Genomic DNA, 72,089 nt, shown 5'->3' with positions numbered 1-72,089 from the left:
CCAGGAAAGGAAGGGAGGAAATGGTTAGCCAGATAAGGAATATGAGGAAAGGTCAGTGGAACAATTGGAGGGTACCTCCCCCCAGCGGTGAAGTCAATCAAGGTGGACAATAGAAAAAGGAAATGGATCTTGAGATGGAGGAAAGGGAAATAATGCTTTGGGCTATCTCAAACCCATGCATAGTTAAGAATGTAAAACTGAAAATTTCCTTTTTAGCAAATAGTAATTATCTATGTGGTCTCCATGCTCCAAGTGCAGGCTGATCCTTCCTCTAGAGGAGATGAAGGGGACCCAAGATGTCTTCCAGATTGTTAGGGCCAATGAAGTATTCCCAAGGAAGCAGAAAGGAAGCTCCAGTGGGGTCAAAAAAGAGGAAGAGAGTAGGTGGGAGTTTTACACAGAGGGGAAAGGACAGGACAGTTGTAGAGTCAGAGCTACAAGCCAGATTTGAGACTCCACTTAAAGAGAAAATGTGGATGGTGCTCCGAGGAGAAGGCAGCTGCTGGTGGAACCACACCATGAATGGAGGAATAATGGAATGGATAAGCACATAATGAATGCTTGCAGCATACCGGGTACTGTGCTCTTAGGTGAGAAGCCATATTGTAAAGGGGAGAAGAGAATCAGGTGGTTGGTAGTTGAGGGTTTCCTTTTTAGGGATCCCAAGGTAGTTGTTCCTATTGATCCATCTGATAATAGTAGTTGAGAAGGCCTTTATCTTTTTGGGCCATGTATTCGAGATATAACCGAGAACCTCCCAAGACTTATCAATTGTGAATTGACAATTAACCCTAACAAGTCAGTTGCATACGCAAAAAATTAAATGTTTAACATCTATAAGATTACTTGTTATCTCAGGGAGAGGGGGAGAAAAAATTGGAATCCAAAATCTTACAAGTATGAATGTTGAAAACTAACTTTACTAGTATTTGAAAAATAAAATACTATTAAAATTTTTTTTTCTTAAATATAGGGTTCTAAGTATAACTGAGGTTTTGGGAAGTTTTTTTCTAAGGTGATAGCTCATGAGTCCCTACTGGTATACTGGTGATTGATTATCAGTTGGTATCAATTAATCAGACAATTAACTTTTAGAAGGGAATATTTATTAAGGGCAGAGAATAAGAACAGTAGATCTAAACATCTCCCCTCCCCCCACTCTTCAAACAAGGGGTACAGTCTCCGAAAGCACATATAGAATCCAGGGGAAAGTAGGGTCAAACCTAGCAAACATAAATTTATGAGGATCCCTTGGAGATGATAGAGATTTCTGCTAGGATCCTTCTAGAATTCTGGGGATGCTTTCCACAGTGTGCCCAATTTATTAGTGCCTGGCACATAGTAGGTACTGAAATGTTTATTGATTGGTTTATATTCAGTTCTCAATGCAATTGCCATCAGCTGTTCTGGGGACATTAATGATACTCATGGAAAATCCTCAATCTTCTGACCTTTTAAGCCAGAAGGTCATCCTTGGCCAATGAGGAGGGGTGAAGAGAAGAAAGAGACTTTTCTATCCACCCCAAGCAATTCCTTCCTAAGGCTTGGCTATAACGGTTTCCACTACTGAGCTGGTCAGAAATTTAAACACCAGATGCCAAAGAAGCACACAGTATTCATACAAGCTCACAGGGCATGCCACCATTCTTAATCCCATGAAGATTTTTATAATAATCATTTATGTGTAATGAATATATTATTCTGACAACTTTTTGTAACTGTCTCACTGAAATCCAATTCATGCATAAGTCAAGGCATCACTCTTGATGTCATTGGTTCTCTTTGAGGACAACAAGAAGAAGGGTTCTGCACAAGGTGTCTAGTCAGAGAGGGAGTTCCAGAGCAGCTAATATGAGTTAAATCTTGCTCCACATATATATTTTTAAGACTGACAATTTATTTGCATGTATTTTTCCAAATACATGAAAAAATAGTTTTCAACATTCACCTTTGCAAAACTTTGTATTCCACATTTGTCTTCCTATATTCCCTTTTCATTTTCCCCAAGAAACAAGCAATCTGACATAGGTTAAGCATATGCAATTCTTCTAAAATGTTTCTGTATTTGTCACCACGTGCAAAAAAAAATCAGATCAAAAGGATCTGAGAAAGAAAAAAAAAAGCAACCAAACAATAACAAAAGATGAAAATATTATGCTTTAGTGTTTTCCCATATCCCTCCAACATTTATCATCTTTTTCTTGTCATCTTAGCCAATCTGAGAGGGGTGAGGTGGTATCTCAGAGTTGTCTTAATTTGCATTTCTCTAATTAATAGTGATATAGAGTGATTTTTCATATGACTAGAAATGGCTTTAATTTCTTTGAAAATTGTCTTTATTTTCTTCAATCATTTGTCAATTGGAAAATGGCTTGTATTCTTATAAATTTGAGTCAATTCTCTACATAGTTTAGAAATGAGGCCTTTATCAGAAACAGTGGCTGTAAAAATTTCCCCTGAGCTTTCTGTTTCCTTTCTAATCTTGACTGAATTAGTTTAGTTTGTGCAAAACCCTTTTAATTTAATGCAATCAAAATTATCCATTTTGTATTTCATCATATTTCTAGTTCTTTGGCCACAAAGTCCTCTCTTCTCCACAGATCTGAGAGATAGACTTGTTCTCTCTCTCTCTCTCTCTCTCTCTCTCTCTCTCTCTCTCTCTCTCTGTCTCTCTGTCTCTCTGTCTCTCTGTCTCTCTCTCTCTCTTTTAGATGAGATTACGTTTCATTTATTTTTTTTATTATAGCTTTTTATTTACAAGATATACGCATGGGTAATTTTTCAGCATTGATGATTGCAAGCCCTTTTGTTTCAATTTTTCCCCTCCTTCCCCCCATCTCCTCCCCTGATGGCAGGTTGACCAATACATGTTAAATATGTTAAAGTATAAGTTAAATACAATATATGTGTATATGTCCATACAGTTATTTTGCTGTACAAAAAGAATTAGACTTTGAAATAGTGTACAATTAACCTGTGAAGGAAGTCAAAAAATGCAGGCAGACAAAAATGGAGGGGTTGGGAATTCTATGAAGTGGTTCATACTCATTTCCCAGAGTTCTTTTGCTGGGTGTAGCTGGTTCAATTCATTATTGCTCTATTGGAACTGATTTTATAACTTGTTCTCTTTATTTGCTTAGAGTATCACCTTTTATGTCTAAATCATAAGCCCATTTCAACCTTGTTTTGGTATAGGGTGTTAGATGTTCAATACCTAGTTTCTGCCATACTATATCCAGTTTTCCCAGCAATTTTTGTCAAATAGTGAGTTCTTATCTTAAAAGCTGGAGTCTTTGAGTTTATCGAACATTAGATTATTATAGTCATTGACTACTATATCTTGTGAACCTAACCTATTTCATGATTCACCACTCTATTTCTTAACCAGTAGCAAAAGACTTTGATGATTGCAGCTTTATTATATAGTTTTAGGTCTGGTACAGCTAGGCCCCCTTTCTTTGCATTTTTTTTCTCATTAATTCCCTTGAAATTCATGACCTTTTGTTCTTCTAGATGAATTTTATTATTATTATTATTTTTAGCTCTACAAAGTAATTTTTGCCCCCAATTTTTATTATATTAGCTCAGCCTACCTATGAGCACCTGATACTCTTCCAATTATTTAGATCTAGCTTAATTTGTGTGAAAAGTATTTTGTAATTTTATTCATATAGTTCCTGGCTTTGTCTTGGCAGGTAGACTTCCAAATGTTTTATATTATCTATAGTTATTTTAAATGGGATTTCTCTTTCTATCTTTTGCTGCTGAGCTTTGTTGGTAACATATAGAAATGTCAATGATTTATGTGGATTTCCTTTATACCTTCAACTTTACTGAAGTTATGAATTGTTTCTAGTAGTTTTTAGTTGATTCTCTAGGATTTTCTATGTATACCATCAAATCACATACAAAGAATGATAATTTTGTTTCCTAATTGTCGACTTTTATCCCTTCAATTTCTTTTTCTTCTCTTATTGCTAAAGCTAACATTTCTTGTTCAATATTGAATAATAGTGGTGATATTGTTTCTTCCTTGATCTTACTGGGAATCTTCTAGCTTATTCCCATTACATATAATTCTTGCTGATGGTTTTAGATAGATGCTATTTACCATTTTAAGGAAAACTCAATTTATTCTTATACTTTCTAGTATTTTTTAACATCAATGGGTGTTGTATTTTGTCAAATGCTTTTTCTGCATCTATTGATGTAATTGTATGATTTCTGCTAGTTTTATTATTGCATAAGTCAATTATGCTGACTTTTTTTCCTGATAGTGAACCAGCATTGATTCCTGGTACAAATCTCATTTGGTCATTGTGTATTATACTGGTCATAAATTGCTGTAATTTCTTTGCTTATATTTTATTTAAAATGTTCGCATTAATATTCATTAGGGAAATTGGTCTCTAATTTTCTTTCTCTGAGTTAGCCTTTCCTGTTTCAGATATTTGCACCATATTTGTGTCACAAAAGGAATTTCATAGAACTCCTTCTTCCCCTGTGTTCCCAAATAGCTTATATAATATTGGAATTGTTTTTAAAATGTTTGGTACAATTCACTTGTAAATTCATCTGGCCCTGGAGATTTTTTCTTAGGGAGTTCATTAATGACCTGTTCAATTTCTTTTTCTAAAATGGGACTATTTAAGTAATGTATTTCCTCCTCTGCTAACCTGGCTAATTTATGTTTTTGTAAGTGTTCATTCATTTTACTTAGATTATCTGATTTATTAGCATAGAGTTGGGCAAAAGAGCTCCTAAGTATTACTTTAATTTTCTCTTCATTGGTGGTAAGTTTACCCTTTTCATTTTTGATATTGATAACTTGATTTTCTTCTTTCCTTTTCTAATCAAGTTAAATAACCAAATAAACTAGAGTTTTTTCATTAAAATCAACTTTTAATTCCATGCTTTCTTTCAGTTTTGTTAATCTCTTCTTTTATTTTCAGAATTTCAAATTTTGTATTTAATTGGGTGTTTTTAATTTGTATTTTTTTTTTAGATTTTTTAGTTGCATGTCCAATTCATTGATCTTCTCTTTATTTTATTCATGTAAACATCTAGAGAGATAACATTTCCCCTAAGAACTGCTTTGGCTGCATCCTATAAATTTTGGTATGTTGTCTCATTGTTATTCTCTTGGATGACATTGTTGATTATTTCTTTGGTCTGTTACTTCACTCACTTATTCTTGTTTTCCCTTTTTATGTTCAAAACATGCGTGGATAATTTTTCAACATTGATCGATCCTTGCATAGCCTTGTGTTCCAAATTTTCCACTCCTTCTCCCTACTCCCTCCTCTAGATGCCAAGCAATACATGTTAAATCCAATATATGTAAACATATTTGTACAATTATCTTGCTGCACAAGAAAGATCAGATCAAAAAGGAAAAAAATAATAAGAAAACAAAATGCAAATGAACAACACAAAAAGAGTGAGAATGTTATATTTATTATAATCCACACTCAGTTCCCTCAGTTCTCTCTTTGGGTGTAGATGGCTCTCTTCATCATAAGATCATTGAAACTGGCCTCAATCATCTCATTGTTGGAAAGAGTCACATCCATCAGAGTTGATCGTCATGTAATATTATTGTTGCTGTGTATAATGATCTCCTGGTTCTGCTCATTTCACTTGGCATCAATTCATGTAAGTCTCTCCAGGTCTCTCTAAAATCATCCTGCTGATCATTTCTTATAGAACAATAATATTCAATAACATTTGTATACATAATTTATTCAGCCATCCTTCAACTGATGGGCATTCAATTTTCCTCTTGTGGTCAGTGGCAGAGAAAGTGCACCATTCCAAGGGATGCTCTCCAAGAAAGCATGAAAAAATTTTCTCACCAGAAAGACTCGTTTAGCAATTCTGACCCTCATGTAAGTACACATGAGCACTCTTTCCATCAATTAATAAAATCAAATGCAAAGAGAAAATATCAGGCTGAGCCAGAAATATATGGCCCATAGATAAAAAAAATGAAAACCTTCTAGGGTATTTGCCCTTCATCCCAGAGCTCTTTCCTTCAAGTTGCCAATCAGTCTTTAATTAGGGAAAATCCCATCACCTGGAGCTGAGAATGGCAGGAGTCAGGGTGGAACAGAGCCAGACCTGGGATAAAAGCAGAAGGCCTCAGAGCCTGAGGGGCTTGACCAGAGAGGCAAGAGCCCAGATGAGAAAGTGAGAGGCAGCTGGCCTGCAATCTTGGCTGGAGGATTTTCAGGCTGCCCTTGGTTAGTCCTTTCAGGTAGGATTCCTGCTTTGTTCTCATGAATTTTAACCTGGGCCTTCTTTATTGAGCCCCAGACTCCTGTGGAGTCTCTCCCTGCTGTGGTTGAGTCCATCCCACTCTCTCCTCCTCCCCTAAGTTCTCCTTATATGATACCCCCATCCCCAGTACTCAGAGGGATCTCATTTCTTATCCTGATAAGGACCAATATTTTCTTTCCTGAGGCCTCTAAGTAGGGCCCTGGGAAGAGGTACCTAAAGGCCCCCCCTGACTTCAGAGGAAAAAAGGCCCTGGCTTCTCCTAGGGGCCACAGTGCCCAACAAAATTTCCCATTGTAAGCCTCTTCCATTGAACCTATTCTATGTACCAAGCTCAGCTCTGGGGGACAGGGAGTCAGAGCCCAAAGGCAAACAGAACCTTTGCTCTGGAAGCTTTCCATCCCCTCCAAGGCACACTGATAAGGGAAGAGGGAAGTGGAGGAGAGAAAGACCCCAACACTGACAAGGGCTGAGGGGACCAGGAGAGGATGGCTGGAGGATGCAGTCTCTGAATGTTTCCTGGGATTTCAACTTATCCTGTTGATGGCTCCCTTGGTTTCTGTTTGTTTCCATGTGCTCTCCCTATTAGATTGGGAACTTGAGAGTAGGTACGATTATCTTCCTCTTGGTATCTCTAGCACTTAGCAAAGTGCATGATACATAGTCAGCACTTAATATATGTTTATCGATTTTGATTATTCATATGTCAACAGGGCTTTGATTTTCATTAAACATGCTACAGCTTTACTGGGAGAATTTGGAAGTTCAAACTTGGAGACAACACACACACACACACACACACACACACGAATGGATCAATGAATGAATGAATAAAATAACAATAAGAAGCATTTATTTAGAGCCTGTTATCTACCAGGTGGTGAGTATGTATTCAGGGAAGACTATTATCTCTTGTGTAAGGGGTGCCGAATCCCTTTTAGATGTATACCTGATCCACCCACTTCTCACCTATGACTTCTAAAAGCTGTGTCATGAACAGCAGGTGGCAGGCAAGTCTAGACAAGATTGAGAGTAACCAAGGGATCTCACTTCCATTGGTGAATTAGGGTTTTATCTACCTGAAGTGTATGAAGACCTCACCTGGTAGAACGAACTCGTGAGAATAATTTGTCCAGTGGCCAAGAAGGCAGCTGAAGCAGGTGCTGTGAAGTGCTCAGAGCTATCACAGACATTGGAGATACCAGGGTCATCCACTGAATCACAAGCCATGACCAGTTGTCTTGACTGTCCTGCCACAGGACTATGATGACTATGGAAGAGAGAGTTAGGGCAATGACTTCCTGTAACTTTGCCTCAAATCTAATTTGTGCATGAATCAAATTATGCATGGGCCATCCAAACCATTTCCAATTTACATTCATTTTATTTTAAATTTATGGAATAAAACAAGTATTTCCATAACATAGCAGATGTTACGAAAAAGATGATTTCATATGAAGCTGTAAATCTGCTATGCACAACGTTCTGTTCCTTTCAAATATACAACACAATATCATGTAAATTTTTCCCTCCCTAGAGGTGGCTACCATTAGATACAAATATGTATATAATGTATATATATGTATGTGTATGTGTGTAAAATTATTCTATAATGTTATTTATCAGATATTCCTCTGAATGCAGATAGCATCGTACTTCATAACTAATTTGGGTATTTATAATAGATAAAATAACTTACCCACTCAATGTTATCCTTAATATTGCTGTTACTGTAGGCAGTATTCTCTAGGTTCTGGTTATTTCACTCTTCATTATTTTGTGTAAGTCTATGCATGTTTTTTTTTTTTTTTTAAATCACTGAGCTCATCATTTCTTATAGCACAGTAGCATCCTGTCATAATCCTATATCATAACTTGTTCATCCATTCCCAAATTGATGGGCATCTCTATAATTTCCAGTTCTTTGCCCCCCACAAGGAAGGCTGCTATAAAATTTTAGCCCCCATGGGCTCTTTTCCATTTCTTCTAATCATCTTTTAGAAATAGACCAAGTAGGGGAGGCAGAGTCAAGATGGCAGAGTAAAGACAGGAACGTCTCCCCCAAATTGCTCCAAATTCATTTAAATAATGACTCAAACAAATTTCAGAATGTCAGAACACCTAAAAGTATGGAGAAGAAGATTTCCTAGCTGATTGAAACTTAAAAGCTGAGGAAAAAGATGTGAGCCCAGGGTGGGCTTCTAGGACTGGTAGCTTCCGGAGCTCTCAGAGACACCAGAGAAGATTTAGCAGGTCGGTAGAAAAGGTCTGTGGCAGAAGGGTGGGAGTTGGGCATGCGGTTTCAGCACAGACCATGCCAGAACAGCCCTGGCCCCAACCTGGGCCCTTGTGTCAGCAAAACAAGACTGCTGCTTTGCATACTAGATCTTACAGTTGCAGGGAACACTCCTAACAGTTCCAGGGCAGAAAAAAATGCTTTGACCATGCCCCTAGAAGAATCTGAAAATAGATGCACATGGGGCAGCTAGATGGCACAGTGGATAGAGCACCAACCCTGAAGTCGGGAAGACCTGAGTTCAGATTTGACCTCAGACCCTTAATACTTCCTAGCTATATGACCCTGGGCAAGTCACTTAATCCCAATTGCCTCAGCAAAAAAAGAAAAGAAAACAGATGCACAAAATCCCTGAAGCTTGGGACAATGCACTCCCTCCATCCTGAAAATAGAGTCCTATTTTAAAAGCCAAGTAACAGGCTAGAAAAATGAACTTTGTAATCCCACTAGTCAGCCACTTTCTAGAGAAACTTGATTAGTGTAAAATGTCCAAATATCAACTTAAACCACTATAGATACTCCAACAACCTAGGTGTGACTTGAATCAATGTGTCTTAGTTATAGTTAAAGAGGATTCAGCAAGAAAAGTCTAAATTATGTACTCTCAGTTCAGACTATGTTGTTGAGATCCAATAAAAAAAAGACTCACTTATGCTGCTCAAAATTTTGTTCTGTCATCTTGCTAATTGTTATAAAAGACCCTGTCAGTCCTCACTCAGGGTCTTTGTTCATTAAGAAAGTCCACTCACTACCTCTTAGTTCCTGCTATCTTATAACATAATCACACTTAGAACTTTGTCTCAGTTTCTTTTAATTTTTTGTTTTTTTTTAGTTTCTGTTAATGTTAAAATAACAATTTATACCCAATATTGGCTTGAAGAGGGATTTTCTACACATGCACACTGATTCATTTAGGAATGCTTCCACGTAAGAATTCATTTAGGAATTACTGGGGTTTGTTTTTGTTTTTTACTAGAGGAGGGGTAGTGATCATAAAGAGACATAAGAAAAATGATAGTATGATTGTTGAGGTTGGGAGAGGGGACCCCAAAAGTTTGAGCTCACAGACTGGTGTTGCAAGGTGTCTCAAAAGAATTTGTAGGCTTCAACCCATTTCCTTGTCAAGGGGCAAAGTTGATTGTAATTTTAATGCCAATTACAAGCAGACTAAATTCTGAGAGACTTCAGCAGAGAAAACAGAAGCAGGGAGATGCATTTATCCAGCTTTCTCTCACTGACATGCTAATTCTCTGGCCCAGAGGAGTGGTCTCCGGAATTTAGTTCTGGATGCCCAGATTATCACTGACAAGGTTATCAGTCCGCAATGAATTGAGGAGTGGGCTTTTCAGAATCAGACAATTGGCATGGGAGTTTCCTGAGGCAAACTCCAAAGCCAGAACCAAAGTCAGAAGATTTAGGATTATTGACTTATCCTTAGAACAGAAGCCCCCTAAAATTAGGATACCCCCAAATCATTGCTATATTACATCATTTCCCCCTCTCAAGCAGTTTGTACCCCAATTTTATTTGGAACAAAGGGATGGAGATCTCATCTTCTGAAGCTGCTTCATGCTGATAAAGGGCATAGAGCTATCCCTACTTACTAGGGGTCCAGACTGAGGAGGGGAAACACATGATGAAGATGAGGGGTGCTGGGTATCGAGAATCAGTTAGCTGGTGGTATTCGGGGTGAACAAATAGATGAAAATTCATAACTTGAAGCCTGAAGGAAACAAATCTCAAAAGTAGGTTAAAAATGCAGGGGCCCAATAGGAGCAAAAATAATTTTTAAATAGCTTTTTATTTACAAGATATATACATGAGTAACTTTTCAGCATTGACAATTACCAAACCTTTTGTTCCAATTTTTCCCCTCCTTCCCCCCCCCCACTCCCTCCCCTAGATGATAAGTTGACCAATACATGTTAAATATGTTAAAGTATAAATTAAAAACAATATAAGAATACATGTCCAAACAGTTATCTTGCTGTACAAAAAGAATCGGACTCTGAAATAGTGTACTATTACCCTGTGAAGGAAATCGAAAATGCAGGCAGACAAAAATAGAGGGACTGGTGGTTCTATGTAGTGGTTCACACTCATTTCCCAGAGTTCTTTTGCTAGGCATAGCTGGTTCAATTCATTACTGCTCCATTGAAACTGATTTGGTTCATCTCATTGTTGAATAGGGCCATATCCATCAGAATTGATCATCATATAGTATTGTTGTTGAAGTATATAATGATCTCCTGGTCCTGCTCATTTCACTCAGCATCAGTTCATGTAAGTCTCTTCAAGCCTCTCTCTATTCATTCTGCTGGTCGTTTCTTAGAGAAGAATAATATTCCATAATATTCATATACCACAATTTATTCAGCCATTCTCCAATTGATGGGAATCCACTCAGTTTCCAGTTTCTGGATACTACAAAGAGGCCTGCCACAAGCATTTTGGCACATACAGGTCCTTTCCCTTCTTTAAGATCTCTTTAGGATATAAGCCCAGTAGTAGCACTGCTGGGTCAAAGGGTATGCACAGTTTGATAACTTTTTGAGCATAGTTCCAAATTTCTCTCCAGGAACAAAAATAATTAAAAGTGAAGCTAGTAGGGACAATATCCAGGAAACCCACCCAGAGGAAGATGGGGAGGGGGAAGACGAGGCCATCAGAATGCTTCTCATTCAAAAAGCTTTATCCTAATACCAAAGAGTGCTTTCCCCCAAATCCCCGATTTTTCTCCCTGAAGGGGTGGGGCGGTGTCTGAAGCAATAGCATTATACACAGTGAAAGGAGCTCTCCGATGACTGAGGTACAAGCACCAAAACAGGTCCCTCAGAAACACCAAAGTAGAATGGAAAGTCCTTTTTACAAAGAAAAACAAATCTCTTAGGTGCCCAGACAGTATCTTATAATGGGCCAGAACTCTGTACTTGAAATAAGGATTCTTACAAGCTGTTAAGTCAGTGGAATGGAGGAGGCAATGGTTATCTAGTTTAGCATGGTTCAGTATGATTGATTTAATCTTACAACAAATAATGGTTCCCTGGTGATGTAATGATTGGCTTATACTCAGTATGATGGATGGATTTAACTGTAATAGAGTATTTAAGACATCAGTCTCAGACCTAGAAGGGGGACTCCGAACAGACTTGGAGAAGACAGAGGATGGAGGCTGGCCTGTCCTCCTGCTTCCCCCACTGAGACCAAGGTCTGTCTGAAGGGCCTCCAGAAAACTAGTCAGGCCTCAAGTGAAGGAGACATTCTGCACTTCACATTGCCTTTGTCACTCTCGCATCCTATATATCCTATAGTTATTATGTGGAGAAGGGGTCCTTTCTGGCAAGAAAAGAGGGGATAGTCAGGGTAGTTATTCCCCTGGAGGGGTAGCTAGTCCAGATGAGGGCATCCAGGGTGGGGATAGTGACATTTGAGAATGGGGCCTTTGCAAATAACGTATCAGGTCCCATATATGGGCTGCCTTGGGGATGTTGAGGACAACCCAATAATCCTGAATGCCCCCACTGCCCACAGGGTTCCCTAGCCTGACCAAAGACTAAGGAGTTGTTTCTCCACTGGTGGGGGCCATGGAGTGACACCAAGACAGCTGGAGAGAAAATATTAACAGCAAAGCTCTCGTCTTCAGAGTGTTGTTAAAGGTACACCTGGAAAAAGTGGAAAATAGCAAGCAAGAAAGCAAGCTGATCTTAAATGCCTCGGCCACCTGTGGAGTTATTTGAGAAGTGAAGGCTGGGCCAGCTCTGCAAAGAGCTGGGCAGGCTGAAAGAAGTTCCCACTGGCTGGTCTCTGGGATTAGAAGCTGGCCCGAGGGTGTTGGAAACCACCCAGGAGGAGAAAGTGTGTTGTCTTTCTTTAGCAAAGGGCTTGTTCCTGGGAGCTATGAAAGGGTGTAGCAGCTGGGGGGCTAGGGAGTTAAAGGTGCTATGCTGGGGGCAAACAAGTGGCAGCACAGACATTTAATAGGATGATTTTTGTTGTCAAAAGTCTCCTTTCTTTTCATAGGGCCCCATAAGTGTGAAAAATATGAAAAACATATTTCGAGTCAGTGTAGATGTTCACTGTCATTCCTTTCCCCAATTTTAAAACTCTGTGAGGGCAAAAATGCTCTGGATCTGGTGGGGAATTAGGACCCCCAGTGATTGGTCTAGGGGAAGCTTAGAGACTCAGTAGGACTGTGGGAGCTAGCTCGAAGGCAGGAGGGTCACCCCCAAAACACCAACTTTCTTTGAGAAGTAAGCAAGGGGTCTGGGATAAGATTCAAAAGCTCTAGTCAAGACCCCCAGGAGCTGGCCCCACCTTTCATCAGCTTTAGGTAGGATTAAGGCCCTGGCAAGAGATTAGTTTAGCCTTCAGAGTTTTAACAAACTGATAAGAATGTGTGGACCTTTAGACTAGACAAGACAAAACAAAACAAAACAAACAAAACCCAAAAAACAAACTTCATAGCCCTGGGTGAGAGAGGGGGAGCTGGAAGTTTAAAGTTTGTATGGCTGTAGATCGAGATGTCATCTAGCCATACTGACCTTGTTAATTGGTGGGGGGGTTACTTTCCCCTGGATTTGTCCCTTCGAGGGCAAAACAAAATTATGAATCTTAATTCAGTAGTATGCAAAGGAAAGCATCTTTAAGATCTAAGATAGAAAGCCTTGTGTCCCCTGGGACACTTGTACTGGGCTCCTGGCTTCTACAGACCATCTGCTCTGAAATAGCAGATAGAAATCTGGTATGAGAGGAAGAACAGGAACATGATTATAACAGTATCAAAACAGGTCCTCCAGGCTTCAGCCTGAGAGCACACATATGACAGGAGAAAGCATCGCTCTGTTTGACAATCATGCAATAACAATTCCCCCTCATAACCAGACTCAGGAATAATCAGGTGGGAAACAAAGAAACAGAACTGGGAAACTGAGTCAGAAGGGTCCCACCTTATGCAGAGGCTAAGGTCCTGTTCTCCTAGCTTTTACCCAGATAAGCCATCTACCTATGACAATTCAGGAAGGCATTTTCTGAGTAATTTATGGCATTTCTCTTGAAAGGTGAGCTACTTGCCACTCAGGGCTAGATACATTATTTTTAAAGCTTACCTTTTACACATAGATTTACACACATGGATTTTGTTTAACATGTTTTATATGTTTAAACACACCCTTCTGCAAAGGATCAATCTTTATACAGGCTTATAGATTTTTAGTAAACACAGTCCTTGTTTAGGAGCTATACAGCCAAACAGGGCTTTCTCAGGGCTGATGATCTTGCTTTCTCTGATGATTTCAAGAAAATTGGCAAGCTTACAAATTAAGAGGAGTTGACAGAGACCCCAAGGAAGGGGTTGAGCTTACTAAATTGCCCACCCCTACTATTTTTAGTGCTTTGGTGAGCTGTGTTGTTTGGTACCGCCCCCCATTCTGTGAAGGGGAAAAAGAAATTGCACACCTCATACTTGGAGGTGAACTGATAAGGCTTAACATGATGACATTAACTCCAAGTAACAGTTAATAATTTTAGAATTTTCCTAATAGCCAAATAGTCTTAGCTGTAGTTTCTATTCCTTTAGATAAGTTTTCTTTTTGTTTTAGGGAGAAAACAAGATAAATTGAGATAGAACAGATTTTAAAATTGACTTAACTTTAGCTAATGAGATTTCCTAGATTCTGGTTAAATGTCCTAGACAAATGGAGTTGCAATTTGGTCATTTTCTAATTTACGCATTTCATTTCTCTTTTGTGAGCCAGGAAAAAGATTAAAGTGCCAGTTTTTACTGACTGGGCCCTCAGAAGTCTGACTCTAGATAACTAAAGTTTTTAAAGTAGTGCCAAACTCTTCTGTTAACATTATCAGTGCAAATCGATCTCTTTAGTGGACTTTAATTAGAGCTCCTTTAAAATTGCCTCATTCTCATCTCAGACAAAATTTCCAAATTACTTTAGAAATCATTTATCAGATTAGAAATCATCTAAAAAACCCACATATATATATAATTTATATTTGAATATATTTAATATCTACTGCTCATCCTGCCATCTGGGAGAGGGAGTGGGGGGTAAGAGGTGAAAAATTGGAACAAGAGGTTTGGCAATTGTCAATGCTGTAAAGTTACCCATGCATATAACCTGTAAATAAAAGGCTATTAAATAAAAAAAAAACACATAAAGATATCAAATAGCCAATAAAGCTAATATAAAGCTACAATTGAGAGAGAGAATGGTGAGCTTATCAAATGCAGAAGCTGACTGGTTTTCTCATCTCACAGTGCATGGCAAGGGAGGGAGGACATGCTTCTACATATTTAGGGGAAGCATACAATGGGTATATTAGGAAGACTGAAACCTGGAAGGGAACTGACAAATCTTTTCTCTAGGAAAAAATACAGCTAGCCCATGACTAGCTCTATTAAACTCTTCTTTTGTGCTCACTTCTTCCTCTTCTTAAAGAAGAGCAGAGCTCACTTCCTTTGGTTTCCTCTTTAATAAAATTTCCTTGATACCTGAATTTCAGTGTCAAGTGTGTTTCTAACATAAAGCTAAAAGTTGAGAAATAGGTTGAAAAAATTTAAGTCAGGCATTGCCCAAGAGTGAGGTTATATAGTAGTTTGAAGTTTCTATCAAATTCTAGCATGGAAGTGGGAGTAAACACCTTCCCCTCGCCCTTACCTTGACATTTCTTTGCTTCCTCTAGAAGCCATAGTACACGTGATTAGTTAGGAAAGAGCCCAGCTAAGAAAATGATAAAGCGGATTTCTCCTCCAGGTTAGAAAAACATTCCATGAGTGAGAGTTGACCAAAGTTGCCAGCAGCAGCTTTCAGGAGGAGGATCTCTCAATAGAGGGAGAACTGCCTCTGTCCAGACAAAGACAACTTGACGACCTTCTGCTGCAACATTTTAGAGCATTTTTTTTTTTTTGGTGAAGCATAAATTGGACTCTGTACCCCTAAGATCCCACTTAGTTTGGAGATATGATCAGGGAGCTGTCAACTAGTATCCCTACTGAAAGAAGAAAGTAAGCATCTGGAGGAGGCCTCAGTACCACTGGGGGGCCTGGGTGGAGCCTATGAAGGCTTACCTATATCTCTCTGCTGATCTGTTTAAGGAGGCATGACTTCCCATCGACTAAACACACAAAGTACCAAGTATCTTGGGGGCTTTCTTTGCTGGGGACTCTTTGTCTTAGAACTCTTTACTTTGTCAGGGTGGTCTTTCCTCTTTCCCCTGGCCTCTTTCCAATGGACAAGTTCTTGATCCTCTTTATATTGTAACATCAGAGGATTCCACTATGTCCAGAGCCTTCCTTATTTTAGAGATGATGGAGTCAGTTTCTAGTGGACTTTAGACCTGGCCACTCTTCAGATCAAACATTCTTTAAATAAGGTGAGAGTGGAGGCCAGCAAACTCTTCTTCTTCTCTTCCAAGGAATTCCCTCCCATTTCTGGGCATCTTTGAGTGTATTACTGTCAATCTAACTTCCACTTCTTTCAATCAGTCAAAAGATACTAGGCTTTGAAAATGGTTCAACAAGTTTGCCTCCACCAACCCCTTTATCAAGTGAGAACCTCTTTAACTGGGTTAAGCTCACTGGAACCACACTACCCAAATGGAGTTACTTAGTACCGTATTGATCAAACTACCAAGGAATTATTTTGTAATCTGAAAAAAAAATGTTGAAATTCATATGGAGGAGGCAGAGGTCAAGAATCTCAAGAGTGTGACCAAATTTTCAAGGACTCCATTGATTAGATACTGCTGCCAGTGACTAATCAATGATGCAGAGAGGGGGGAAAGTACAATTTATTATGCTCAGTATGCAGGCAACACTGAATACTTACCAATCAGTCACGAGTCTGAGGAGGATTGATTTCAACAGTGTTACAATAAGAACACCTAAACAGAATAAAGAGTGGAATTTTATAGAGAGAAAGAAACTTGATTCTGTAAAATAAATCTTCTTGTCTATTGATGTGTGTGTGTGTGTGTGTGAGAGAGAGAGAGGGGGGGGTGTGATATGGACAGAGGGAGGGAAGATGGAGAGGGAGGGAGACAGACACAGAGAGAGTTCAAATATGAAAAAGAAGAGTTCAGGACTTCAAAGTTTCTTGACATCTCTACATGAAAGTCTCACGTCTATCAAAACAGCTACTAAAATATATCCAAAGTCCACATATTTAGGCCTTTGTCTGGATAGGTATTTATGGATATTTAAACGGACCAAAAAACGTTTATTGGTTCCACCAGATAGTTTCTTCTTCAGTAATACCTTAAAGATAGCATTTAAAATTTAAAGATGAGAATCCTACTTAATTAATTAATTTACTCTCCAATAAATTAATAATCAAATTGTTCTCCAATCCCTATTCTATCTCAGTTTCAATGGCATTACACTGCATCCCCTAGACTCTTTCTCGGAATCTGCAAAGTCAGTCAATCAATAAATATTTATTAAGTGCCTCGTATGTGGACTAAGCACTATGCTAAACACTAGGCACAGAAAAAGGAGGTGAAAGATTGTCTCTACCCTCAGAGAGTTTACAATCTAACCAAAAAGCTCACAAATGATTTTCCTAATACCAAAATGTGATTTGCTTATTAAATTATTCTTCCCTTTTTGAACTACATATCTGTCTGAGGCCAGATTTTCTTCATATACTTCAACAGATTGGATGCAGACAGATATGAAAGTCTAGTTATTTTGCAGCCAGGCCTTTAGTGGTTTGAAAAAAATATGCAAAATAATGCCACATTTCACTTTTTTTTTTGAAAATAGAATCATTTTATAATTATAAAATGTTATTTGTGATATTATGTAATGGATTAAATATTCTTTTCAAAAAAAAAAGATGTAACCTCTCCTGTTTATAGAAGTTAATGGAAATGCTGAAATTTAACCACTCTAGGGGTGTGTGTGAGGGGGAGTGACTCATTATGGAGCATCACTGACTTGGAAGAGCACTTCATCTGTTACTCTCACCTACTGTTGCTAGGAAGTCTCATGTTAGCAGCTGCCATGTTCAGGAGGTTTCAGAGGCTGGGCTTAGATTCAGGAAGTCCTGAATTCCAAACCACTTCCTAGCTCTGTGATACTGGGCAAGTCACTGTTTCTGTCTGATTCAATTTCCTAACTATTAAATGGACCTCCCAGAGCTGTTGTGAGAGTCCAATGAGATGATTTTTGTAAAGTGTCTGGCATATTGTAGGTGCTTAATAATTGCTTGTTTGCATCTTTCTTTTAGAGACTTTCCAGACTTATATCCTATATTCCTCAAACCAACCCAGTGAAGTAGATAGCAGGGGATTATTATTCCCACTTTACAGATGATTAAAATAAGGCTCAGGGACATTAAATCACTTGTTCAGACCCCCAAGCGAACTCTCAATTCACTGTCCTTGAATTCTATCTAGGCTGCTTTCCCCTCTCCTCAGGAGAGATTTATTACTCTTCCTTCCCCCTCCCATCCTAACCTTGTAAAGTAGCTCTGGAAATCCCCCACAGGAATTGAGTTGGTGAATGAGAAAATAAAATGAAAGGCTCTCCCTGGAAGGGAGCAGACTCACCATCGCTGCCAGAGCTATTGGGATTCTGTCTCAGCTTTCTTAGGTTGCTGATGTTCAGTTGCACTCTCTCATTTCTGCTTTCTGAGCCTAAGAAGCTCTGGTCCAACGATTCCTCCCTACATATATATATAGCTCCAGCTCCTCCGGTGAGAACTTTGAGCCAATCATGAATCCCCAGGAAGATGGATGGTGTCACATTTTCTATCAATCATCTAGTATAGCCAAAAACTGTGCTAAGCACTAGGGATACAAAAGGAGCAAAAGATAGTCCCCCTTTAAATGCCAGAGTGGAATTTTAGTTTCAACTTGAAGAAAGCAAGAAAAGCTGAGAAAGGAAATTAGGAAGGCAAGGTTGCCCACCCAGCATGCAAGTCAGTCCAGGACAAATGGGTTGATGACCCTTAGATGGAGCATCTTGTCTGAGGAAAAGCTTGGAGGCTGTTTGGGCTGGGTTATGTATAGTCTGTAGATAAAACTAAGTTAGAAGAAGACTAAAAAAGATAGGAAGGGCTTTGAGAGCCAAACAGAACACTCTATATTTAATTCTAAAAGAAATTGCTGGAATTCAATGAAGAGGGAGGTCACATGGTCAGATCTGCACTTTAGGATGTGTAATGTCTGGGCTAGCCCTCTGGAAGATCTTTGGATGGCATGAGGCTGGTCAAAGATGGACTGTCTATGGCCGAGAGAGTTCTCTGTGTCTGTGACTGAGAGACTCAGTTCCCAGAGCCATCCCTTAAATACTATTATATCACAACAACAACTGAGCATGTGCAACCATTACCTCACCATGTCACATTAAGTATATGTTTAGAATTTCATTATTTCACACTGAGTAGGTGCTTAACTATAAGCACTCTGCTGTCCTTGATTCAAGGACCTTTTCAGCATTCTGGCCTTCTACAAGGATGCACTTTAATAATTGAGTGCAGGGTGGACTATGGGGAAAGATTTGAGGCAGGCAAAAGAAATCAGAAGGCTATTTCTTAAATTTTATTTTTATTTTCCATTCCAAAATCTCTTCCTTCCTTCACATCTTCCTCCATCCATTACAAGTAATCCAATACTACTTACAAATGAAGTCAGGCATAACATAAGGCTATTTAAGTCATCAAGACATGAGGTGACACAATGAAGGTCCCCATCAGGGTTAGGACAGTCAGAGGAAATTCTACCAAACCATTTTCATGCCTGCTGCTTTATAGGGCAGTAGTGAGGTCTAGGACTATGAGGTCTTGGATCTAAGGGGCAAGGAGAATTCCCTGTCATTGGGTCACAGGACTCAGAACCTCTAGTGTTTACTTTCCTTGTTGGAAGCAAGAACTCTTGTTCGTGAAGGTGCAGCTGTTAAGGATTCCAGTCCCAGGCTTTGTCAGTGAACTGTGGGACTGGGAGGAGCAGAGGAGATTCCTTTTGTTGGAGGCTGGGGGTCAGATCCTCAGTCCTTGATCTCTGGTATAGCCAGAAAGTCATGCTTTCAATCTTGAAGATACCAAGCTCTCTAGTTCCACCACTGCTTATGAGGGAATCCATTTCTTATCCTGGGCCTTATGTCTGATTTCACACTACTAGTATTCTGATAAATCAGAAGCCCTTTCCCTAAGGTTTGAGTAGAGAAGCTTAGGTGTACTAGAGGCCACACCTCCTTCTCTGATGTTAGATATTAAGGATGAAATTTAGACCTACTTTATTTTCAATTCTCTCATAAAATATTGTCTCAGAATTGTTTTTAGCATCTTTTAGGGCTTAGCAGCTTGTGACCTTTACAGGAAAGGAATTCTCACCCTACCCAACCTAGCAAAGGACACTTGAGGTGGCTTTAAGACCTCTAAGCAAAGAAGCCATCCCACGGATGTGCCAACCAAGTTGTTAAGATGATTTTATTGCTATCAAGCAAAATTTTCCTCTCCACTACCCTTTGGGGTCAACCAAAGTAAATTCCCCTTAGCCTCCTCACTTGTTTGGATTCCAGAAAATCTTGCACAGAGGCAAGATTCAAATCCAGTTTTCCCGGCTTTACCACATACAAAACCTCATTAATTAGAATACTACGAGTCACCTTAAAGATCACAGTGCCTTATGATCTCCTCTAAAGGGGCATCTATGTCTAGTCCCCATATAATTCTTTTGCAAACCTGATTGGCATTTTCCTTAGCCAGATGTCTGGTCATTATTTCTGTAGCTGAATTATCTTCAGTGGTTCTTATTACAGCTGGTTGCAAATGTCCCCCAAATCCCACAAATATTAGTTTGGACATTACAGATGGGGAAATGAAAAAGGCATATAGTATTAGGAGGAGAAGGAGTGCTTGAGAAGAGGAAGGAGAAAGTTAAAGGGAATTAGAGAAAATAGGGAAAGGAAGAACAGTAAGAGGATGTAGAGAAGAAGCAAGGAGATGCTGAGGAGGTTAAAAAAAGAACTAAGAAATGAAGAAGGAAGAAAAAAACTAAGAAGGATCACGAGGACAGTCAGAAGAAAAGAAAAGGGATGAACAAAACTAGAAAGACAGTAAAGGAAAAATTTCAGACAGGAGGGAAAGTAGACAAAGAGAATAGGTAAGAGAAAGCCCAAGGGATTCTTTAGGAGGAGAAAGAAAGTTCTTCTCACACAGGATTGCGGGAGCTCCTTCCACCAGCTCACAACCCATACAGAGGAAATCATCCTCAAGTGACTGTGACAGGGAGAAGCTTCGGACAGATAGAGAGATATCCTGACAAGAACTCTCGCAAATACTATCTCTTCATGGAAGAGAGATTCAGAGTGAGAGGACCTGAGTGTCTCAGAAATGAACCCAGGGACCCAAGGATGATAATACAATTGTTTCTTTCAAATTATCACATTTTACCCTGGTACCTTCAGAGCTAAACAGTGTTATATGAAATCTGGCCTCTCTGAAGAGTGACCCATTCCTTCTTTTTGTTTGTCACTTGGTGTGATAGAGGTGCTGACACAATGAGTTGATACTCAAACTTTCTCCTTAGGATGTGTGCTGTATCCTTATTCTAGTAGTTTGCGCCTGTTTTCCCCTCATTCTTGACCCAATGTCAGCCTTGGCTGTTTGATAAACAAGATCCTCCATGTTTTGGCTTTGGGTATTTGTGCTGACTTTTCTTCATGCTTGGAAAGTTCTCCACTGTCCATTCTTACTGACTTCTCAGGCTTTCTTAAAGTCCTAATTAAATCCCAATTTTTACAGGAAGCCCTTCCCAAGCCCTCTTGATCCTAATGCTTTTCCTCTTTTGAATGTCTCTCCTCCCTCTCTCCTTCTTCCTCCCTCCCTTATTTTTCCCTCCCCCTCCCTCCCCCCATCTGTCTCTTACACAAACACACACACACACACACACACACACACACACATTCACATGAACACTCTCTTGCTTGTACAAAGTTATTTTCAAAATCCCCATTAGATTTTGTGCTCCTTGAGGGAAAGGACTATTTTTGCCCTTGTTGTATTCTTTCTTTTTATTAGCATAGTACCTGGCACATAATAGTTCTTTAGGAAATGTTTGAATGATCCATCATGCAAACAAGTATATACAAATAAGATATACACACACACATGTATACATGTATATATGATAAATTGGAAATAATCAAGAGAAAGAAAGCAGTAGAATTAATAGGGACCTTTGAAAACATGAAAAATGAAAGGGAAAAGGGATCCTACCTGATAAAGTTCCTCATATGTTATGAGCAAAAAATTCTCTGAATTTCTCATGGACAGCCATCCTTTGATGTGGTCAAACCAGGACCCATATGGCACTGGGAAGGGAACTGAGAAGGAGAGATGGGAGCCCAGGTCATTTAAGTTTCACGAATTTATGAGGTGCTTATTCTGCCCTAGATGCTAGTCAGAATGCAAGTCATGTACAAAGAAGTAAGTTCAGCTCTCACCTGGCTTACAGTGTGGGTGTGGGTGAGTGATTCCCAGACACAGAGAAATGTTACCCAAAAGAAAGTCATTTATGAAAAGAGCCAGGAGGAATTCAGAAGATAAGCTTGGGCCACGTATTGGGCTCAGCCTAAAATCTCAGCAATGGTGGAACCTACAGGAAATGTTAGGTTGGGCTCTCTTTAATTGCCTTTAAAGTTCACCGTGGAGGAAGTGGGGAACTTGAGGGACTTGAAACTCTGATTTTCAGAAGGAGGATTGGTCTTAGAGTCAAAAGGCTTAGGCTCCAATATGGGTCAGCTTTGCAAATTTCTTATAGGTTTGGAAAAGTCACTTCCACAATCTTTGCTCCCACCCTCATCTCTAATGAGGGAGACAGTCCTGGCCTTTCTCTATTCCTCACTTATTGGGAGAAATGTGCCTGCCAGCAAATGGAAAGGCACCAATAAAATAAGAACTTATGTTATGATGCCATAAGGGTGGGGAGAAAGTAAAATGATAAGGAAGTGAAATGAGATGTGATTGCACCATGACCTCTTCACTCATCATTTCCCTGCAGGAATTCCTCGAATAAATTCTCAAAAGTTGAATGTACATTGCAAAATGGCATCTGATTTTTAAAGTGGTATAAAGATACAAGGATGTCCCTTGGATTCCTGGCAACATAAAGCATCTGAAAAAGAAATTGTTACTTTGGGAGGCTGACACATCCATTTTCCTTCCTCATGAAGCATCTCTGGTAGGGAGAACATTAGATCCACTCTTTAGAATTGCTTTCTCCAACCATTTCTTGCACCCCCGGGACTTAATACTGTGCCTTGCATATAGTAAATACTTGATAAATGCTTTTTGATTAGCTGATGAAATTATTTCTGGCATTTGCTGCAACAGGGTAGACTTTGCAATAACATTATTCCCCATCTGTATGTCATTGCTGAATTGAGTGAACTACCTATGTTAGTAGCATAACATACGTCTTTTATGGGCATGGGGACACCTACTCACTCTCTGGGCAGGTGATCCTTTCCCCAGCTGATCTTATAATGGCAAGTCAGAATTAGAGTTATATTTTGGTTTTGGAGTGCTAAAGTAGAAAATCAAAAGATAATTGGAAGAAGAGCAAGGTTGGTGTTAGCATACGAAATAAAACAAGATAGACTAATAGAGTTTTGTCAAGATAACTTACTTGTCATACCTAAGAACCTAAAAGGGGACTCTAAACATAGATATCACCAGATGGTCAATATAGAAATCAGATTGCATCATATTTTGCATCCAAATAGGGAGAAGGTCTATACAGTCAGTTAAAATAAGAATTGAAGCTGATTTTGACTTGGATCCTGAGGTTCTTGTAGCAAAATTCAGACTTAAATAGAAGAAAATGGGGAAAACTATCTGACACTATAGGTATAATCTACATTGTATCCTTTATGTATATGAAGTTGAATGATGAATAGATTTAATGCATTAAATCAAGTTGAGAGGCTATCTGAAGATTTATGGATAAAAGTTTCCAATATTATACAGGAGATAGCAACAAAAAACATTCCAAAGAAAAAGAACTGTGAGAAAGTAAAATGGCTTTCTGATAAGGCTTTACAAATAGCTGAGGAAAAAGTGGAAAGTAAAGGAGAAAGTGAAAGATATACCCAACTGAGTACACAATTCCCAAGAACAGCAAGGGGAGATTAGATTTTCTTAAGTGAGCAATGAGAAAAAAAATAGAAGAAAACAATAGAGTGGGAAATATTAGAGATCTCCTAAAATAGAGATTTAATGAGAAAGTTTCATGCAAAAATGGACAAGATAAAAGACAAAAGTGGTAGTGATTTAACAGTAGTAGAAAAGATTAAGAAGAGATGGCAAGAATGAGCAAAAGAATTAGACAAGAAAGCTTTTAACATCACCGATAATCAAGATAGTGTGATTACTGATATAGAGATAGACATTATGGAGGGTGAAGTCAAATGCGCTTTAGGAAGCCTTGCTAAAAATAAGACTAGTAGAGGGGAAGGAATTCCAGCTGACTTATATAACATTCTTATAGATAATGTTTTTAAAGTGCTGCATTCAATATGCCAACACAATTGGAAAACACCACAGTGGTCACTTACAGGAAAAGTTCAGTTTACATCACAACTTAAGCTAGGTCAGTGCCAAAGAACGTTCTCATTACCAAACAGTTGTACTCATTTCACAATGTGCCCATAAGGTTATGTTAATGATTATGCAAGATAGGCTTCTGCAATATGTGAACTAAGAATGACCAGAATAGCAGGCACATTTTAAGAATCAACAAATAAACAAACAAAAAAACCCCCACACAATTTTTTCTAAAGGAAAAGAAAATGAACATTGAAGAAACAATTCATGACATAGGCCCATTCTACCACATATTTCAATGGCATGATTTACTACTAAATGTGTAGAACACAGGACTTCCCCTGAAGTATGTCCAATGTGACATCGAGTTGTCCTTGTCATTTGCCATTACATTGTTATTCTGAAAAATTTCCAGACTGTTCAATAAGTAATAAGCTGTTTTTGATATCTAGCCTTAATTGTCCTCACTGTAACAATCTCTCATTGCTCCTGCTTCTCTCTTTGGGGACCAGGCAAAAAACCCGAATCTCTCTTTCACCTGTTGGTCCTTCTGATACCAGAAGAAGACTTGTTCTGTATCTCCTGAGTCCTTCCCTACTACTCCTCAGTCTCCAGGAAGCCTCTCAATTCCTCCCAAATTTGCCCCTTTCCAGTCCAATCTCTGGCATACCTTCAAGCCTATCCAAATTAGCTTCATGCTTCCATGTACTTTCCTTTCCCTTCTCCTTTATCTCAAGATCTTATCCTGATTGTTCTCCACAGGACTTTTGCCTTTGTTTGCCAGAGGCAGAAGTGAGAGATGTAGCCAGAAAGGATTTCTCCCCGGTATTTAATTACCACACTAAAGGCCTATCATCCAGTTTTGGGGTTTGATGGAAGTGATAAAATTTAATAAGGGGGGGTAGGGGGAGTTAGTGGTAAAAAATTATTATAAATTATTATAAATAAATTATAAATTGATGAGTAGAATGATAAGGGCAGTGTGTAAAGGATGGAGAGGAGAGAATCCCCTCTTTCTACCTCTTACTGAATTCCTATGAAATATGCACCACAAATATCCCTCCAGCCTCTCTCCATCCCATCCTCCTTCCAACTCTTAAATATCTGTTTCTTTTACTTTTAATCAGGGGCTTCATGTACTTACCTTGGCCTTGCTGGTGAAACAGGACTTAGGAAAGAGATGGACTGGGAGATGAGAAGCGAGGAGCCCTGCATCTTTCTTATTCTTGAATATCTCATTGTTATTTTTAAACTCTAACCAGGGAGAACGTTTCCAAGCAGGGACAGATTTGATCCAAGTAGGGTCTCCTTTTGAGTAGATCAAACTGAGGATATCTATCATCCAGTGGGTTCCTGCATGGAAATTAAAAAAAATAAGATGAAAAGCTTTCATGAACATTTCATTCACAGAATCACAGACCTTCAGAAATGAAGAGACCTCTCAGGTTTCAGTCTTGTCCACATTCCAACAAACTGTTGGAAGACGTCTAGGGAGGGAATGAAGGAAGACTGTTCAAATCTACCTGAGAGAGTGCTACTTATCAAGAAAAATTTCCCGAGATAAAATTCAAATGTTCCTGGCTAATTGAATGGCTATAGCAGAGTCTATGGTCATCCCACAAGCATCTTACTGGATACCAGGTGCCTGCTGAATGTTAGGGATTAAAAGGAAGGCAAAAACTCAGTCTCTTCCCACAAGAAAGTGTGAGAGAAGAAATGTGAATAACTCAATTCATAGAAGAGGCATAGAGCATGGATGGAAGGGAACCTCAGAGAGGAAGGCATAGGTAGTTGAGGGTTTCAGGGAAAGCTTCCTGTAGAAGACTGGGTTTGAGCTCAGTCTTTCATGAAGTCAGGAAAGGTACAAAGTAGAGGTGAGGAGGAGAGCCTTTCAGGCACAGGAGACATGATCAGTACAAAAGCTAGGTTTCCAAAGTATTTAGTGGTTAGGGTTGGGAGACATAAACATGTGGTCCCAGATTTCATGTTGCTCAATGAGTCCAGGCAGGGCAAGTCTGTGAAAAATATCCCACTGGCTAGATATGTATGGAAGTTTGCAGGAGAAATGTAAGAGAGAAACATCTGACGTGGGAAAGGTCTATCCCTAATGAGACTGGAAGGAAAAGGCAGAGATTCCTGGACCATAAAGAATAGATAGGACTTCATGTGAGAAATGGGAATGGGAAGAGCACTCTGGGCTTTGAGGACTACTTAAACAAAGGGATGGGATAAAAACAGGAAGGACCATTTCTAGGGGTGGGCCAGCAGGGCTGTAGCACACTATATGTACAAGGAAAGGCTACAGTGCCCCTCCTGTGGGTTCAAGGACTTGTCTTGGGGTATAACCCCAACTACCATTTTCATGCAAGCTAGGTGACCTTTAAGAGGTCTTGGAGTGTTGGAGCTAATGAAGTATTGGACGTGGAGTCAGGAAGACCTGGGTGGGAATGTTTCCTCTCTTTCAGCAAACTGCCTGCCAGAGAGGTCAAGACCCACCAGAATTAGGAATTGCTGCTCTCCAATGAGGAGGCTGAGCTAGCCACAATCTAAAGGCCCTTTGTTCTCTGAAGTCTGAGCCCGGAATGTGGAGGAATAGAAGAAAGCTCATCTCTTCTAGCCTCCTTCCCCAGTGCTGTTTCCTTCCCCTGCTGCTTACCTGACTTGGGGTAGGTCGCAACAATGACATCCTTGTCCTGAACCTCAAATTCATCCTGCATTCTTTCAATATCTTCCACACTGTGAAATAAGGGATTCCCTTCAAAAACACGAAGTTGCTGAGATTCTCCATGAAAGCAGCTCTCTCTTGGTGACTTCTTTCTTCTGGAAGTTTTTCACTGCTACTCCTGTTCCTGCTCTGGCTTTCTTGGATCTGCCCGGGCTTCAGCCAACCACACACCTGATGAGTACCCAGAGGTCAGTGTGGGTTTACTAAAAAGTGTTGGAAGCTGGGTTTTTAGGATGAAAGTGGCTAACGCCAAAGAATCTGAATCTGTTAAATCTTCTGGCAAGAGCAGTTTGACATGGATATAATCAGAACAACAAATATTAGCTGAATGAAACTGTTAAAATGTCAAATATATGTTGCAGTGTCACCTCTGAAACAAGACTCGGTCTCCAGCCCAAGAAAAGTCATTTTAATGAGATTTTATCCACTTAGCAGGTGGCCATATTTTCTGAAGGAGTCAGCAGTTCAGGCCTAAAGTGAAGGTAGAAGTGGGCATGTGGTTACCCAGAATGCATACTGAAAAACTCACTTAGCGTAGTATTAATATATGTTAATGATATTATAATCAGCATAGGCTCACTCAAGGACATCCAAGAAGGAGAACTATTCAGGTGCCATGTTGGGGGAAAGGTTTATGATCCAGCATTCTTTTCTGCCTCTTGTTGGTACTTCCTTCTTATTGACGGATTTCTGTTATGTTTTATAGTGATTATCATGTGGTTATGTATTTATAGAATATGTTAACCAACTTGTTCTAATGAGACCCATGATTGATGATTTCTGTGGGGCTTGAGGCTGGGGTCAGATTTAGGTTGGGTGCAACAATCAAAATCCCATCAAGACCCCTTCCATGAGTCAGTTTCCATGGCACACATATACCTTTAAGATTCCTGAAGGGGGATCATGGAGAAGGGAGATCAGGTCTGGTTGTTTTGGCTCCTAGGGCAGGATAGGAGGGGGGTTACCAAGGTTGATTTGGGCTACATGTCCACCTCTCCTCCTACCTCTAATGTCTCTGTGTCTTTCTTCCTCTGCACCTCATTTGTATAACATAATTACTATTTTTACCTTAACTCTGCCAATCTTTCTTTTGAGCTACCCTATTGTTGATGTGAATCTTATATACATACATATATGTAATGTCTGGGCTAGCTTTCTGGAGGTCCTTTGGACAGTCCTTGGTCTCAGCAGATATGTCTAGAGATATTTGCTAATGACTACAACTATGGATATTGATTATTATTGTTAAACAATCACCATCCATTAGCTTTTGCAATTGAAATAGTTGCTAATAATATTAAGATATAGCAAGAAAAGAAGTATCCTGCTGGACTGGCACACACATTCCCCTCTAGATTCCTTTTCCTGTGGAGAGTTAGCTCCAGTTTACCTTGGATGCTCCCTATCATTCCCCCACCAGGTTCACTTTTAAATGTGGCAGAGATAAAGGATAAAGCCATTTACCAAGAGAAGTCTTTGTGTTCTGCTTATTTTGCTAGAGGGACTATAATAAGCAACTCTGAATATGTGACAATCCTGTGTCCTCATTAAGTAGCAACGAGGACCCAAGAAGAGGGAAGACACTGCTTTTTCTTTTATTTGAAAAAAAAAAGAGTAAGAAAAAAAAGGAAATCAGAAAAAATGCAAAATAAAAGAGAATATTGTCATGTGCCCAGCAGAACATCAGGGAAGATTCAGAATATATGACAACAAATTACCAGATCAAGAAAGAATACATACATACTATATATATATATATATATATATATATATATATATACATATTTTTTTTTTTTTTAGGAGAAGAAATTATATTCACGAATGATCATTTTTTCTTTACTTCCTTGTAAATTGTTCTTTGATTGTCTGCTACTCACCTTATTTACTTTATTCTTTCCCCCACTTTCATTCTCCCCATCACACTGAAGCAAGCTACATTTAAGAAAAGATATATTCGTGTATACATATATAGATACATACACACACTATCATTCACATGCACCCCACATACAAACACATCTTTCTTATCCTTGCTGCCTCTTTAATTAATTTAATTAAATTTCTTTAATAGGTGACTTGCTAACACTTGCTAAAAGCACCTAAGACTTGCTGTTACTTAACCTCCCCCCACCCAAGGGTCCTCCCTTGTCTTCTTCCCTCACCCTTCGCATCCACATCTTCCCATTCCACCTCATTTTTTAAAAATAACTTTTTATTGACAGAACCCATGCCAGGGTAATTTTTTTACAACATTATCCCTTGCACTCACTTCTGTTCTGATTTTTCCCTTCCCTCTCTCCACCCCCTCTCAGATGGCAAGCAGTCCTATATATGTTAATTATATCACAGTATATCCTAGATACAATATATGTGTGCAGAACTGAACAGTTCTCTTGTTGCACAGGGACCTTCTTATTTCTTTAAAGAATTTGGAGGGTGCCATATCCTACATAGTATATATTGACCCCATATCTGAAGTGAGTAGGTTTTCAGAACTATGAGCTCTCCTCCCACCTCTAATGTCTCTTGTGTCTTTCTTCCTCTGCACCTCATTTGTATAAACATAATTACTATTTTTACCTTAACTCTGCCAATCTTTCTTTTGAGCTACCCTATTCAACAATAGGGTGATGTGAATCTTATATACATACATATATGTAATGTCTGGGATAGCTTTCTGGAGGTCCTTTGGACAGCCCTTGGTCTCAGCAGAATAATCATCATGAGAATATTCAGGAATAAAGTCCAAAGTCTTCATTGTCTCTTACACAGTCTGTGTCTGTCATAGTCTGACCCAATCTCCTCCAGCAGTCTTCCTGTCTGACTTTGGTATACCTTCCTGTCCCTAGTTTTTATATACCCTATTACGATTACATCATTACAGCATACTGAATATGTGTGAATTAGAAAACTATTATATCACCATGCTAAGTACTAAGTATATGTAAACTAAATAAGCATTGTCTCATCAATTCCTTTGAGTTAACAAGGAATTGACAACTTGTTTCAAGAATACTTCTTTCAAGTATACTTCTCCAGAGTTCTGGTTCTTTACACACACACACACACACACACACACAGAAATAATTTGTCCACGTTTAAACAGATTGTCCAAGTTGTTTCTTAAAACTGATCTTTCGTATTAGCTCTTATATGTTGAATTTTTTGTTACATTCAAGTTTGGTTGATAAAAAGTCCTGAAAATCTGCAAGTTTTTGTCTATTTTTTCTCATTCAGGATTTTAGATAATTTTCTGGATATGATATTTTTGGCCACAGGGCTGGTTTTTTATTTGATTGTCAGTAGATATGATTCCAGGACCTGTGGTCTTTTATTGTAGCTGCTGCTAAGTCTTGTACAATTCCAATTGTAACTCCAACATATTTGAATTGTTTTTTTTTCTTACTTCTTGCAAAATTTTCTCTTTGATCTAATTTTTTTTGAAGTTTGGCAATAATGTTCCTATATTTTTTCTACACAGAATATCTTAGAGATGGTATTTGGTGGACTTTTTCTATTTCTACTTTCCCCTCAAGTTGTATCACTCCGGACAATGTTTTTGGATTATTTCTCGCATTATTTTTTCAAGGTTCTCTTTTTGATCATAACTTTCTGGCAATCCAATTCTTATATTTCTTGAACTTTCTCCAGATCTGTTGTTTTTCTTATGAGATATTTCACATTCTGTTCTGTTTTCTTATTCTTTATAATCTATTTTTTTTATTTCTTGCTCTCTCATAGCTTTACTGGCATCTCCTCACCCAATTCTAATTTTCAAAACATTATTTTTGTCTTTGAGACTTTGTACCTCCTTTTCTCATTAGTCAACTTTTTTTCATAAGCTTCTTGTTTTTCTTGGATGGTTTTAATTTTTTTCTTTAGTTTTCCCTCAATGTCTCTCATTTGATTTTTGAATTCTTTTTTGAATTCTTCTATAAATTCTCTCTCAACAGGGAGCCATTTCATATTAATCTTTGAGGTAGAAGCTTCTTCTTTACTTCCTATTTTTCTTTTTCTTTTTTTTTTTTAATGAAAATGTTCTCAGAAGATGATTTCCAGTCTTCCCTGTTCCCATAATATGTTTCAATGGTGGGGTTCTTTCTTCTTTGCCAGTTAATTTTTTTTTAAATAAGCGGTATTAGTATAAGCATCCCTAATCTTGGGGTAAGGAGATGGTGCCTCAAGCTTCCCTTCAGCTCTCTCCTCTGACCAGGAACCCCAAACTAAGAGTTCCCCCTTCCTGCAAGTGCCCACATCCAGCAGTACCCTTGCCCCACTGCTTTTACACTCATCAGGTGATGGTTCCTACTTGACCAGGCTGTGACTCAGCAGCACAGCTTGGCCCAGCATTCCCAATCAGCTGAGGTTCATTCAACATTCCTGGACTCAAATCTTGACTGCACAAACAGTCTAGGGTGAAAATCTCTGTGGTTCTTGCTAAGACTTTAGCCACACCCGTCTACCTGAGGGTCCCCACTTGGTGGTTCTGCAGAGCTAGCCAGGATGTGTTTGCATTTCAGAAAGGTTAATCCTGGCCCAGGGTCTTTCTTCAGATCTTGTCATGTTTTATCTGGAGGACCCCTTTTCTGTCCCAACTCTTCTTGGATTTTCACCAGTCTATGTTCACCCTGAGGTGCAAATGTGTTCTATTTGTGGGGGAAATCAGGAAAGCGTGAAATTTACCAACCTACTTTGCCATGTTCCCAGAATCCTCCCCATTACTGCTTTTCAAATATGATCTTATGAGGGAGTGCTCTTGGGAATTTGCAGCACTATAAGTCTATTGGCTGCTCTTTCTGGTCATCCACCTCCACTCAGCCTGATCCCTGGTCAGATATCTTCAGAAATATGGACTTTCCAGATCCAAGGGAAGATATTGATGTACCACCTGGTTTAGGTCTTCCAGAGTTGCATATAGCCTGTTTCAGCAGGCTTGGCCCCTGTGCATTTCCTCTCAAATCCTGTAGAACACTTGGTATTTGTCATTGGGTGATAGAATTCAAACAGCTATGCCTGGATCCATTACAAGCAAACCAATGACTCTCAAGGACTTATAACTTTTATCGCAAGTTCTCCTACCTACATCGCAGGGCAAGCCACAGCTGGTTTTCAGTTTGATGGAAAAAACAGTAAGTTCCCCATCAGTAATGATTACAATCACAAAGTTTCATCCAGTTACTTTTGTTTTTTATTTAACACATTCTGCTGCAAAGAAGCCATCATCAGACAAGAAAGAAATAATCACATTCTGGTGACATTCACATAAAGTAAATGAATGAAAGATAGTTCACTCACAGCCCAAAAGAACACAAATTGTAGCTATCCTGGAGAGGTTAATGTGCTACTTGTGGTCAGCCTCAAATGTCTCTCCTACAACCATCTATTTTCCATTTATGTACTAAAGTGATTTTTCCAAAAATGCAGACCTAAACATTTCATCACCTACTACACAATGAACAACAATTGCTTTCTATTGCCTCTGGTATCAAATACAAAATACTTTTTTTTGACATTCAATGCCCCTCACAAGCCCGTCTCATCTCACCCTTGCAGTCTCCCTGATTAGTGCCATCAAAGAGACCCCTGCAATCTCCTTCTGACCAGCTGTTTCCCATCCTCATCTGTTTGCTAAGATCTCTAGAAGCTGCTTTTCTTGTCACTGCCACAGTCACTGCTTCTACTGTAGCTGCTGCTGCTATTGATTCAGTGGCTTCCAAAACTGATCCTGGATTGGGGATATCCTCACACCCTCGCATGCCACAATTTTCCTTCTGAGTTGTCTTTGGCTTCTATGGGTGAGAGGCCTGAAAATTGCTTCCATTGTTACCAGTTTAGAGGCCCAATGGCTTAGTCCTGGTTTCCTGGGGGCTAGGCTATGTTGATGAAATCTACATCATTATTGCACTCTAGACCCATTCCTATGCAACAAATTCTTCTTGCCCACCTTCCAAGCTGCCTTTCCCTCCCATGTCAACAATATTTTATTAATCATCTACTACATGAAAGATATTGTGCTAAGTAATAAAGATACAAAGAAAAACAAAGACAAAAATAAAAAGTTTCTGCTGCTACAAAACTCACAGTCCAATGAAGAAGCAGGATTTAGCTCCCAAGGGATCTAAATTGCCAGACTGGGTACCAAGATTATGACTTTTGTAATCAGAGAAAAAAATCCAACAACCAAGCATATAAATTTTATTGGAAAATAAAGCCAAGACAATTGTCTTATAATATTGTTGTTGTCATGTACAATGATTTCTTGATTCTGCTCATTTCACTTAGCATCAGTTCATGTAAGTCTCTCCAGGCCTTTCTAAAATTATCCTGCTGATTGTTTCTTATAGAACAATAATATTCCATAACATTAATATACCATTACTTATTCAGCTGTTCTCCAATTGATGGGCATCCACTCAATTTCCAGTTCCTTGACACTACAAAAATGGCTGCCACAAACATTTCTGCATATGTGGGTCTCTTTCCCTCCTTTAATATCTCTTTGGAATATAGTCCCAATAGAAACACTGCTGGATCAAAGGTATGTACAGTTTGATAACATTTTGAGCAGAGTTCCAAATTGTTTTCCAAAATGGCTGGATCAGTTCACAATTCCATCAACAATGTATGTGCCCCAGTTTTCCCCACATCCCCTCCAACATTTGTCATTATTTTTTCTTACCATCTTAGTCAATCTGGGAAGTATGTATTAGTATATCAGAATTGTCTTAATTGGCATTTCTCTGATCAGTAGTGATTTAGAGCACTTTTTCATATGACTAGAAATGGTTTTAATTTCATCTGAAAATTGTCTGTTGCTATTCTTTGACCATTTATCAATTGGAGAATGGCTTGAATTCTTATATATTTGAGGCAATTCTTCATATATTTGAGAAATGAGGCCTTCATCAGAACCTTAAATGTACAAATGTTTTCCCATTTTATTGCTTCACTTCTAATCTTGTCTGCATAAGTTTTGTTTGAATAAAAACTTTTTAGCTTAATATAATCAAAATTATCTATTTGGTATTAAGTAATGAGGTTTAATTATTCTTTGGTCCCAAATTCCTTCCTCCTCCACAGATCTGAGAGGCAAACCATCCTATATTCTTCCAATTGGTTTACAATATCATTCTTTTTTTTTTTAAATAGTAGTTCTTTTTTAAAAATTTTTTTAAAAATTTATTTATTTATTTATTTATTTCATTATTATAGTAACTTTTTATTGACAGAATCCATGCCTGGGTAATTTTTTTTTACAACATTACCCTTGCATCACTTCTGTTCCATTTTCCCCCACCCCCACCCTCCCTAGATGGCAAGGTCCCTTATATGTTGAAATGTAGAATCCTAGATAGAATGTGGGCAGATCCAAACAGTTTTCTTGTTGCACAGGGAACTGGATTCAGAAATAAAAAACCCAAGAAAAAAAAAATGCAAACAACATTCATTTCCCAGTGTTTTTTCTTTGGGGTAGCTGTTTCGTCCATCATTACAATTGAAACTGAATTAGGTCTCTTTGTAGAAATCCACTTCCATCAGATTACATCTTCAAACGTTTATCTTGTTGACCATATTAAATCTCTTGGTTCTGCTCATTTCACTTAATCAGTTCATTAAATTCTCCAACCTCTCTGTATTCATCCTGCTGGTCATTTCTTGAACAATAATATTCCAAACATTCATATACCCAAATTTACCCAACCATTCTCAAGTGGCATCCATAGTTTCCACCAATACAAACAGGGCTCCACAAACATTTTGGCACATACTGGTCCCTTTCCTTCTTTAGTATCCCTTGGGGAAAGCCCAGTAGAAACATTATAAAAAGGTATGCAAAGTTTGATAACTTTTGGGCATAATTGTTGCTCCCAAAATGGTTGGATTCGTTCAACTCCAAACCCAATGTCCCCAGTTTTCCCGCATCCCCTCCAACAACTTATTTTTTTTCCTGCCATCTTAGCCAATCGCAGGTGTGTGTGGTATCTCAGAGTTTCTTAATTTTTTCTCTGATTAAGTGATTTGGAACCATTAATATGGTAAAATTTTTTCATCATCTGAAAACTTTCATATCCTTTGAATTTATCAATTGGAGAATGGTTGGTTTCTTTATAAATTGAAATTTCTCTATATTTTGGAAATGAGGCCTTTATCAGAACCTTTAACTGGAAGATGTTTTCCCAGTTTTTTTCCCTTCTAACTTTTTACATTAGTTTGTTTCAAACTTTTAATTTGATGTAATCAAAACTTTCTTTTTTGTGAAAAATGGTCTCAGTTCGTCTTTGGGTCAAAATTTCTTCCTCCTTGGTCTGAGAGATAAACATCCATGTTCCTCCAATTTGTTTATAATCTCTTCTTTATGTCAAATCATGGACCCATTTTTACTTATCTTGGTAAACATTTAATGTGGGTCCATGCCTTTCCCAACTATTCCAGTTTCCCAGCAGTTTTTGTCAAAATGTTTTATCCCAAAGAGGACTTTGGGTTTGTCAAAACTAGTTGCTATAGGGGAATTCTGTCTTGTAACCTAACCTATTCTACATCAATTCTATTTTTAAAATGAAAGGTTTTTGATCGCTTTATAATAATTTTAATCAAAGGCTAAACCACCTTCATTTGATTTTTTTTTCATTTAATTTTTTGAGATTCTTGACCTTTTATTATTCCATAGATTTTGTTTTATTTTTCTAGATCATTAAAATATTTTCTTGGAAGTCTGATTGGCAAATAAATAAATAGATTAGTTTAGGGGGTTTTGCATTTTAATATTAGCTCGACCTATCCAGGGCATTGATATTTTCAATTTTTAAGTCTGACTTTATTTTTGGAAAGTTTTTTAATTTATCATATAATTCCTGATTTTCCTTTGGTAGATAGATTCCCAAATATTTTTTTTCGACGTTATTTTGAAATGAATTTCTCGATTCTTGCTGTTGGTTTTGTTGGTGAGTATAAAACAGGATTTAGGGATTTTTTAAATCAACTTTGCTAAAAGTTATGGATTATTTCTAATAGTTTTTCAGAATCTTTAGGGTTCTCTAAGTAACCATCATATCTTGCAAGGTATATTTGGCCTCCGCCTATTCTGATTCCTTTAATCTCTTTCGACTCTTTCCGGGCTAGTGTTTCTAATTAATTTGAATAATAATGGTGACAGTGGACAACCTTGCTTCACCCGATCTTACTGGGAAAGATTCCAGTTTTTCCCCATTCATGATGATGTGGTTTAAATATTGCCCCTGCTATTTTAAGGGTCCATTTATTCCATTCTAATTTTTTATTAGGAATGGTTTGGATTTTATCAAATGCTTTTTCACTATTGGAATGATCATATGGTTTTTTTAATTTGGTTTTAATATGGAATTATATTGAAGTTTTCCTATTGCCATAATTTCTGGTATAAATCCACTTGGTCTAGTATATTATCCTGGAATGATTTTTCTGTAATCTTTTTTGCTAATATTTTAAAGATTTTGACGATATTCATTAGAGGGTTGGTCCTTTTTTTCTTGTTTTCACCCTGATTTAGGTATCAAACCCGGTCTGTGTTTAAAAAGGGTTTTGGACCCTTCAGTCCCTATTTTTCAGATGTTTATATACAGGGGTTAATTGTTCTTTAAATGTTTGGTAGAATTCAAAAAACCATCGGTCCTGGGATTTTTCAGGAGTTGGTTTGCTTTTCTATTTCTTTTTCTAGATATTTTGGATATTTATTTCTTCCCTATTAATCGGGCCCTATTTTTTGGGTATTTTCCTTCTTTTTAAGTTGTCGATTTATTGCCATAAAGTTAAAGTAATTCCTAATTATTCTCTAATTTCCTTTCATTATGGGAGTTCTCCTTTTTTTTTAAATAACAATTTGATTTTCACTTTCCTTTTTTTAAATCAGATTTACTAAGGGTTTGTCTATTTTTTGGTTTTTTCAAGAACCAATCTTAGTTTTAAATTAATTAATAGTTTTTTTCAATTTTATTGATCTCTTTTTTATTTTTAAATTTCAAGTTTAGTGTTTTTGATGGGGGTTTTTTAATTTGTTCCTTTTCTAGCATTTTAAGTTGCAAGTCCAATTGTTACCTTTCTCTACTTTTGCAAGTAACCTCTAAATTAAATTTCCCTTATTACCCTTTGGCTGCATCCACACATTTTGATATGATGTCTCATTATTGTCATTTCTTGGGGTGAATTATTAATTATTCTATGATTTTTTTCCCAATCATTCTTTAATGGGATTATTTAGTTTCAATTATTTTTTGGTCACTTTCCCTGATTTTGTTGGTGTAATTTTTATTGCATCGTGGTCTGAAAAAGAATCATTTATATTTTCCTTACTATTGGTTTGGGTTTTATGTCCTAAATATGGTCTATTTTGTATAGGTTCCATGAACTGTGAAAAGAAAGTGATCCTTTCTGTCTCCATTTCGTTTTCTCAGAGGTCTATATATCTCTTTTTCGTATTCTATTTACCTCTTTTGACCTTCTTTTTCTTTTGTGATTTTTTTATCTAATTCTGGAGTGCAAGGATAGATTCCACTATTATGTTTTTTCCATTTTTCTTGCAAATCTTTAATTTTCTTTTAAAATTTAGATTACACCCTTGGTGCATATATTTTAATATTGATTTGCTTCATTATTTATCTCCCTTTGAAAATATAGTGCCTTCCTTATCTCTTTTAATTAGATCAATTTTTTTTTTGTTGATCGGATCAGGATGGTACCCTGTTTTTTGACTTCACCTGAAGCATAGTAGATTTTGCTCCATCCTTTTACCTTTTTTCATGTATTCCGTTGGTTGTTTCCAAACAACATATTGTAGGATTCGGCTTTTTAATCCATTCCTCTAATCCTTCTTCTTTTTAGGGAGTTTACCCCGTTCCATTTATGGTTAAAGACCAATTCTTATTACTTGCCATCTTGTTAACCCCTTTTTATGCTTTTCTCCTTCTTTCCCCTTCCCCCCTTTGGTTAAACTTGTGGACCACTTGTTGTCACAGCCCTCCCTTTTTATATCCCTCCCCCCACCTTAGGTTCCTCCCCTTCTTCTCCTTTCCCTCACATTTCTGTATTCCCTTCTGTTACATTTTCCCTTTTCCTTTCCCCTTCTCCTTTTCAATGAGATGGGAATTTCTTTAAATTTGAATATGTCTAAATTTTTTCTCTTAAAGTCAATTCTTTGGCAGTAAAATACCCACATATTCATCCCCTCCATTCTTTCTCTCAGATATAATAGGGTTTCCTTTGCCCTTTTTAGATATAGTCCCCACTTTACCCTTTTTCTGATACAATGTCCTTTCCATCTAATTTCTAGAACAAGGTATATATTTTTATACATCTTTCAGGTATAGTTCCCAAGATTTTTTTTTTTTAGGTTTTTTTCTTAGTTCTATTTGCAGATCAAACTTTTTTGTTCTGTTTTTCAAAAAAATATGAAATTATTATTGTTGAAAATCTTCTTCCCTGGAAAAAGATGCTCATTCTGGCTGGGTGTTTTTTTTATCAGAGTTCCTTAGCCTTTTGGGTTCTTTCGGCCTTCGATCTTTTAAGTATTGATAGATTTGGGTATCCTTTTGGTCCTCTATATTTGAATTGGGTTTTTTACCACTTGGGTATTTTTTCCTTTGTTTGGGTTCTGGCAAAATTTATTTCTTGGTGTTTTGATTTTAGGATCCCTTTCAGTGGGTGACTAATCCTTTCAATGTCTATTTTACCCTCTGTTTCTTGACTTTGGGCAGTTCTTTGTAATTCCTGGAAAATAGTTCCAGGCTCTTTTTCATCGTATTTTCTGGGAGTCCAAAACTGTTGTCTCCTTTAGACCTATTTTCCAGGTCTGTTTTTTCCCAGAAGGTATTTCATTTTTTTCCATTGTTTGGTTTTTTTGGTTTTGCTTGGCTGATTCTTCTTGTCTCCTCAGTCATTCAATTCCATTTGTTCTATTCTGATTTTCAATTGTTTTCTTACCAAATATCTTTTCTAATTGTCCAATTTGTTCTATGGAATTTTTTCCTTTTCACCAATTTTATTTTTCAGAGCTTTTTCTGTTTCCAGTTCACTAATCCTTTTTTTCAAGGTTTGGTTTCTTTATCCACCTGTCTTTAAATGGTGAGATGACTTCTCAGACCTCTTGCCAACCTCCCCTCCTTTTCCATTTTCTTTTAGCTCTCTTTGAGCCTTTTAATTCTTCTGTTTATCTGTGTGGGAACAGATGATTCTCTTCCTTGGGATTCACCTGGGATAATCTGTTTTAGTCTCCTAGGGTTTAGAGTCTTTCTCTTTCAGTATAAAAGCTGCCAATCTTAAAAGTCCTTCTTTTTGCTCATTTTGTCAGAGAAGAAGAGGGACAAACTAAAGAAAAAAAAGGAAAAAACCCCAAATGGAATCTGCTTTTTTTTTTTTGGGGGAGGTGGGGCATTACCAGCTTCCTCACAGACTGAGGGGCGCAGGGGACTGCAGGACTGTGTGCGTCTGGCCTGAGGCGTGCGGGATGTGTGGGGGAGGGTGGCCGGTCCCGGAACTCCACTGTTTGGGGTTGGGCTTCACCCCCGATGTTTTTTAGCTTCTCTGCTCATGACTTGCTGCCAGGGCAAAGTATCCAATCCTGTGTGGCTCTCCCCACAGAGACGCTGAGATCCACCTCAACCCCCTCCGTCTGCTCGGCTGTGAGCTGCCGGGGCTCTTTCCCCTTCGCACTTAGCCTGTGCCTGATCTAAAACCATTCCTAAAAAAACATACCTTTCCTGGTGAATTCAAGGATGTCTTTCTTGGTAACTGTTTGTGGGTTTTTTTTTTCACAGGCATTAATTCAGAGGCTTGTAATGAGATGGATTCTGGAGGAAAATGCAGACCTTACACAGCTTTCCCTCCCCCATCCACAATATCATTCTTTATTCCTAAATTAGAAACCATTTCAACCTTATCTTGTATGAAGCTTGGATACCCAGTTTCCCCATACTAGTTTCCAATTTTCCCAATGGTTTTTGTCAAATAGTGAGTTCTTATCTCAAAAGCTGGGGTTTTTGGGTTTGTCAAACACTAGATTGCTATAATTATTGACTCTTTTGTCCTGTCAACCTAACCTATTCCACAGATAGCAGGCAGATTTTCAAAGAGAAAGAAGAACCAGAGACCAACTTGCCAACATTCAGTGGATAATGGAGAAAGCAAGAGGGTTCTGGGGAGTTGGGTGGGGGTGAATCTACTTCTGCCTTTATAAGTACACTAAAGTCTCTGATTGGGTGGCAAATCCTCAGAGATGGAATTATCGGACCATTTTGCTTATCTCCTAAAGAGACTTTATGTAGTCTAAGAAGCAACAATCAGAAGTGAACATTGAAGAATTTATTGGTTTAAGATTGGAAAAGCAGTACAACAAGGCTATCATCACCTTATTTATATGAATCCTATTCAGAGTACATCATGCAGAAGGCAAGTGAGGTAAATCAAAAGCTGGAATTAAGTGTCCTAGAAAAGATATGCAATTTCAGCTATGCAGGCATAACTCTGACGGCAAAAAGGGAAGAGGAATTATTAAGGCTTTTGATGAAGGTGACAGAGGAGAGTGTGAAAGCTAACTTGAAATTTAAAATGAAAAAAAAAATTAAGCTCTTGGCAATTGGTCCCATCATTTCCTGGCAAATGGAGGAAGAAAAAATAGAAGCAGTGTCAGATTTTATATTCTTGAACTCAAAGATTACTGCAGGCAATGACTGCAGTTATGCAATTGGGAGATGCTTGCTCCTTGGGAGGAAAGCAGGAGCAAATCTGAATAGCATACCAAAAAGAGAAGAAATCGCCTTTACAACAAACGTATGTATGGTGGAAATTGTGGTTTTGCCAGTAGCAATGTATGGCTATGAGATTTGAATTTAAAAATCTGAATGCTACAGAATTGGTGCTTTTGAAATGTGGTGCTGAAGAAGACTTTTGAGAGTCCCATGGAAAGCAAGGAGATGATTAAACTATTCCACACTTAAAGTAATAATTCTGGTTATTCACTAGAAGATCAAATATTGAAGCTAAGGCTTAAATACCTTGACCATATAATGAGAAGATGGGTTTTACTGGAAAAGAACCTGATATTGGGAAAGACTGAAGGGAAAGGAAAATGGGAGAGCAAAAGATGAGATGGATAGGGGGTATTGTGGAAACGGTGAATATCAACTTGTACAGACTACAGGGGAATAGAAGACCCTAACATGCTATCGTCCTGGGGTTATGATGTGGTCAACATTACTGCATGACTGAACCAGAAATATGAAGTCTCAAGATCACTATTCTATCTGGTATAAGAGAAGGGAAGAAGACAAAGATAATCAATAAAAAGAAGTATTATAATAATAATGTGGAGGAGGAGAAGGAAGAGGAAGAGAAAAAGAAGAGGTTGTGAATACATTAATAATAAGGAAGAGAATGAGGAATCTGATGAGGAAAATGATTCAGAAGTTGAATTGAAAAAAGACTAAAGTCCAATGGTATGTAAATAAGCCTGAAACAGTATAGATATGGCCTGGAGGATTTTAACATTTAAATCACCACAGTAAAAATCTTAGTTATTTATGTTTTTATATTTTTGGGGTAGAATCAAGGAAACAGTTTTTGTTTAAAAAAGCCCCAGAAAATTAAAGTTGAAAAAACAATTCAGGACTTAGACCCATTCTACCATGTATTTTAATAGCAGAATTTACCAACAGATGTGTAGAGCACAGAACTTCCCCTAAAGCATGCCCAATGTGACATCATGTTGCCCTTGTAAAATCATTTGTCAGTGCTCTGTTGTTTTGAAAATTATTCTGACTGTTCAATGACACTTTTATTGGATTAGGAAAAAAATAAAAACTTACAAAGAACTGATCAAAGTAATTTTTCATTTCAGGAGTTGAAATGAGCTTTGTCTGCTCACATGAGCTGTCTTCATTCCTCTATAACAGAAGTGAAGAGATTTGTACTAACCGACAGACAACATGTATTTTAACATTTCACTGGACAACATATATATACTCATGTATATGTTTATGAATTTTCTGGAAGACCATAGCTAATGTTTCTGTCTAATCATCTACTGGTTTCATTTCAATGCCATCTAGAAAAAATATTTATCATGTTAAAGATATTGTTTATCACTGAGATGTGAATAAAAACTAATATTTTCAGAAAAAAATGATAATTACTATTACATTTCAACAAAAAGCCTCTGAACTTTTGCCTTCAAAGATGGTGATTCTTCCACCTCCAAGGGAAGCCTGATCTTCTGTGACAGCTCCAAGTAATAAGTTGTTCTTGATATCTAGTCTTTATTGTTTTCACTGTAACAATCTCTCATTGCTCCTGATTCTCTCTTTGGGGACCAGGAAGAAAACCTGAATCTCTCTTTCACATGTTGGTCCTTCAGATACTGGAAGAAGACTTGTTCTGTGTCTCCCGAGTCCTTCCCTACTACTCCTCAGTCTCCAGGAAGCCTCTCAATTCCTCCCAAATTTGCCCTTTTCCAGTCCAATCTCTGGCATACCTTCAAGCCTATCCAAATTAGCTTCATGCTTCCAAGTACTTTCCTTTCCCTTCTCCTTTATTTCATGACCTTATCCTGATTGTTCTCCACAGGACTTTTGCCTTTGCTTGCCAGAGGTAGACGTGAACAGTGATATTCAGGAAGGATAAACAGAATGATAAGGGCAGTGTGTAAAAGATGGAGAGCAGAGAGTCACCTCTTTCTATCTCTTTCCACCCCTGAATTCCTAAGAAATAAGCACCACAAATATCCCTCCAGCTTCTCTCCATACCATCCTCCTTCCAACTCCTAAATGACTGTTTATTTTGCCATTAATCAGGGGCTTCATGTTGTCCACATAGGACTTAGGGAAGAGATGGACTGGGAGATAGGAAGTGAGGAGCTCTGCATCTTTCTTATTCTTATTCTTTAACATCTCAAAGCATTTATTAAACTCTTACCAGGAAGAACGTTTCCAATAAGGGGCAGATTTGATCGAAGTAGGATCCCCTTTAGACTAGATCAGACTGAGGATATCTATCATCCAGTAGGTTCTTGTATGGAATTAAAAAAAAAAAAGGATGAAGGGTTTTTATGAATATTTTATTCACAGAATCGCAGAATTTCAGAAGAGAAAGAAACCTCTCAGGATTCAGTCTTGTCCATATTCCATCAAACTGTTGGAAGACGTCTAGGGAGGGAGTATAGGAAGACTGTCCAAATCTATTTGAGATAGTGCCACTTATCAAAAAAAAATTTCCTAAGATGAAACTCAAATATGGCTGGATAGATGAATGGTTATACCAAGGAGTATATGCTCATCACACAAGCATCTTTTGAGCACTTACTGGATGCCAGGTATCTATTGCATGCAAGGAATTAAAAGGAAGACAAAAACTCAGTCTCTTCCCACAAGGAATTCACAGTCTAAGGTGAGAGGAGAAACATGAATAACTGTTCATAGTAGAGGCATATGGCATGGATGAAAGGGAACCTTGAGAGGAAGGCACAAGCATTTGGGGGTTTTAGAGAAGGCTTCCTGGAGAAGATAGAGCTCAATCTTTTATGAAGCTAGGAAAGGTACCAGGCAGAGGTGAGGAGGAGAGCCTTCCATGTGAGGAAGGGAGCCCTGAAACTAGCTCTCACTCTTTCTCTCTGACTTGGGGGGGAGAACGCTTGAGAAACTCCCTCAGAGAAGCTCTCCCCTAAGAGACCTGCCCCACGGAATCAAGATAAAGCGATTTCATTCTGTTATCTGGGTGGACCTAATAGAGTCCAGGACCACTCTTACTGGAGCTCTACCTGGAGATTTCTATCCAACTCTATTGAGTTGGAGATTAGTCCAGAGACACTCATTCAATTCAGAGATTCTCTATTCTGATTTCAACTCAAACTGCTCCCAGCCCCCACCAAGAGCTACCCATGTAACAAGCTTCCTTCACCTCAATTCCTTGCAAAGGACCTAAAAGCAGGAATCATGCCAAGGAACCTTCCTCTCCCCTTGACCTAGCTGTGACCCTCTGCTTGCTGGAAAGACATTCTCTTTTTAGCATTATGCCTTCTTTACCTCTCTGTCTGGATTTCTCTGCTACATCTTTACTTCTCTGTCGAGACCTTGACACTAAGAAAGTCAGCTTGCAAAAGCTGACTTCTCAGTTCTAAATAAACTTCTTTTGCCAGTTTAACTTCTCGGGTTTGTAAATTCATTTATGAAGGACCTGTACCAACCAGAAGGGGTTCCCCCAACTCCCTGCCCTGCGCCAAACCTCATCATCTGGTTCCCTGACTGGGAAACAAGGGCGGGGGGGCTGAACCTCATCACATGTATAGGAGACATGATCGGTACAAAAGTTAGGCTTCCAAAGTATTTAGTGGTTAGGGTTGGGAGACATAAACATGTGGTCCCAGATTTCATGTTGCTCAATGAGTCCAGGCAGGGCAAGTCTGTGAAAAATATCCCACTGGCTAGATATGTATGGAAGTTTGCAGGAGAATGTAAGAGAGAAACATCTGACGTGGGAAAGGTCTATCCCTGATGAGACTGGAAGGAAAAGGCAGAGATTCCTGGACCATAAAGAATAGATAGGACTTCATGTGAGAAATGGGAATGGGAAGAGCACTCTGGGCTTTGAGGACTACTTAAACAAAGGGATGGGATAAAAACAGGAAGGACCATTTCTAGGGGTGGGCCAGCAGGGCTGTAGCACACTATATGTACAAGGAAAGGCTACAGTGCCCCTCCTGTGGGTCCAAGGACTTGTCTTGGGGTATAACCCCAACTACCATTTTCATGCAAGCTAGGTGACCTTTAAGAGGTCTTGGAGTGTTGGAGTTAATGAAGTATTGGACGTGGAGTCAGGAAGACCTGGGTTGGAATGTTTCCTCTCCTTCAGCAAACTGCCTGCCAGAGAGGTCAAGACCCACCAGAATTAGGAATTGCTGCTCTCCAATGAGGAGGCTGAGCTAGCCACAATCCAAAGGCCCTTTGTTCTCTGAAGTCTGAGCCCGGAATGTGGAGGAATAGAAGAAAGCTCATCTCTTCTAGCCTCCTTCCCCAGTGCTGTTTCCTTCCCCTGCTGCTTACCTGACTTGGGGTAGGTCACAACAAAGACGTCCTTGTCCTGAACCTCAAATTCATCCTGCATTCTTTCAATATCTTCCACACTGTGAAATAAGGGATTCCCTTCAAAAACACGAAGTTGCTGAGATTCTCCATGAAAGCAGCTCTCTCTTGGTGACTTCTTTCTTCTGGAAGTTTTTCACTGCTGCTCCTGCTCCCACTTTGGCTTCTTTGCCTCTGCCCGGGCTTCAGCCAACCACACACCTGATGAGTACCCAGAGGTCAGTGTGGGTTTACTAAAAAGTGGGTTTTTAGGATGAGAGTGGCCAAGGCCAAAGAATCTGAATCTGTTAAATCTTCTGGCAAGAGCAGTTTGACATGTATATAATCAGAACAACAAATATTAGCTGAATGAAACTGTTGAAATATCAGATATATGATGTGGTGTCACCTCTGAAAGAAAGCTCAGACAGTCTCTATCTCAATCAAAGTCCTTTTAATGAGACTTATATACTTAGGGAGTGAGCCATGTTTTCTGAAGGAGTCAGCAGCCCACCCTAAAGCCTAGGTGGAACTGGGCACGTGGTTACCCAGAATGCATACAGAAAAAGCCAATTAGGGCAGTATTATTGTGTGCTAATGATTTTATAACCAACATAGGTTCATCCAAGGACATTAGAGAAGGAGAACTATGCAGATGCCAGGTTTGGGGAAAGGTTTATGGATCAATGTCCTTTTCTGCCTCCTTGTTGGTATTTCTTTCTTATTGACTGATTTCTGTGTTGTGTTTTGTAATAACCATCCTGTGTTAACCAAGTCATGTGGTTACAGAATATACTAACCTACTTATTTCTTCTGATTAATGAATTCTGTGGGGCTTGAAGCTGAGGGCAGATTTGGGCAGAATCCCATCAAGACCCCTTCCTTGAGTCCATTTTCATGGCATACATATACCTTTAAGATTCCTGGAGAAGTCTAATGTAGAAAGGAAATCAGGTCTGGTTGTTTTGGCTCCTAGGGCAGAGTAGGAGTGGGGCTTCCAAGGCTGATTTGGGCTACATGTTCAGAGATATTTCCTAAAGACTACAACTATGGATATTGATTATTGTTGATAAACAATAATCATCCGTTAGCTTTTGCAATGAAATAGTTACTGGTGATATTAAGGTATAGCAAGAGTGTCCTGCTGAACTGGTACACATGTTCCCCTCTAGATTTTCCTGTGGAGTTAAGCTCCAGTTTACCTTGGATGCTCCCCATCATTCCCCCACCAGGTTCACTTTTAAATGTGGCAGAGATAAAGGATAAAGCCGTTTACCAAGAGAAGCCCTTGTGTTCTGCTTATCTTGCTAGAGGGATCATAATATTTAACTCTGAATATATGATATTCATTAAGTGTGCTCATTAAGTAACAACAGGGGCCAGAGAAGAGGGAAGCCACTGCTTTTAAAAAGTAATCTCGTAAGAGGCTGCTCTGGAGAACTTCAAATTCTATGAAACTATTGGTTGCTCCTTCTGGACAGTGAACTCCACTTACCATGATCCCTGACCATGATCTCCAGCAATATGGATCTTTCAAGTCCAAGGGGAGACACTGATAAACCACTTGCTTTAGATCTTCCGGAGCTGAATGTAGCCTGTCCTAGATCTTATATGAAAAAGCAGAGTTGGATTCTGAGCATTTCCTCTCAAAAGCTGGAGAGCACTTCTTGGCATTTTTACTTGACTGGTGGAGTCCTGGTATAATGACCATTCAAACAGATATGCCTGGATCCATGACTCAGAGCAAATCAAAGACACTCAAGGGCTTGTATTTGTCACCACAAGTTCCCTTCCTACATTTCAGGGCAGCCACTTTGACTCATTAAATATTGATGTAAGATTTATTCAGGGAATAAGCTTGAATGGAGCTCAGGTATGGGATGGAAAAGTCGGTAGTTTATTTCACATAGTGACCCAATGACCAAAGCAGTGATTATATTTCACAGTCCCTAGATATTCTCCAAATTAGCAAAATCATAAGCACCAAAGCACCAAATATGAGAGTTGGAAGAGGCCTTAGTTGCCCTTGAATGTAACCTCTACAGGAAAGGGATCCCCACTCTGCCCAACCCAACAAGTGACCCCTGAGGTGGCCTGAAAACTTCCAAGGACAGGACAGGAATCATCCCACTTAGGGACCAATCAAATTATTAAGATTTTTTTGCAGTTATTGGTGAGGTCTTGAAGTGTGAGGACTGAGTTAACACCCTGGATACTTTTGAATCAGCCGGAGTCAGGATAAGCAAAAGTCTTTGGTCTTTATTCTTGATCACAGTGAGAGGAATGGACACAGGAATCTCCACACCTGTCCTCTTCATCTCCTGGCCAGAAGTCACTCTTGCTTGTCTTACTCCACTCTCTAATCCCTCCTCCAATTCTCTGTATACACCAACAGATCGAGCCATCACAGAATAGTGGGGTGAGCCATTTTCCAAGCATATGCTAATAGAATATTCTCCAATCGGTAGTTAGCCTTAAGTGCTCGTTTGTCCGACCTCAGTGCATAAAGTCAAGAGTTTCAGACCATGTGTGTTGGACATTGAGAAACTAAAGAATTGAACCATGAGTTAAGCAGGGGGAAGGCACTGATGAAGATCATTTAGCTTCATGGTTCCCCTCTCTGGGGAGGTTGTTCATTCAGAAATTCAAGTTATGTTAAACCCCTGAGACCCATCCTTTGTAGGAGTCTTGAGCAGTTACACCTTTCTGTGCCTTGTCAGAAATCCCAGTCATGTCTCTGAGATTAAATTTTCCCTATTAAATCTATTTATGGACCATCTCATGGCTGTTGCCTTCCTTCGGATCTGTCCACCATGGAATTCTGTGTCGTGATGTCTTTTCCCTTCCTCTTCCCCCATGCCATGTGGTATCCTAACTCCACTTACACTTCCCAATTCTCCTCCTTACAACCAACCAAGTCCTTTAAGGTGCTAAGTCTCTTTCAGGATTTAGTCTGTCATTTAAGGACATGCCCCAACTTCGTAAAGTGCTCCTTTTCTACTGGGTAATCACGTTCCATTGAGGAACTTTTTTTTTTTTTTCATATGCTCATCCTTGAATTTAACCTCTACAGGAAAGTAATCTCCACTCTGCCCAATTCAACAAGTGACCCTTCAAGTAGCCTGAAAATCTCCATGGACAGGATAGGAACCATCCCATTTAGGACCAATCAAATTGCTAAGATATTTTAACAGATATCAAACCTAAATTTTCTTCTAATCTCCCTCCCCATGTCAGTTCCTCCATCTACTCTTTATTTGACTTGGGGGTAAGTTACTATTTAGGGTTAGGGTTAGGATTATTTTTGTCTTCAACTTAAACTCATCTCACATCTTTCAATTGTTTGCATATTGGTGATCCTGGGAATGAAGAGTGCTCCCTCTGTTGGGATCCTCCATGCAGGCAAGTCTCTCAAGGCTTCTTGAGGGCTTTCTCCTGAAATCTTCTAACTGCTGCTCCTGTTCCTGCTTCGTTGTTTTTGCCTGAATTCCAGAGTGCATTTACCACAGGATGGCATCATTAGGAAAGTATGAGAGTAGAAATGTCTGGAGTAATCTGAGACAGGGCCAAGGAATCTGAATCTCTGATGGCTTCTGGAACAAAGAATCATTGAGCATGAATACATAGGACAAAAAGAAGAACTATTTGCTCAATATCCCCTCCTAGCCTTTGGTTCTACTCTCTGGGACCAAACCAAAAACTCCCCCAAGACTCCTTTGACTTTTAAAAAAATATATATATTTATTTTTATTAAAGCTTTATATTTTTCAAACCATATGCATAAACAATTCTTCAGCATTAGCCCTTGCAAACCCCTGTGTTCCAATTCCCCACCTTCCTCCCTGCCCTCCCCTAAATGGCAAGTAGTTCACTATATGTTAAACATGATAGCAATATATGTTAAACCCAATATATGCTTACATATTTATACAATTATCATCCCGCACAAGAAAAAACGAGAAGCAAAATAAATGCAAGCAAATGACAACAAAAAGAGTGAAAATGCTATGTTATGAACCACACTCAGTTCTCACGGTCCTCTCTTTGGGTGCAGATGGCTCTCTTTATCACTGAACAATTGGAACTGATTCAAATCATTTCATTAAAGAGCCATGTCCATCAGAACTGATCATCGTATAGTTTTGTTGTTGCCATGTATAATGGTCTCCTGATTCTGTTAATTTCACTCAACATCAGTTCATGTAAGTCTCTCCAGGCCTCTCTGAAATAATCCTATTGGTCATTTCTTACAGAACAATAATATCCCATAAGGTTCATATCCCATAATTTACTCAGCCATTCCCCAGCTGATTGGGTATCCATTCACTTTTCAGTTTCTTACCACTACAAAAAGAGCTGCCACAAACATTTTGGCAGACGTGGGTCCCTTTCCCTTCTTTAAGATCTTTTTGGGATATAAGCCCAGTAGAGACACTGCTGGATCAAAGAGTATGCTCAGTTTGATAATTTTTTGAGCATAGTTCCCAACTGCTCTCCAGAAAGGTTGGATCCGTTCACAGTTCCACCAACAATGTATTAGTGTCCCAGTTTCCCCACATCCCCTCCAACATTCATTATTATCTTTCCCTGTCATCTTAGTCAATCTGACAGGTGTGGAGCAGTATCTCAGAGTTGTCTTAATTTGCATTTCTCTGATCAATAGTGATTTGGAGCACCTTTTCATATGACTAGAAATGGTTGTAATTTCTTCATCTGAAAATTGTCTCTTCATATCCTTTGACCATTTATCAATTGGAGAATGAATGGAATTCTTATAACTTTGGGTCAATTCTCCATATATTTTAGAAACGGGGCCTTTATCAGAACCTTTGAATGTAAAAATATTATGTATTGAGGTCTTATAACTCTGACCACAGTACAGCATTGGGAAGCCTGGTGTTTGCACTGGCTCTGCCACCTATAGCAGTAGTCTTTGTGGTGTTAAAGAACTGGAAATTGCAGAGAGACTATCAATTCAAGAAAAGCTGAATAAACTGTATCATATGATTATTATGGAATACTACAGTGATATAAGAAATGATGTACCGTAAGGCATAGGGAAGGGCTGTGTGCCCATATGCTTCCTCATCTCTGTCTCTTAGCTTTACTGGAATTCCTGCAAGAGTGACTTTAAATATCACCTTCTGCAGGAGGCCTTCCCTGAAACCCCCAATTGGCATTTTTTTGTGGCCAGTCAACTATTCAGATAAATTTGAGCTTCATATCAGGAAGTTTCTTGACAAGTAGCATATCCCAAGTAGAGTTAGGCAACCTTCCTTCACTCTTTCCCTAGAAGTTTTTCACTAATTTGCTCCACTACGGATTAGATTTCTGACTGAAATATCTCATGCTGTAGAAGGTCTGTGATTTTATGAGGAAAATGTTCCTAAGACCCCTCCCTCAATTTTATTCTATGCGGGAGCACAGGGGTGATAGATATCCTCAGTCACTTAGATCAAATTGATGAGGGGAGCCCCAAAACTCTCCCACTATCTCTCTGACTTGGGGAGAAAGCTTGGGAACTCCCTCAGAGAAGTTCTCCCCTGAGAGACCTGCTCCAAGGAATCAAGATAAAGTGTTTTCATTCTGTTATCTGTATGGGACTAGTTGAGTCCAGAACCACTCCTACTTAACCTGAGCTGGAGATTTCTATCCATCTCTGTTGAGTTGGACATTAGCACAGAGACACTCATTCAAATCCAAGATTCTGTATTCTGATTCCAGCTCAAACTGCTGCCAGCCCCCACCAAGAGCTGCCCATATAACAAGCTTCCCTCAGCTTACTCCCTAACATGCCATGCCAAGGAACCCCTCTCTCCTCTTGGCATAGCTGCAACCCTGTGCCCACTGAAATGACATTCTTTTTCGGTGTTACTCCCTCGTTATCTCTCCCACCCATTTCCCTGACAAGACTTTATTCACCTCTCTGTTGGGATTTCTCTGCTAGAAACCTTCTCTGCTAGAGGATTTCTCTGCTAGATCTACAATAATAAACTTCTTTTGCCAGGTTAACTTTGTGGGTTTGTAAATTCATTTACAAAGGACCTGCCCTGACAAGAAGGGGGTTCCCACAACAACCTGCTCTATGGCAAACATCATCACCACCTGGAATTGAGGGGATTCAAACCTCACCAAAATGTGTACCTTACTGGAGAGAGAAATGCAGAAAACATCCTTGGGAAGACTGAACGATATAGGGAATTGTAGGAAAAACGGGAAAAGTGGATTTTAGAATTTTTGTGGGAAGTGCAAGAGACTTCAGAGACCTTCTTTGCCTCCAGCTTTCTGGCTCCTGTTCAAAGGTTCTTCACTTCTATGAATACCACCTTTTGTGAAGTTTTTTCCCCCTGAGGGTATTTAAATATATTATGAATAAAAAGTCTATTTCTTTAAACCCTTATGTTCTGAGTTATGCAACACAGGAGATCTGAAAAGAACAAAAATAAAATTGAATCTTGAACTATTTAAATAAGATATCACTCATGGAAAGCAAATGAAAGATAATAGAGATAACTCGGTGTTAAATACACTAAACAGAACATCAAATGTAATTGATCGAAATCAGTTCCACAACCCAAAGGAGGAAAAGAGCCATGAAACGACCTTAGTCAACACACACTTGACCTTCTTTCCAAGAGAAGAGAGATGGGCTGTTTAAAATAATATCAATTCAGGAGAAAAAAGAAAAGAAAAACTCATCAGTGAAACCATATGAAGAAGGCTGGTTGATTACTATCAGAGCCTTTCATGGCAGGGATAACCAGTATAAGAAAAAGTTTTTGAGAGTAACTTGATAAGATATCCAAGGAAGCAAAATCATGGCAAAATATATTTAAGGAAGAAAAAGGAAAGAAAAAATGGGAAAGAAAACAGAAGGCTTCTCATACCAAATTGTACGCTATCAAGGATAATAACATCAGGGTCATTGTGGTGAGTCCTGAATGTAGATGTGCTGGGCAGAGAAAAATGAAGAATTGTTCTCTGGGACAAGGTGGAATAAGGGGCAGATAGAGATCAATTTAGCTCTGTTGTCCAGTCAGAAATCCAAGTGACTTCAAATGCCTGAGGCCTAGCCTCTATAAAGGTTCTGGGGAGTCTTACCTTACCATATTCTGTCAGAGATTCCAGTCATGTCCCTGAGGTTAAATTTTCCCTATAAAATCTATTTATGGCCCACGCAAAATTCACTGTGTGTCTTTGAGTCAGTTTGCCATAGCACTCTACCTTGTGGTATCTTTTCCCTTACTTCTCCCCCATGCAATGTGATATTTCCCTACTATATTTTGTAACTCCACTCCTCCTAAAAGCTAACGAATGCTTGGAGGGTTCTAAGTCCCTCTCAGGGGATGTGTCATGTCCCAATATCATGGAATGTGTCCTTTCTCCTGGTAAATGACAAATTCTACTAGGAACTTTTCCTTTCCATTGTTACTTTTTAAAAACCCTTTCTGTGTTCTCCCAATCCCATTTCATATTTATCATTCTTAGTGTCTATTGTGCTTCTAATATTGTCTGAAACCTATTCCCCTAAATAAAACAACTTTTGCCCAAGAGAATGGCCATTGTAAATTCTTTATATGACCGGACCCCAATATTTGGTGCCTGTCATCATCTGGTGTCTATATCAATGAGATCATTGAGTTCATAAATGACAATAAAGATGGGAAAAGCAGCCAGATTGGACCAAATGTATGTGTAAGAGATCTATATGTCAAATACGCAGTTGATGTTGTTAATTGCTCAGTTGATAGTCTCTGGAGGTAGAGAAGACAGTGAATTATGGAAGGAGAAAATTTTCACATAATTGAAACAAAAAAAAGGACTAGGAAACTAAAAGAACAACTACTAAAAAGTTACCTGTCTACTTCATACAGAGCTTCGTGAGATTGGTTCCTATATGAATTGAGAACATCCTCAAGGAGAGTATTAGTAGGAAAAAAGGAGACTTTCATAATTGGTATTTCATAATGTGTGGTGTTCTTTTTCTTTTAAAATATAATGGTTCTCTCTGGGAGCAAGTTTCTTGGGGAGGTTTTCTGGAGGCAGCCTTAGTTTTCAGTTAAAAGTAATAATCACCCAAATGCAGCCAGGTGTTAAAAGTTCAGATCTTTTATTGCTTCCTCCAAAATAGCTTGGTTAGTTTTTCTTAGAGGCCTATCTTCCTGCTTGGTTCCAAGAGCTCTTGCAGTTGTCCTTTGCCTCTGCTTTCTGCTGTCTCCAGCCAGCACACAGGTGGAAGAAGGAATGAATCTGTCTTGCCTCCGAGAGAGGGCTTCTCTCTGAACTGACTTGACAATCCCCTTTCAATCTTTTCAGCTGAACTCCCGAGTGAGCCTCTGTCCATTTTTTATATATGATCTCCCAAAGATTAACTCCTCCTCTGAGAGAGTGGGATGATGGGATCTGAGAGTGGGATTATGGGTTTCCTCCCAGCATGCTCTCTGGTCCTAAGAGCTTCTTGCTTATATGAGCTCTCTAAAGGTGTGAACACAAGCATTGTTTCTATCAGTTACACTTAGTACCTTGTTTCTTCTGGTCCATAACATCTCCTTGTAAGATCAGATCAATCATACTGAACCATGCTAAATTAGATAATTATTGTCTGAATCAACTCTAATGACTTAACACTTTGTAAGGATTCCAACAAAAATTGTTGAAAATTCCTTGGAATATGCAACAACAGCAATAGTTTCTCTTAAATAACATTAACAGTAAACATCAGATGAGGACTTCTCCCTCTCTTATCTGAGGCCATGTTGTTCCTTCCTAGGAGAATCAGATGTCCTCAACGGCAAAGAGTGTTTTCTGTTTGTCTTTGTATGCCCAGTGTCAACCTGCTGTCCCTCCCAAATCAGCCCTTACTCAGACTCACTGTTGTTCCATAGGCAACATCCTAATTGTAACACCAGTGCCACCTCAAACTCTAAATATACTCTTCAATTTTTTGAAATTTAGCTTTTTAAAAATAGCTTTTTATTTATAAGATATATGCATGGGTAATTTTTCAGCGTTGACAATTGCAAAATCTTTTGTTCCAACTTTTCCCCTCCTTCCCCCCACCCCTTCCCCCAGATGGCAGGTTGACCAATACATGTTAAATATGTTAAAGTATAAGTTAAATACAATATATGTATACATGTCCAAACAGTTATTTTGCTGTACAAAAAGAATCGGACTTTGAAGTAGCGTACAATTAGCCTGTGAAGGAAATTAAAAATGCAGGCAGACAAAAATAGAGGGATTGGGAATTCTGTATAGTGGTTCATAGTCATTTCCCAGAGTTCTTTTGCTGGGTGTAGCTGGATCAGTTCATTACTGTTCTATTTGAACTGATTTGGTTCATCTCATTGTTGAAGAGGGCCACGTCCATCAGATTTGATCATCATATAGTATTGTTGTCAAAGTATATAATGATTTCCTAGTGCTGCTCATTTCACTCCACAACATGTAAGTCTTTCCAGGCCTTTCTGAAATCATCCTGCTGGTCATTTCTTAGAGAACAATAATATCCCATAATAGTCATATACCACAATTCATTCAGCTATTCTCCAATTGATGGAAACTCAGTTTCCAGTTTCTGGCCACTACAAAGAGGACTGCCACAAACATTCTTGCACATACATGCCCCTTTCCCTTTAAAATATCTTTGGGATATAAGTCCTGTAGTAACACTGCTGGATCAAAGGGTATGCACAGTTTGATAACTTTTTGAGCATAGTTCCAAATTGCTCTCCAGAATGGCTGGATGTATTATTCCACCAACAATGTATCAGTGTCCCAGTTTTCCCACATCCCCTCCAACATTGCGCATTATCTTTCCCTGTCATTCTAGCCAATCTGACAGGTGTGTAGTGGTATCTCAGCGTTGTGTTAATGTGCATTTCTGTGATTAATAATGACTTGGAGCATCTTTTCATATGGCAAGAAATAGTTTCAATTTCTTTGAGAATTGTTTGTTCATATCCTTTGACAATTTATGAATTGGAGAATGGCTTGATTTCTTATAAATTACAGTCAATTCTCTCTATATATTGGAAATGAGGCCTTTATCAGAACCTTTGACTGTAAAAATGTTTTCCCACTTTACTGCTTCCCTTCTAATCTTATCTGCATTAGTTTTGTTTGTACAAAATTTTTTCAATTTGATATAATCAAAATTTTCTATTTTGTGATCAATAATGATCTCTAGTTCTTGTTTGGTCATAAATTTGTTCCTCTTCCACAGGTCTGAGAGGTAAACTATCCTATGGTCTTCCAATTTATTGATTATCTCATTCTTTATGCCTAGGTCATGAGCCCATTTAGACCTTATCTTGGTGTTTGGTGTTAAGTGTGGGTCAATGCCTAGTTTTATCATACTAATTTCCAATTTTCCCAGCAATTTTTGTCAAATCGTGCGGTCTTATCCCCAAAACTGGGGTCTTTGGGTTTGTCAAACACTAGATTATTAAAGTTATTGGCTGTTTTGTCCTTTGAATCTAATCTATTCCATTGATCATCTAGTCTATTTCTTAGCCAATACCAAATGGTTTTGGTAACTGCTGCTTTATAATATAATTTTAGATCTAGTACAGCTAGACCACAGGCATAGCATTTCCTTTCAGGTATAAGCAGTATAAGGAAAAGCTATTGAGGGGATCTTGATATGATATCTAAGGAAGTAAAAGAATGGCAAAAAATGTTTTAGGATGAAAATGGAAACAAAAAAAGAAAAAGAAAACAATACTTCTCATGACAACATATATACTATCAAGGATAATATATCATACTTAGGCTCTAAAATCAGAATTCCTGTTATCCAGAAATGGCAATAAAAGAAGAAAAATGGGGAAAGCATCCAGATTGGATCAAACATATGTATGAGAGATTTATGTGTGAAGCACAAATTTGAAGATATTATATAAATTCATAAAGTCTCTAAAGGGGAAGAAGATAATTGTGGAGAGAGGAACTCCTGACCTTATAACAACAAAGAAAAAGAGGGAAGTAATCAAGAGAACTATTACCAACTTATCTGTGTAGTTTATACTTTACAAGATTTAGCTATGTAAGAATTGTCCTGAAGGAGGATATTAGTAGAGGAATGTAGCTTTCATAATTGGGATTTCATAAGAATGACAGCTTTAGCATCACCCAAGTAACTCAGAAATGCAGAGAATGCCATATCCTTATCATCAGTTGTTTTGGGGAAAGTTGTTAGACTCTGTCCAGTGAAATGCCAGCTTCTGGGCTTTTCCCCTAAAGGTAGCTCTCATATGTACTAGACTAAAATTGTTGAAAGTGCCTTGGAAGATGCAACAACAGTATTAATGTTCTGCAATAACATTAACAATAGGCATTAGATGAGGACTTGTCCTTTTCTTATCTGAGGACATATTGTGTCCTGGTAGGAGAATCTGATATCCTTAAGGACAAGGAGAATTGTGTTTGTTTTGGTGTGTCCAGTAGCAGCCTGCTCTTGACACTTCCCCAATCAGTCCTAAGTCAGACTCGCTCCTATTCCTTAGTCAAGATCCTAATTTTAACACCAGTGCCACCTCAAACTCCAAATCTACTCAAGTTAATAACATAAGCCAATTTTAATGTTTATATTACTCAAAATACTTAGTATTTCCATTTACTTTTTGAACAATAATCCTATTACTGTACACATCATTGCCTTGGTTTTATTCATTTCTTTTGCATGCGTGTTTTTCTTCTTTTTTCATATTTTCCAATTAGATGTAAAGGCAATTTAAATATTTTCCCTCCTTCCTGTTCTAGCTCCTCCCTTAAGACAGCAAGCTATGTGATACATAAGTTGTGCAAAGTCAATCATGTGACACATATTTCCATATTACTCATGTTGTAAAGAAGAAACAGAACAAAAAGAAAAAAAAAAAAGTGAAAATAGTATTCACTAATAGCTTCACTATGCATTGAAACTCCAGAGTTCTTTCTCTGGATATGGATAGCATTTTCCATCCAATTACCTCGGAATAAGCTGGGATCATTGTTACACTTGGGAAGAGTTATCACAGTTGATCATTACACAATGTTGCTATTGCTCTGTACATGATGTGCTTTGCTTTGCCTTGCCTTTGTTCCTTCCCTTCCCTTTCCTCTGTCCATACAGGTACCATACTCTTACCTCTAGGTGCTCTGCCCAAAGGAATGTAAATTTTGATTGCTGAAACCTCACAAGATGTCTTGGTTGTATCAGCTAGTTAAAGACCATGACTTAAAGCCAGATCAGTCTGCTTCTCATTGACTGACCAACAAATAGTTCCTAAGCCAAACCCCACTTTGTCATTGTTTGGGTCCTGACTAGTTCTTGGTGCTAATTATAGCAGGACAAAATTGTGTAATTATGTCAGAACAAAATGAAGTCATTTTGTCTAAGTATACATAGCTTGTAAGTGTCTGAGCCTGGATCGGAACTGAGGTCCTTCTTGCTTTCAGAGGCACTGTAAATCCTAGGTACCAAAGGAGGTTCTTACTAGGTGTGGGATCATTGGGAATCCACATAACTTCTGTTTCCCTGAATTTCATCATCTGTAAAGTAAGGCTTATAATCATACCGATTCCCAAGCTGTGAAAATATAATGGGAAGATAAGTATAAAATATTATACAAAAATGTATATATAATATATAGATATATACATTATATATGGATAGACAAACACATATGATCTTCTTCTTATTGTTGTTGTTGTTGTTATGTGGAAGAGGTGAGCTTCCTTTTCAATGTGCATGCTTGGATTTTATAACTTTGATCTATTACTTATTATTAGATTATTGATCTTCATTATTATTCTGTTTGGAAGACAGAGTGCCCTCTGGTTAAAGACAGTCTTAAGTATTTAAATGGGTACGTTATATTTTCTGAAAAAGAGGAAGAAAGAAGGGACAAAAAGGAAGAAGAAGAAGAGGAAGAGAAAGAAGAAGAAGAGGAAGAAGAAGAAGAAGATGGGGAAGAGGAAGAAGGGGAAGAAGAAGAAGGGGAAGAAGGGGAAGAGGAAGAAGGGGAAGAAGAAGAAGGGGAAGAAGAAGAGGAAGAAGAGGAAGAGGAAGAAGAAAGAAAGAAAGAAAAAGAAGAAGAAGAGGAGGAGGAGGGGGTCAAGATTATTCAGGAATTGGTAAAAAGGTACAAGAGACCTTGAGAACTCTCAATGACAGAGAAGAGAGTAGAGAATGGATATTCTGTGTTGGGAGGAACATAAAACCTCAGCACTGGGAGAAAAACAACTGCAGGAATGTGGGTGATGATGATTAGAAGACATTGGTTCTACAAAATCTACACACACACACACACATACATACACACACACACACACACACACACACACACACTATCCTTATTGATTTCAAGGTTCATCAGTTGATTATGGAATCAATGGAATCAACTGCTCCTTGTCTGGGACATGTCCAAGTTATATTAGTAAATCCAGTTTAATTCAGTTAGCCCCAGTGTTAAAGATGTCCCCTTTAGCCCTAGGTGTCAATGTGGAACAGCACTTTAAACTCTTCAGGATAAAGGTAATCTGTGTTCTTCTGGCTTGTGGGTAAACTATCATGTATTCATTCACTTATGTGAATGTCACCAGAAAGGGATGATTTCCTTCAGGACTTCTGATGGATTTTGGCATCAGAATATGTTGAATGAAGAACAAAAAATTAACCAAATGAAACTTTTTGGTGGTAATCATTATTGACTGTGAACTTACTGCTTTTGCCGTTAAGCTAAAAATAACAATGACTGACCCTGAAATGTAGATGGGAAGTCCTGATGAGAGGCAGAAGTCCTTAGGACACATTGATTTGCTCTGGGGAGTGAATCTAAGCATTTCTGTTTGAATGATTGTTGAGCCAGCCAGTACTCCACCAGGAGAGGACAAATTCCAAGAAATATCTTCTAGCCTTTGAGGGGAAATGTTCAGAATTCAAGTCTGCCTCTTTCATACTTGTCATCAGAAATGTCGACACGCAGCCCTAGAAAATCTTAAATAGATGGTCAGTCCTTTAGTCTCTCCCTTTGTGAATACAAGGTCCATGTTTCTGGAGGTTCCTGTACAGAGATCAGACGAGAGGTAATGGTTGGCCAGAGTGAATCACCAGTAGCCTTAGAGAGCTCCAAGTTCCCTAGAACAGCCGTTTATGAGTGTCACTGCTATCCAAATGAGAGACTCACAGCAGCTCTAAGAAATTAGAGAGCTCCTATAGGTTATCACAAGCACAGTTAACTCTAATACTAAAATAAAAACAAAAAGCTAACAGTGACCATAAGTAAAAGGCTTTCTTTATTCCATTTAAAGAGGAAAACAAGACACATGAGCTTTGAGCTCTCTAGAGGAAACACCCTTTAGTGTGGGCAAATCTCAAAACATATCAATAAATACACAGTGAGCTGTAACCCTGACCATGGAGAGATAATAGTAACAATGCAGAAATGTGGTTCCTACCAAGATTCATGAATGGAGCACGGGGATTACAGGTGCCTGTCCAGTCACATCAGCTAATGCTGATTTGGAATTATTCTCACAGTTTTCTGTGGCTGAGGTTATTCAGATGTTGAGTGCAAAGAATTGTTGTTCTGCCAGTCTCAGGACACAGTTTGGTGGCTGGGCTTCAACTCTGGAAATATGCATCCTCAAAGTAAAAAGAGGCAGGGTGATTATGGAATGGAGAACTTGACTTTTCTCCTTTTTGGCCAAAAAGAGGGGGAGATTAAAGAACTGTTAAGGGATGGATCAGTTGTCTGAGAGCCTCCACAGCTGTGGATCATAGCATCTGAAGGAGTTGCAGGCAGCCTTTGCTGACACAGGTGCTGCTTGTGGACTGGGAATGAAATAAATTGGAGGCTGAGGGAAGAGGAGAGAGATCAGTCGATGCAAATGCTTTTCAGTTTTTTTTTTTTTTTTTTTTTTTTTGTATCATCCTCTCACAAGAGGTGATCCATTCTGGGTTGTGTCTCTAGCAGCCACTGTCAGATGGCTCCCGTGTATTCCAACAGTTCTCCCGTGTATTCCAACAAAGAATCTTTTCACTTTTTTGCCAGTAAAAAAGAGACAGGTACTCACATGGATAGCTCATCTATTAAAATTGGAATGATAAAGATCAGCATGGTCCCTGCAGAAGGATGACAAAATTCATGAAGTGCTTCATATTTTTCTCTTTTTTTCTTCTTTTCCTTTTACTCAGTTCTCCTTATACAAAATGACTAATTTATACTGTTATGATGCTTTTGAAGGTGAAGCCCATTTTCTTATGTTTGAGTGAAAAAGCTTAGGTGTGCTAGAGTCCACATCTCCCTCCCTGATGTTACACACTAAGGATACGGTTACCAGGAGTTAAAAAATATACTTTGTTTTCAATAGTCTCATAAAATATTGTCTCATAATTGTTTCAGCACCTCTTGCAAGTTTTCTGGGCTATTTGTGAGAAGCCAGGACAACTTGACCAGGAGAATCTGTCCTTGTCCCATCTTTAACAATTAAGGCGATCTTTCAAATTCCCCAATTACCAGTAAGTCTGTCCTCATCAGGGAGTTTTGGGAGTAGCTGGGACATGTAAGTTTACAAAGGCATTCCTTGGAGGTAATGAATGAGAGGTAGTCTTCATACCATGTGGCACCTATGTCTGCTTCTTTGGAATCAGCCAATGACAATCTTTCACCTTTGTGGTGCTGAACAATTAGATGATTTCTTCTCTGTACTTTGTTCTGTGCTTAGAAAAGTGTATTGTATCCTCAAGTTGGCATATAATGGCCGGAGCCAAGATCACTAGGCCTATGCTTTATTATCAGGTCACATGCTCCATATAATAAATGATAAATTATTGGGAAATTTGCTTCCATCTTCCTCTTTGCTAAGTTTCAAATAAGATCATTAGTGTTAGAATAGGGATTTGGATAGGAGAATCCTCCAGCTGCAGAACCTTAACACCCTTACTTTGGCCCAAGAGAAGGAGTCTCCCCAAAGCCTCCATACTGTTTCCCTTAGGGGTATACAAAAAAAAAGGAAAAGAAAGCTTTTAGCATGGGGTATCAAACAAGGAAGTATGAGGAGAAAAACAAGCAGGGGGTTATGTCTGTAGCTGGAGAGTACAGGAGGAGAGTACAGTATATGGGAAGGAGCTAAGAAAGTCTTTTATAGTATTTGCTTATTTATGATTATTTGTATTCAGGCTGGGAAGTTTGAGGTGCATGGCAAGTTGGGCCAGAAAGAATATAAGGACTGTGCTTGAGAACTTTGAGGGTAGAGCACTTCTCAAGCTTCTCAGCCTGCCTTCACTTTTGCCTAAGCCCAAGCATGTGCCCTTGGGATATCCTCTGCTTTCTATCCTCCTCCCTCAACTTCACCTTCATGGGTGGGAGAAGCAGGAGAGCAGGAGGGGCAATGACACACTGGGCACCTTCAGTACAGTTTTTCTTTCCCAAGTCCTGAAGCAAGGCAAAAGAAAAAAGACATTTTACAGCTGTTGGGATTACAATTGAGCACGTCAGCTTTTTAGTCAGGACTGCTGATGAATGTCTGCCAGCCCTTACCTCTATTCCCATCCAATTGAAAATTGATACACCAGTGGGTGGAACAGTGGCCCTTACCCAGGAAAAATTCAGGCCTTATTAGATATAGTACAGGAGCAACTTGACCAAGGACGCTTTCAACCTTCTCTAAGTCCTTGAATCCCTCTGTATTTTGCTCTATAAAAGAAATCTGGAAAATAGAGGGATGTTGACTGATTTTAGAAAAGTGAATGAACAGATGGAAACTATGGGAACTCTTTAGCCTGGGCTTCCATCCCCTACTCAGTTGCCCAGGGAATGACCTCTGTGGGTTATACATATTAAGGATTGTTTCTATTCTATCCCTCTGGATAAGGAGACTTGTTAAGGGTCTTGTTGAAGTTTAGCCTGAGAAAATGAGAAAATACCAAGCTGGATTAGGGTAGGGTCAACTTATCAGGGTGGTGGATAACAGCACTGAATAAGAATGGGTACAGGCAGAACTGCTGTTAGTACTTCTAGATCTCATTGTGCATGTACTCAGGGCCTGTTTTCCATCAAACTGAGATTATGATTGTTGACTATTGCTGAGAACATCAGAGTGTTTGCTGTCATGCATGAGAATATGTTGACCAGTGATGAATGCGCAGGAGTGAGCACAAAGATCTGAGGAGATCCTCCCCTGATGTAACTTGGCAATAGTTCTTTAGGCTTATATGGGGCACTGAGAGTTATAGGGTATAAAAAATGAGGCAGGTGGAGAGGCAGAGGAGAAGTTCCTGAACATGTACCTGAGTGGCACTAAAGCTGTCTTCTCTTTCCTGTTCCTCTGGCTCTTGACTCTTCTTAAGAACATGACTGGCCTTGTCCAGTAGTATTCTGAAGATTGGTAATGGTAAGATCTCCTGGCTGCCTCTGGTGGGATCCAGACAGAGAATATAAAAAGTTTTGCCTTTTCAGTGCCCAGTATTAATTTAGTTGAGCCTTATAAAAGATTTTAATGGACAGTTTTGCCACAGGGAATGAAAAATATCCCTACTATGTATCTAATGTATATGGCTGCTTCTCTTCCTCCAATATGAATAGTGTTTCCAAAAGTTATGTTGTAATGATCACGTTAGTACTCTGGATACTTTAGAATTAGCCGGAGTCAGGATCAGCAAAACTTCTTGATCTTTATTCTTTGTGGGCCTGAACAGAATGCCCACACGAATCTGGCCAGGAGTCATTCTGGCTTTCTGTCTCCACCCTTTTTTCCCTCCTCCTCATCTCTCTATACACCAACAGATCGAGCCCACACAGAATGGTGGGGTGGGCCATTTTCCAAGCAAATGTTAATAAAATATTGTCCAATTGGTAATTAGCCTTAAGTGCTTGCTTGTCTGAACCTCAATGCATGAACTCAAGAGTTTCAGCCCTTTACATCTCCCACTTTCTTTTGTTTTAGAATACAGGTAGTCACACCATCCCTGACTTCTCAGGGAAGTGAGAGCCCCCAAAGGGAGGTGATCATGCCCTCCTTGACTTCTCAGAAAAGGAGGTGAAAACACTGAAAAGGAGGTGATAATGCCCCACCCTGACTTTTCAGGCAGGGAAGTGAAAGCACTAAAAAGGAGATGATCACTCCATCCCTGACATCTCAGGAAGGGAGATGAAAAGCACCAAAGGGAAGTGGGGATTGCTAGTGGGTTTCTGGGCTGAAGGATCTTATTAGAAACACATGCACAAACCCATCAGCATGGGAGATATTACGCAAGCACATAGCAATAACACACAGGCTATTAGTGATGACTCTCCCCACAACCAGTGCAGGCTCAATGTGGTGTAACAAACATGAATTGTACATGCAAGTAGTGGTATAACAAACAATATAAATCAACATGGTATTGTAAAAGATTTCCAGAAGTCCTAGAAGGAGGGTATGTAAACAACAGTCACATATATGCCTTCTTCAGCAGCCAAGAGATAGCCCAAAATCAATCTATTGTCCATTGCTTCACATGTCAGGGAATCCAATGACCTCCGCAAGTTTTTGAAGTCCTACAACAGTCTTTTTATGTGTTAGGGAATCCAATGACTCCAGCAGATTTTGAAGTCCTGTAACAGTCTTAGCATTTCTCAGAAAATCCAATGACTCCTGAGGACTTTCAAGTCCTACAATAATCTTATTATGTCTCAGAGAATCCAATGCTCCTTAGGGTTTTGAAATCCTACAACAGTTTTATCATGTCTCATAGAATCCAATGATTCCTAAGGGTTTTGAGGTCCAACAATTTTTGATGTCCATGGATCAAACACCATAACTACCATGCTCTTTCAGTGGTGGGTACAGTTAGCAACGGAACCACCCAAGGTTTCTTGGGTCTTCTCCTTCATTTCAAAGGTCTGCTCAGTCTCTCTCCAATGGACAAGGTGGATAAGGCTCGTTGGCACCCATCTGATTCCTTCTCCACCTTTATAGATACAAGCAAACCTTCTCCCCCAAGCAGGTAACCTATCTGGTCCCTTCCATTCCCCACTTTCTGGGTCTCTCCACATCACCTGGAGATTATCTAAAGATAGTGGAGCTGCTGGACACTGACCTTCCAGTGGGTTATAAAACCTGTCTGCCGGAGCCAGTGCATCTTTGTCAAAAATCAAGAAGTTAATAGTATAAAGAGCTAGATTTAGAATCCCCCTTTCTTTTGTTTTTGGACGAGCATCTTAATGCCTCAGTTTCTCCTCTCTACTATTGCCTGTCCTTGAGGATTGAAAGGTATGCCAGTGGTGTGTAAAAGCCTATACTGTGCACAAAAGTGTGCAAAATGTTTTGAAGTATATGCAGGTCCATTATCTATTTTTATTGCTTGTGGCACACCCATAATTGCAAATGCTTGTATAAGGAATTAAGTGACCACTTGGGCTGTTTCTTTTGCTGCTGGTATTCCATAAGTGAATCCTGAAAGGGTGTCTACCACAACATGGATAAAAGACAGGCGACCAAAAGATTTATAATGGGTCACATCCATTTGTCAAATTTCATTGGATCTCAAACCACAAGGGTTCTTACCTAGAGGCAGTGTAAGAGCGTGGAAAGGAAGGCAAGCTGTACAAGCTTTTACTGTGCATCTAGCTTCCTCTCTTGTTATTCCAAATTGTAAACGTAAAGCTCGAACAGCCTGATGATATTTAAAATGAGATTCCTGGGCTTCTTGAAATAAAGGAGTATTGATCAACATAGTTAGAAGGTTATCTGTCTTTGAATTAGCATCAAAAATAGGACCTGGAAGTCCCCTGTGAGAGTAGACATGCAGGATATAAATCTTGCCTGGATGCTTTCTCACTTGCTCTTGAAGTTCCTTAAAGAGCTCATATATATTAGAGGCTACAAATTTTATTTGGGCTGTGGCAATTCTTTGTACCACACCTACTGAATAGGCTGAATAAGATATTATATTTATGTCTCCTGGATAATAAGAGCTAGCATGATTGCATACAACTCCTTCTTCTGAGTGGACTGAAAAGGAGTTCGGACTACTCTCTTTATAATTAAGTCATGAGAGTATACAGCGCAAATATTATGTTTGGATGCATCTGTAAAGATAGGTGGTCCTTTAAGAGGAACTTTAGAAACCTTTTCTTCAAAAATCCATCACCAATTATGTAATAATCTGGTTATCTTTAATGGAGACCCGTGTGTAAAATTTGGAGTTGTGACTAATAAAATTTGCCACTCTGGGATGATTGCACAGCATTTGTATATTAGTATAAAAGGTGTATATCTTGTCAGATCTTATCCCAGATAATTGTACTGCTCGCTTAATGGCCTTTAATAAAATTCTAGCCACAAGCACTGAGTAAGGAGTAAGGCTTTGTTCTGGTTGTGCTGGGAGGTTTCCCCACTGTCTCACACTGTCTCCTTGATGAAGGACTGCTGTGGCTGCCTCTTGTGTCTCAAAAACTGATATTTCCAAGGATTTTTGAGTGACTCTTTCAACCACATTGGATAAAACCAGTTCAACTTCTCTCAAAGGCTCTTGAGCTGCATTTTGTAAGCTGACATGGTGAGTTTAAAGCACTGTCTCCCCTTAAAATGTCATGTAACCGTTACAATTGATAGATAGTCAAGCCTAACACTGGATGCATCTATTGGATATTTCCTATCAATTTCTGAAAATCATTCAATGTGTTTAGCTTCTCTGTTCTTAAGGACAGTTTTTGAATTGTAAGCATCTTAGGGTATACTTCATATCCTAAATATTAAAAAGGAGCATGTCTTTGAATTTTTTCTGGAGCTATGTGTAATTTGTAGTTCCTTAGTGTTTCTATGGTTTTTTGTAGACATGCTTCTAACATTTGATCCTCAGGTGCACATCCCAATATATCATCCATGTAATGTAATAACATTACTTTGGGAAATGCTTTTCTTATCGGAGCAAGAGCAGCAGCAATATACATTTGACACATAGTAGGGCTGTTTTTCATTCCCTGTGGCAAAACTGTCCATTCATATCTTTTATAAGGCTCAGCTAAGTTAACGCTGGGCAGTGAAAAGGCAAATCTTTTCAATTCTTCCTTATCTAGAGGGATAGAATAGAAACAATCCTTAATGTCTATAAACCAAAAAGGCCATTCTCTATGCCAGGGGTCCTCAAACGACAGCCCACGGGTCAGATGTGGCAGCTGAGGATGTTTATCCCCCTTACACAGGGCTATGAAGTTTCTTTATTTAAAGGCCCACAAAACAAAGTTTTTGTTTTTACTATAGTCTGGCCCTCCAACAGTCTGAAGGACAGTGAACTGGCCCCCTATTTAAAAAGTTTGAGGACCCTTGCTCTAGGCAATTGACTAGGGGATGTAAGTCCAGGCTGAAGAGTTCTCATAGTTTCCATCTGTTCATTTACCTTTCTTAAATCAGTCAACATCCTCCATTTCCCAGATTTCTTTCTTACAACAAATATTGGGTAATTCCAAGGGCTTAGAGAAGGTTGTAAGTGTCCTTGATCAAGTTGCTCCTGAATTATATCTAACGAGGCCTGAATTTTATCTCTCACCTAAGGGCCACTGTTCTATTCACACTGGTGTATCAGTTTTCCATTAGATAGGAACAGGTGAAAGTGTTGGCAGGCCTTCAACAGCAGCCCTGCCTAAATAACCACAGTACTCATTATTAACCCTAATTGTTGTAAAATGTCTCTTCCCCACAGATTGATGGGGATTTTTTCAACTATAAAAGGAGTAAAAACTCCTGTTTCGCCTTCAAAAGTCCATCTCATAGGGGCAGCACTAACTTCAGTTGCTATAGATCCTCCTACGCCAGACATGTAGGTGTCTGCTTTAATCTTTGGCCAGTGACTGGGCCAGTTGGCACCTCTAATGACTGTATGATCTGCACCAGTGTCTATCAGTCCTTCTCATAGGATGCCATTTGTATAAATCGTGAGCATAGGTCGGTCATCTGTCATAGCTGCTGTCCATTATATTCCTGGATTGTGTTGCTTGGAGTCAGAATCTGGGCGACTATCACCAGATTGCTTATTAGGAGCCTGTATCAGTAAACCTGATGCTACTACCTCTCCGGGTTGATGTCACACATTGTCTACCTGTATTAGTGACTGGGATATTATCTACACATTCCCCAGTTTCCCACATCAGTGTATGGATAGATAGAGTTTTGTACATACTTTCAGGAAGTGAAATGGTCAAGCCTTCTGTGCCTGGAGGCAAGGGATCCATAGGCTGGAGAGGAACAGATTTCCTTCTCCAGGGGGAATCTGAATTATCCCATGTTGGAATCTTTTTACAAATTGTTAAGCCATTAGAGTTGATAGAGACAATAATTATCTAATTTGGCATGGTTCAATGATTGATTTGATCTTGGAAGGAGATGTTTTGGGCTGGAACTTGAAACAAGGTACTAAGTATAACTGATAGAAAAGATGCTTGTGTTCACACCTTTAGAGAGCTCATAAGTATCTAAGTACTCAATGGAGTTCACACATTTGGGAGATTTCAGGGCTTAGTATGGCTTAGTATGAGATATCCAAATTCACACCTCCCTTAGGGCCAGAGAGTACTCTGGGAGATAACCCAGAATCCCTCTCTCTCCAGAAGGAGGAGTTAACCTTTGGGAGATCATATATATACAGGAAGCTCTTAGAGCTTGAGAGAGTTTCTTGGGAACATTGACTGGGGTCGGAGAGGAGCAATCCCAGCTGCATATAACTCTATTCTTCCTGATTGTAATCCCTTTCTCCCATCACATGGCTTCCTGGATGATTGGTCATATCTGGGTACTGAACTTCTAGGCACTGTCTGGGTGTAGTATCATCATGCCCCAAGTATTTTTTGCCTGGGGTCCTGGAGCTGGGCCCCTCATTCCGTTTCCCTAAATCAGTCTACATTGTGAGGCGCAATGGAAGCCTCTGTTGTAATTTGGACATGGGGTATTGGGTCTTGTTCTCCCACCCTGTTTTCTCATTCTGTCTCTATGCCAACATTGAGCTTTCAGATGCCCTACTTTACCACATTGAAAGCATTGACAAGTCTCTCTAGAAGTCCCTTGCCAAAAGGATCCTGTCTTCCTATGTTGGGATCTTGGGAAGTCTGCATCATAGCCTGGCTATAAAAGGCATTTGTGCCCACTGTGGCACAGCATCTTATGATATCATCTAAAGAAGCATCCTTGCGTAGTCCCAGTATAATTCTTCTAGAAACCTCATTAGCGTTTTCTTTACCAAGTTGCCTTATGAAAATGTCTGTTAATGTATTTTCACCATTAGTTTGTATGACAGCTGTCTGCAAATGTTCCACAAAATCAGCAAAGGGTTCATTTGGCCCTTGTGTTATTTTTGTGAAGGTCTCATTCTTGTCATTTTTATTGTGGATAGAAGCCCATGCTTTGATAGCAGCAGCAGCAATTTGCTCATATGTCGCTATGGAGTAATTAATCTGTACTGAGTTGTCTGCATAAGAACCTACACCTGTTAGTTGGTCACAGGTGATTGAAGTATGAACTCCACTTTGACTATTTTGTTGGGCTTGTATCCTACAGAGCTCACTATATTAGAAAATCACAAGAATTTTTGTCCAGGTTCAAAGCATACCTTGCTATAGATTTCCAGTCACTAGGGGCTAAGATTTCACAAACCAAATTCTGTAATAACATCTTAACATAAGCTTATGTAGCTCCTTAAAGAGTGCAAGCCTTTTTCAGGTCTTTGAGGATTTCTATATCAAAAGGAGTATGTTCTACTTTCTTGACCTGAAGAGTTTAAACTGTTGAATCACAGGATATATATGTAGTTTTAACTCACCTATATCTTTCCCTTCCTCAGTGGCTTTCAGCAGTGCCTTTTGCAATCTACTCATAGGAGAGGATGGTTGCTGGGGGGGACGTTGCTCCTGGCATCACTGCCCCTCCCACTACTCCTTCTCCCTCCATCCTGGAAGGTGGAGTTGATGGGGGAGGGTCAATTATCTGCTTGTAGGCAGAGTTGAAGGTGCCTAGTGAGATGGAAAGTCACCACACCCTTGAACCTCACTTAAATCTCCATGCCCTGTGGGGATATGGCCATTAAACTGTTCTTTGTCTTTTTTCTTTTTCCTCACTAATCTGGCTGTTCTGAAAACTTTTCTTTTTTCTATTACTTGCAGGATTTTTTAAGGCCAATTGTATTATGTTGTATATGTATATGTATAATGTATATAATGTTTCTTTGGAAATTGACTCGGAACCATTATCATTATAATATTCACATAGTTGATCTACAATTTTCCAATTATCTAGCATAATTTCTTCTTCATTGAAGAACCAAGGGGACTTGCATTCTAAGGTATCCAGGAATCCATCAATCTGCTCCCAAGTCATAAATAAACCCTGTCTCTTTATCAGTCTGAGTATGCTTCCTGCAGATCTCCTTTAGGTGGGGTTGGAGGTGGGGGTGAGACTGTGGTTGGGGGAGAATCTTTTCCCAATATCTGCTCCATTTCAGTTAGAAAAGGTCACTAGTTTATCCCTTAACAAAGTAAGTTCCCTGTTTGTCTATTAAAATACTTACCCTATTTCCTGGACCAGGGACTTCTTCAGTGAAAGTGGGGTCCTTGGTCCCATGTTCAGGTGCCAAATGTGATGACCATATTAGCACCCTGGATACTTTGGAATCAGCCGGAGTCAGGATCAGCAAAAGTCCTTGATCTTTATTCTTTGTAGACCTGAAGGGAATGCCCACATGAATCTGGCCTGGAGTCATTCTGGCTTTCTGTCTCCACCCTTTTCTCCCTCCTCCTCATTTCTCTATACACCAACAGATCAAACCCACATAGAATGATGGGGTGGGCCATTTTCCAAGCAAATGCTAATAGAGTATTGTCCAATTGGTAATTAGCCTTAAGGGTTTGCTTGTCCCGAACCTCAGTGCAAGAACTCAAGAGTTTCAGCCCTTTACATTATGTTATTATATTACATAGATGATATCTTGGAGGGGCACACTCCAAGATATCATCTATGTAATATAATAACATAATGCCCCTCAGGAGCAAATTTTAGAATCATGTTACAAAAGACCACAGAAACATTAAGGAACTACAGATTTCATACAGCCCCAGAAAAAATTCAGACATGCTCCTTTTCAATATTTAGGATTTGAAGTATATCCCAAGGTACTTACATACAAAAACTTTCTTTAAGAACAGAGAAGTGGAACACCTTAAGTGACTTTCAGAAACTGATAGAAGATATCCAGTGGATGTGTCCAGTGTTAGGCCTAATGAGTTATCAATTACAACCATTGTATGACATTTTAAGGGGAGGTACTTTAGACGGACTCCATCAGCTAACAAAAGAAGCCCAAGAGTCTCTGAAAGAGGTTGAATTGACTTTATCAAATGTGGTTGAAAGAGTTACTCAGAAACCCTTGGAAATATCCATTTTTCTTACAAAAGAGGCACCTACAGCAGTCTTTCATTAAGGAGATAGTGTGATCAAGTGGGTGAACCTTGAAGTACAACCAGACTAAAGTCTTATTCCTTACTCAGTGCTTATGGCTAGAATCTTATTAAAGGACATTATATGAATAATAAGATTATCTGTGATAAAATCTGACAAGATATACCCCTTCTATACCAATGCACAAATTAATGTATGCTATGAAACTATCCCAGAGTAGGAAATTTTACTGGCCACAGCTCCAAATTTTACATATGGGAACCCCTTAAAGATAAGCCAGCTATTATAATTGGCCATGGATTTTTGAAGAAAATGTTTCAAAGGTTCCTTTTAAAGGACCAACCATCTTTATAGATATGCCCAAATTTAACATTTGTGCTGTACATTTTCCTGACTTGGCAATAAAAAGAGTAGTCAGAACTTGCTTTCTTTTTTTTTTTTTATTATAGCTTTTTACTGACAGAACGTATGCATGGGTAATTTTCAACATTAACCCTTGCAAAATTTCTGTTCCAACTTTTCCCTTCCTTCCTTCCTTCCACCCCTTCCCTAGATGGCAGGCAGTCTCATACATGTTAAACATGTTAAAGTATATCTTAAATACAATATATGTGTACATATTTATACAGTTCTCTTGGTGCATGAGAAAAATCTGATTTAGAAAGGTAAAATAACGTGAGAAGAAAACAAAATGCGAGCAGTCCACACTTGTTTCCCAGTGTTCAGAACTTCCTTTCAGAGCACTCAGCAGAAGGAGTTGTACACAATTATGCTAGCTCTTACTTATTATCCAGGAGATATAAATATAATATCTGATTCGGCCCATTCAGTAGGTGTGGCACAAAAAATTGCCACAGCCCAGATAAAATTTGTAATCTCTACCATATTTCAGCTTTTTAAGGAACTTCAGGAGCAAGTGAGAAAACATCCAGGTAAGTATTACCTCTTCCATGTTCACTTTCATACTGGTATTCTAGGAACTAATTTTCTTGGAAACTCAAAAGGCAGATTGTCTTCTCACCATGTTAGCCAACATTCCCCTATTTTGTGGTTCCCAAGAGACTCATTCTAAATATCATTAGGCTTGCTCCACCTTTAGGTTGGCAATTTGGGATAACAAAGAGGCATAGTAAAGCCTGTAACTGCTTTCCTTTTCACATTCCTTCACTCTCTCCAGGGAAGACCCAATGAAATTTGGCAAATGGATGTGACCCATTATAAATCTTTTGGTCATCTGTCTTTTGTAATGGGCTGAGGCTTGAGTTGATACACTGAGGTCCCAAGCACGTGAAGCTAAATGATAATTGGACCATACTCTATTAATATACATGCTTGCATAAAGAATGGCCCCCGCCCACTCTCCATGCAAGTCCTGATGTGTTGTATAGGAAATGACGATTTTGGTGGGTGGAGGCAGAGAGACAGGAAGAGAGGCTGGGAGAGATTGGGCCTGGGTTCTATGCTTGTAGCTGCTGGTCGTGTGGCTGCTGGTCTAGCTAGCTTCTTGACTCAGCTGCACACATTGCTATTGCCGATTCTCTTCCACCTCCGATCTTTCTTCACTGAGAATAAAAACTGACGATTTTCCCCTAACCTGAATTCCTGACTCCAGCTGATTTTTAAAATACGCGGTCTTCACAGTCTTTTATCCATGTTGTAGCAGATACCTTTTAAGGATTCACTTTTGCAATATTAGTAGCAAAGGAGACAGCCCGAGTGGTCACTGAATTCCTTATAGAAGC

The 72,089-nt window shown here is 38.9% G+C and overlaps 1 protein-coding gene and 1 pseudogene across 1 annotated transcript; one reads left to right on the top strand and one right to left on the bottom strand.

Moving 5' to 3' along the window:
- Window positions 1–21,711: 21,711 nt before the first annotated feature.
- LOC105750186 (3-beta-hydroxysteroid sulfotransferase-like) lies at window positions 21,712–44,980 on the bottom strand. Its single transcript, XM_031961855.1, has 5 exons — window positions 44,920–44,980; window positions 26,792–26,965; window positions 25,280–25,488; window positions 22,223–22,271; window positions 21,712–21,914 (listed from the first exon to the last, which is right to left on the bottom strand). Exons 1-5 carry the CDS (start codon window positions 44,978–44,980, stop codon window positions 21,757–21,759), a joined length of 651 nt encoding a protein of 216 aa, XP_031817715.1. The 3' UTR covers window positions 21,712–21,756.
- A 15,009-nt stretch (window positions 44,981–59,989) lies between these two features.
- LOC116423105 lies at window positions 59,990–60,088 on the top strand (annotated as a pseudogene).
- The last annotated feature ends 12,001 nt before the right edge of the window (window positions 60,089–72,089 follow it).

This window comes from Sarcophilus harrisii, chromosome 3 (genome assembly GCF_902635505.1).
Source record: "Sarcophilus harrisii chromosome 3, mSarHar1.11, whole genome shotgun sequence".
NCBI classification, from domain to species: domain Eukaryota; kingdom Metazoa; phylum Chordata; class Mammalia; order Dasyuromorphia; family Dasyuridae; genus Sarcophilus; species Sarcophilus harrisii.
The sequence above is the reverse complement of the archived record's forward strand: the minus strand, read 5'-3'. Positions and strand labels throughout refer to the sequence as shown.

Bases quoted from the DNA above. Each gene is read 5' to 3' on its own strand.
- LOC105750186 (XM_031961855.1), bottom strand. From the start codon at position 44,980: ATGCAGGATGAATTTGAGGTTCAGGACAAGGACGTCTTTGTTGTGACC. The intron at 22,272-25,279 runs GTAAGTACATGA...TCTGAAAATCAG, and splicing joins GTTTCACCAGCAAGGCCAAG to AGTTTCAAGTCCCTCAAGTT. The intron at 21,915-22,222 runs GCAATTAAAGAG...TCTCCTTCTCAG, and splicing joins CTCCACGGTGAACTTTAAAG to TTCCCTTCCCAGTGCCATAT.